The following is a 60948-nucleotide window of genomic DNA, read 5'->3' as shown; positions in this document are numbered from 1 at the left end:
GAGACAGGAGCTGAATCTGTGGTCCGGGCCCTTTTGAGGCCTGGAAACGGGGACTTTATAATGGAATAACGTGCACACTGAGAAACGTGGCAACATTACTTTACATAGGCCTGATATTCGTAGTATTCACGAGGACTGGAAGCTAACATACTAGAGGTGGACACAACTATAATTGCGTCATTAATCGGACATGGGGAATAACATATGCATATTGATCATGCACACATAACATATGATGGATGAGGCGTAGGGACACAGAACATGGCAAAATTTACTTTTCCACAAGGGCCTCAGTAACCAGGCAGCACCGACTGCGCCTCACTGCACCTGGGCTGGGCCTGCACAGCATCATCTGATGAGGATAAAACTCCCCCAAATATGACTCAACCTCACTAGGGCCTCAGTGACCAGGCAGCACCGACTGCGCCTCATTGTACCTGGGCTGGGCCTGCACAGCATCATCTGATGAGGATAAAACACCCCCAAATATGACTCAACCTCACTGGGGCCTCAGTAACCAGGCAGCACAAAATTCAGCGAAGGGTTATGGGAGTGTTCAGAAATGATGGCGCTCTACAGGTAGTAGTAAGACGGTATTTATTTATTGTAACACTTATAAAGCGCGCTATTACCAGTCGGTGCCCTGGCGCTGAAGTGATAATTCCCAGGGAAGGAATTTTCGAGAACTAGACGGAAAAGAGCCATGTTTTCAGAACCCTTCTGAATGCCAGCAGATTCTCGTTCTGTTTAAGGGAAAGAGGGAGGGAGTTCCACACCAGCGCTGCTCCTCTAACAAAACTCCTTCCGCCCCAACGCGCCTTTCTGATCCGAGCCGTTTTAACCAACCCTAGACTGGCCGACCTAAGTTGTCTGCCTGGTCTGTACCATTGAAAGTGATCCTGAAGGCACCGAGGGCCAAGACCATGTAATGCCTTGAAGACAATGCAGGGGGCCTTGGAACAGAATCCGCTTCCGCACCGGGAGCCAGTGCAACTTCTCCAGCTCCTTGGTAACTGAGGAAAACTTGGGCAGCCCCCCAATAAGGCGGGCGGCCGCATTTTGTAGGACCTGAAGTTTATTGAGCACCCCCTGTTGTGCCTCGAGGAAAAGACTGTTACAGTAGTCGATGCGTGAAAGTACAAGAGCTGTCACCACCGTCTTTCTACTTCCCTCCGGTAGTTGTGAGATTTCAGGTGGTTGGTGCTTCTTGGTCAGAGATAACCTTAGTCTCTGAAAAAAGAGGGGGGAAGAACTCCACCTTCTATATATATGTAAGCAAAGTCAAGCGCACACAACCTGAGTTAGCTCCTAGGTACGTTATGTATCATTTCATGAAAGGATGAGATAGAACTCCAATGTTGTTGTCTTGTTTAGTATTTATTTTGTCCAGTGAGAGTATATGTTTCACCAAAGAAAACCAGCCGACACGTGTTTCGTCAATAACGGGGTAGACCCATGACTCTTCAGGGCTGTGGAAGTTTAAGTTGAAGGCAGTATCGTCGGACCGGTGATAATTCCAACCCGGTCCTAATCGGGTGTGAGAAGTATGTGACGGACGCGTAAAGGAGTAATTCCGAAGCGTCGAGGAAACGTGAGGGGTAGAAAAGTCCGCCGCCGGGTGTGCAGTCGGTCAGCATGGGCAAGCAAATCCGCTTGCCCTGAATCTTCGGCTTATTGCTGTTACGAAAAAAGAGTGGAGTGGTCCGTAAGTTCTCCGGGTTCGTGTTGTTGTCTGCATTGATCCTCAGGCATGATTATTTTGTCTCAACAATGCTCATTGGCCCTCACTCGTGGAGTTGGGTCGCTCTTTTCAAGGCCTCAGCAAACATTGAAATTTTTTCACCTGAAAAGTCTGTGATGAGAAGATCGACTTGAATTCCGTTTGTGGCTTTCACCAGAGTGAAGGGGGGCAGCCCCGTCAATTGAAAGTGAAAGAACGCACTCCCAGTCAGCACCGACTGCGCCTCATTGCACCTGGGCCTGGGCCTGCACAGCATCATCTGATGAGGCTAAAACTCCCCCAAATATGACTCAACCTCACTAGGGCCTCAGTTACCAGGTAGCAGTCAGCCAATGCCCATCAGGTAAACAAGCATTGGCATAGCCAGTGGGTCTCGCCTTTGGGACCTTATAAGTGTTTAGTTATCCAGCACAATATCCTTGTTGCAACAACATCAACTGTTGCATGGCTAAACACTTATAAGGTCCCAAAGACAAGACCTATTGGCTATGCCAATGCTTGTTTTAATTTGTTCCTGTTTGTGCCTTTTAGAGATGCAAACACAACAGTGATGGACAGAATGTGGATCAATGTCACACATTCACCCCAGTCCAAAGATCTGGGCCCAAATCCATCGTTTTTCCACTCCACACCACCCTGGGTTAGACAATGGCGATATGCAAATCAGCGCTGACCCTGTGCCCCTTGGGAACAGTCCAGTCCGAACTACAAAAGCCATGTCCTTCCCAGAACGGAAACAAGCATCCGAGGACCGGCCCGGTTTCGAGGTAACACCTCTCATCAGCCCGGCTAGCTTGCCTCCAGTGGTGTGGAGTGCCTGGGACTCACGTCTGAGCATCCCCAGTACACTTAGAGCGGTAATTGCAAACACAACAGTGATGGACAGAATGTGGATTTTAGAGATGCAAGCTTCTGTTTCATCCTCCTGTCTAACTACTCCAGCATTTTGTTGATCTAGATCACGCGTACTCACAAACATTTTCCCGGAGGCAGCAAAGTTTGGTCTGTGGTGTGACCGAGGGCCGCACTGATACCAGCGGGGTGTAAAGTCTGGGATGGGGAAACAAAGCATGTATATCTAGTGGTTGCCCTTAAGAATAAAGGTGTTCCTAAAGTTAAAGGCCTTGTTACTTCATTTTCCTAACTGCATTTAACCTTTAAATAAGTGTTTGCTGTATATGTACGTTTCTTTTTCATGTTAGTGCTGAGTCGAGTAAACAGCAGTGCAGTGCTGCTGCTGCCCGGGGGTCCGCATGTAAAGGCCATGAAGTGCCTTATGCGGCCCCCGGGCCGTACTTTGAGTATCACAGATCTAGATCCTCCCGGCGACCACCCCAGCTACATGTGTATTTCCATGTTCTTCAAAAAGGGGTCGCAGTTGAGCAGACAGGCTTGTCAAGTCTTCAAGGAAGTGTGAGTGTGACGAGGCTGGTGTATTTATTCACCACTTAACTAATCAGTCCCCTGTCCCTCCGTCCTCGCTTAAGCCACAATTTGTGACACATTTGCTATTTAAAGGATTGTAGTAACATCACTTTTGTATATTTAAGCCCATACAGATACTGAAAACAGCAAACCGCAAGTACAAAAATGAAAAGTACTGGGGGCACGAGCCCTAAACAAAACAAAAAATAGGTTTCAGAGGGGCAGGGTTTGTTAATTAGCATAGGCAGTGTGCAGTAATGTCACAGAGAGGGACATTGCAAATCTATTATGCCTCTCTTTAATGGTAATGAACCGTCATTCACGTAATATAAGCACACACATGAGCAGTGTATACCCTCATGTACATGAATAAAGAAGTCTTAAATGTATTTTGGTACAACAATGTGGGAGAGTTTTAATGAAACGTGGGGGAACATGTTAACATTGACTTTCATTGGGCAGAGCAAGTTTCCAGTGGGAGAAAGCTAAAATATTGTAATGCATGATATATAATGAATATAGTGCTCTCTGAATCTGACTTGCATATCTATGTACTTTTTTTACTGCATTGCACAGATATTCTATGCAGTAGTCTATTATTATTTTCCTTTTGCACGATAGATGTGCATTACAGTTAGATTATAGATGTCACTTCTTCAGCTATTCACTAATGGTGAGCATTTTTATTTTGGTGCCCGTAAATATTCTCTATGTCAGTGCGACCCTGATAGTTGGCAGCCCACTAGCGATTCATTTGATGTTTACTAAATACCAGGCAGTTGGGGTAAACCTGCTACTTGCTACCAAATGGGTGTTTGGACACACAACAAACTGGAACAAGCATTTGCAATGCAATTGGTCTCACATTTACGCAAGTTTGAGCTATTGGCATTGTAAATGACAATGCCTTTTATTTATGTTTTGGGTTTCAAAACATAAATAAAATGCTTTGTCATTTACAATCCCAATAGCTTAAACTCGTCTAAATGCGCTCGCTACCTGTTGCATTGCAAATGCTTGTTATCTTCAGTCTCATGGTCTTTTTAGTAACATTAGAAAACTTAAATTTGAAGCTTTTGTGTGGACCCTTATGGCCTAGGGCGCTGTACACACAACCATACATTTCTAATTCGTTGTCAACAAAGTTTGAATTTGAATGATTCTGCCCAGGTTTAACCAAAAGCTGTCAGTTACTGAAACATTTTGCATAGTGTATTTTCCTGTCAACAAATAAACATGTGTGTGGAATAAATGCCTTAGTGGCCGCTTACTTCCTTGAAGTACTATTTTCCTTACAGTAAAGTCCCCAATTTAATTATATTCAAATGGCATTAGATTTATGGAATTCCCCCTTCCCACCCCACAACAGAAGCAATCCTATGGATTACCTAGATACCTGTGTGTGTGGTTTGATTGCCACAGTTGTCCTTGACGACTCCGGTTCTGGTGTGCATTACTGGGTCAATGGTGAAGATGGACATATACTGTTTGAAGAAGTTATGTCCAGTGGTCCTTTTGGCAGCGGCTATAAACCACTCGCGCCTCTTTGTCCCATGCTCCACTGGCATCCCACTGATTTTTCATGGAAGATTAAATCTGCCCCTGTAAGTGTATCCCGCTCCTGGGAAGCCTGTGGGATCTATTCAAAGCCAATAGCCTGTTACATTAAACCACGCGAGCTACCGGGGCAGAACCCACAGTTGGCAGCCGCGGTGCGTGCATCTGCGGCGTGACGGCCGTGCTCTCAGGGCTTCTACGCGCTTGGTTTCTTGGCCTCCACGTGTAATATTACTGTAGCACCAAGGCCGCAGGCCACGGCTCTCATTCAGTCCATTTTTTTCGTAAATGTATTGTTTGGGTGATGGGTTAAGTTCCTCTTAGTTTCCAACAGGAAGAGGACTTTTCTGCAGATGCGCCACTGGAAAATCTTTTAACGTTATTCATTGCATAGGAAATTAAGGTGGTGGACATGGTGGTGGTGGATGCGATGGTGGTGGTGGTGGATGTGGTGGTGGACATAGTGGTGGTGGTAGACTTGGTGGTGGTGGATATGCTGGTGGTGGGGGTGGACATGGTGGTGATTGACGAGGTGGTGATGGACGCGGTGGTGTTGGGCACAGTGGTGGTGGACGCGGTGGTGGTGGACACGGTGGTGGGCGTAGTGGTGGTGGCATGGTGGTGGTGGATGTGGGGGTGGACGTGGTGGTGGACGTGGTGGTGGACATGGTGGATGTGGTGGTGATGGATGTGGTGGTGGTAGACGTGGTGGTGGCCTCGTGGTGAACGTGGTGGTGGTGGTGGACATGGTGGTGGTGGACGGGGTGGTGGTGGATGTGGTGGTGGTGGATGTGGTTGTTGTGGACATGGTGGTGGATGTGGTGGTGGTGGATGTTATGGTGGTGGACGTGATGGTGGTGGATGTAGTGGTGGACGTGGTGGTGGACATGGTGTTGTTAGTGATTTGGTGTACGTGGTGGTGGATGTGGTTGACATGGTGGTGGAGGTGGTGGACATGGTGGTGGTGGACGTGGTGGTGGTAGATGCGGTGGTGGTGGATGTAGTGGTGATGGACGTGGTGGTGGTGGTGGACGTGGTGGTGGTGGACGTGATGGTGGTGGACATGGTGGTGGACGTGGTAGTGGTGGACGTGGTAGTGGTGGATGTGGTGGTGGACGTGGTGGTGGTAGTGGAGGTGGTGGTAGTGGATGTGATGAAGGACGTGGTGGTGGTGGATGTGGTGGTGGTGGTAGTTGTGGTGGACGTGTGGTGGTGGGTGTGGTGCTGGTTGACGTGGTGGTGGAGGTGGGTGTCGTGGTGGTGGTGGTGGTGGACATGGTGGTGGTGAACGTGGTGGATGTGGTGGTGGTGCACGAGGTGGTGATGGTGGTGGTGGATGTGGTGGTGGTGGTGATGGACGTGGTGGTGGATGCGGTGGTGGTGGACATGGTGGTGGTGAACAGGGTGGTGGATGGGGTGTTGGTGGATGTGGTGGTGGTGGGCATGGTGGTGGACGTGGTGGACGTGGTGGTGGTGGACATGATGGTGGTGGACGTGGTGGACATGGTGGTGGTGGTGGACATGGTGGTGGACGTGTTAGTGGTGGACGTGGTGATGGTGGTGGACATGGTGGTGGTGGACGTGGTGGACGTGGTGGGGGGTGTGGTGGTGGTGGTGGAGGTGGTGGTGGTGGACATGGTGGTGGTGGACATGGTGGGGGTGGACGATGTGGTGATGGATGTGGTGGTGATGGACATGGTGGTGGTTGTGGACGTGGTGGTTGGGGTGGAGTTGGTGGTGGATGTGGTGGTGGTGGACGTGGTGGTGATGGACGCAGTGGTGTTGAACGCGGTGGTGGTGGATGCGGTGGTGGATGTGGGGGTGGACGTGGTGGTGGACATAGATGTGGTGGTGGCCGTGGTGGTGGTGATGGACATGGTGGTGGTGGACATGGTGGTATTGGTGGATGTGGTGGACATTGTGGTGGTGGATGTAGTGGTGGTGGATGTGGTGGTGGTGGACATGGTGGTGGTGGTGGACAAGGAGCCTCGTATACCACACATATAATAATACAGAACAGAGCACCCTTTCGGTGTGGATGACAGTGTAGGCCACATAACTTTCAAGTCAGTAACACCCCCATGCATGCACTCATCCTGCACACACTTTCCTTAAAGCGACTTCCTAGCTGGTGACCCGCATGCATGCACTCACCCTGCAAACACTTTCCTTAAAGCGACTTCCTAGCTGGTGACCCCCATGCATACCTTCACCCTGCACACACTTTTGTTGCAATAACTTCCTAGCCAGTGACCCCCCATGCACGCACTTACCTTGCACACACTTTCCTTGCGGTGACTTCCTAGCTGGTATTCACCATGCACGCACTCACCCTGCACGCACTCTCCCTGCAGTGGCTAGTGGCTACCTAGCTGGTGATCCCCTTTGCACACACTTTTGTTGCAGTGACTTCCTAATCGGCTGTGGTGACTTCCTAACTTGTGACCCCCATACACGCACTCCCCCTGCACACACTTTGTTGTAGTGACTTATTGCAAGAAGCCTCTCTATGCACAATCTCACTGACACACTCCCTCTGATATAACGTCTGCACAATGGTTCCCGGTGCACACATTTCTCTGAAGACACGCGCCTTGCACGCACTTTCCATGAGGGGTGTCACAGCGATATATATACCGCCAGCGCGTTTTCAGGGCATCGGTGACGTATCACGCACTGCTGGCAGACAGTTGTTCTCAGACACTACCTGCACTCACAGTCCCCTCACAATCACGCTGCACACACCTTCAACGAGCAGCCCTTCATCGCTGCACACAGCCCTCCAGCAGACAGTCATTACACACACTGGTTCACCCTCTCCTTGCTTCCTCACCACCTGCACGGATGCAACCTTCACTCGGTGATTCCATACACTCACTATCACCCGTGCACACATCCACTCTCCCCACAGTGACTTCTTGCAGTGTGCGCCCTATTCACACCTCAACCACACGCGTGCACACACAGTCCCGGTAGACAGGGACTTCCCCTCCCATACAAACTCACTCCTTTCAAGTTCTCACTGTGACGGCTCACTACCAGATGCGCACCTCTGATCACTCCCCGAGTTACACCTTCAACCAGTGACGCGCTGATCGGCCTCCCTCCATGTGGCATCCAATCTCACACCAGAGGGCGCCCGTTTACACACTTATCACACTATCTGCTTCATCCTTTTGTTGTTGTTAGCCACTGGCATGGCACTCCTCACTGTGGTAGTGCCCCCAGTCTCCCCTCTTCAATGCCCTCGATGAAGTCTGCAGCGATCCCCTCTCGTGCACAGCTCCCAGGTACACGTCAGTGTCCTTCTCCCACCAGCAATGTCCCCTCTCCCCCTTGCAGGGCATCCCTTGCCCTCTGCAGCCCCCGTCCCCGAACCCTGTGTTACCCTTCTAACCCCCGAATTACTGTTTGTCTACTACAGTGCCCTTTCGCTCCCTCTTCAGCACATCTGTTACCCCCACCAGGCCCTCTCTCGCTCAAGCAGTGCAGCTTTCACACCACCTGGAGTTCTTTCTCACCTCTAGCAGAGCCCCTCTCACCCTTAGTAGCGCCACTCTCATCCCCAGCAGCACCCCTCACAGCGTCCTCTCACCACCCCACAGCGCCTCTCACATTCTCACAGCACCCATCACACCCTCGCAGCGCCCATCACACCCTCACAGCACCCATTACACCCTTGCAGCACCCATTACACCCTCGCAGCACCCATTACACCCTTGCAGCGTCGCTCTCACACCAGCTACAGTTCTCTCACCTCTCGCAGCCCCCTCTCACCCTTAGCTGCCCCCCTCAAGCTTTGAAGCCATCGCTGTTGCATATTTATCTTATGCAACTAACAACCATTGACAAAGCCAATAGTCCTGGCTTGTAGTAGATGTAATGTTACTTGTTATATATGGATGGAATGGCGAAGCAGCAAAATACCAGTGGGGCGACACACTATGCCGAGCATGTATTTTCAGTTTGGGTTTTTAAGCCAAGCCCTTCATTACATCGACCATGTCCCTCTGGGAGCCATCACAAGGTTTTTCATTCCACTTAAAGCCCTTTCTCCGGTATAGTGACTTCCTGCTGAACTGGGAGAACAAGTTCACTCAGACTTGGCAGTCAGCTCCAGAGAGACTAATCCATGCCCGGGCCCCTCATCCATTGGCACCTTGTGATTCTTACAGCGTTACAGTTCATATCTCATTCCCCTTATTGGATTTGGTCATTTTAGTGTTATTTTGTTCAATACATTTTACTTTTTTTTTCTATTTTGGTTTGGGTTTTTTATTGTTTTGCATTTTGACTTTTACTTTTTTGGTTTCTGCATAAATATTTGACATATTACCTTAAGTTAAGCCTGCCTGTTCCGTGCTTAGGTACCAGGGGGTTGATCCTAGGTTAATTGAATGGCTTTGAAAGTTCATTCTGACAACGGTTGTGATTGTTCCTCATCTACCGTAAATAATAATTCAGTTTCTTACAGAAACTATCTGAAATTATCTGCAAAACAGGCAGGAGACAACCTACCAGGCTTGAAGCACCCTGTGGACAAACTGGAATATGGGAATAGTATTGTGTGGCAATAGAACCTCTAAAAAAATTCAGCTTGGTGATGAACCAAGAATCACGCTTGAATGTCACAACTTTTTAAAACAAGGTAGTCAGGAAAGTGTGGCGAATATATTGCAGCTCTTTGCATTTTGGCAGCCCCAAGCAAATTTGAGAACAGAGTGGATGTATATAGCAGAGGCGAGTCTGTTCACCCAATGTGAGTGGTGAGATCCGCTTTGCTGGTCTGCCTGAAGTTATGATGCTGCTGACAGTGGCCTGTCTGCTAATAGCGATGGCGTGACTGGTGGATCTATGAAGCCAAATAAGAGAAAATTATCTTCCGACACCACAGTCTTCGTGACTGAGACCAGTAATACTGAAGACTCTGAGACTCACAGCAGTATTTTCTCCTTTCAGAGCGTTATTGCTGCAGATGGAGTGAAGCCCAGAAGTAAGCACATTACTAAGGTACCAACAAAGTTTAATATTGTTCATTTGTATTAACAGTTTCTCTTTTGCAGCTTTTGGAAATGCATTTTCTAATTTTGTTGCTTTTTGGTTAGTTTTTTATTGTAGCTGTTATCTTCGGTTTAAAGGGAAAGATGTTGTAGTGTGTGACTGTGGCGTGGGATCAAGAAGAGACCTAAGACCAGTTCGGGGTAGGTAAGGTTTTATTTTGGAAAACGTCTTTTTATGACAGGGTGTCAAGGTGTCTCTCTGAAAAGCTCTGGGGTGCGTGATGGCGTCTGGTTATGGTCTTGTTTCCAGATGGTTAAGAAGCAGACTTCAGGGGATTTTCAATTCTTCCTAACTCCTAGTTGGACTCCGCCAGGGAAAAGAAAAAGGTACAGGTCGTCAGGATATGTACTCTATCTGGACTCTCCCACAGGGAACCGGGCAAGTGCAGCGGACACCCGTGCTAAGGTGCTAAACACTTTATTAAACGTGCAAGGGTGCAGAGGCGTGATTACTGGTGAGAAGGGGTATATTTACACGGTGAGGACAAAGAATGGTTGGGCATATATTGTGGCACACACGCGGCTACGGTTTACAAGAACCACGTCTTGGCCCCCTGGCTTAATCCTGTCATCCTCTGGTTCGCCTGCAAAAGCTACGTTCTCTGCTCCTCCGGGCCACTCTCCCACTCTCGATCCTCGGTCGGTGACGTCACACGCCAGGACATCTTCTTCCGCGTTTTTACCCACTAGGAATCCCGCGTCGTCATCAGGGGCCGGAGCTGCGTACTCGTGTGTCTTCCAGTTAAAGGGGCCGTCATCCAATTCGTCGGCTAGGTCCCAGGAACAAGGTTCTCCCCTGTTCCAGTTATGCTGATAATGAGGCAGAGAGGGGGAGGACGTTAGTTCACTACGCCACCACTCAACATTATCCGGTTCTTTTCCTCCCGTCCCCTGTCCAGTGTTACAGTGACCTTAATGCTGCAATTTGCATTTCATTACCATCATTTGCTTACTCTGGAGAATCTCCAGGGTGTAGGAGGTTTGCTGTTCCAGAGTTCTTTCTTCAGCTTCTGGGCAGTTATCACTCTGTGGCGATCTGTGGTCCTGTTTCTCTGCTCTTCTTGTAGTAGCTCTTATCAGAGCTTCATCCATCCACCAACGATAATAAGATGCCAGGCATCACCCAGCACACAACACAGACTATGTTGGGCTACGTCGGCGCAGTTAGAGTGAGGATAAAGTTCTCCGGACCCATCAGGCTGTGAATGTAACCTAAGGGCTTAAGATGAAATGAAGAGCTTACCTCCTTCCTGAGTGGCTCCAGACTGCTGTGTGCAGACCTGATAGCTGGCAGCACCCTGGAGTATGTATGTATAAATCAGATTATGTTGCAAGTAACCTGCAATATAGTGGCAGACAGCACCCTGCCATAGAGTAGGATTTCTCATAGTATTTTATTTCCTGACACATTAATGGAGATTGTCTTTTAACAGGCAGAAGAACAACACTGACTGTACATTTTTCTGGGTTTGTCTTTAAAATGACGTACACATTAGGAATGGCATTTTGTTCTGCTGGAATAATAACACAAGTTATCTTGTACTCTATGTTGTTGCATGGATTTTTGGCTGCAATGCATTCCATGTTTCATTCAAACATGCTTTCTACAGCGCACATACATGATTTGCTGTTGTAGAGAAATAATGCTCCTGTGTACTGTGGCAGACTCAGAAATATTGAAAAACGTAATGATTTCTCTTTCAGCATTCATAGTAAAACTTTCAATTTTTGACTCAATCATTTGGCAGAAACATAACTTAGTACCCTTAAAATAGTTGTGATGGGGAACATTCATGTGGGGACTGGCTCGACCAGAGTGCTTGCTGACTTGGAGGAGTATGGAGTTGACCACCTTGCCTGGTCCGGTGTGGAACCAAGCCAGCGATGCTTTGCTGCAGGCTCATTTGCCCTGATAGCTGGTCAACAGTTTGAGGAGGAGGAGGTGAAGAGCTGGCTAAGTGTGCCATGAGGCTGGCAGTTCAGTACATCCCTGAGAAGTGAGCTTTGAGTCGATGTATTGTTCTTCTTATACCACGTGCAATTCATCCTCTCCAAAGCCTCAAGAATTCCTGGGTGTGAAGGGCGGCTGATTCTGATTGGGTGCTTGATAATTTTCCAGAAACTCATGTTCTTGATTGTTCATGTTTGTCAGTAGTTAATTAAACACTTCCATGGATTTTATCTCTTCAGTGACACAAGTTGCAATAAAAGATTATTTGCTGTTGCAAAAAAATATGAATGGCCGACGAGCCTCTGTCTGTCAAAGAATGGAAGGGCTGGGGAACTGTCATTCATCTCACTGCTAAGCAGAGCAGAGCCTGCTTCACCCTCACTCAGGCCTCTGATTTTAACCAACATCGCTTAGATCACTGGGACTTTAGAACCCATCCTTTTAATGAGAAAAACAAAACTACAAGTCCCATAAGCAATAGTGGTGGAAGGTGTCACGCATGACCTGGGGCAACATCAGATTCAGCACCCCCAGTTCCATTTTTTAAGTATTTGACACAATATTGAATTTATATCCTTTGTTTTTTATGGTCACGAGTCACCAGAATACTAAAAACGTGTCTTTTATTTTCAAGGTCAATTAAGTAATGGTCACCAGCTTGGAAGCTCTGTTAATTCTTCAGTATTTGTCTTTGATCGCCACGTGTGGCTGGTTTGGGTCTGCCCCCTGCATCGATCCCGATAACTCGCACAGGTAAGGAGCTTGTAGCTGCAACATGATAACCCTGTACTCGTCTGTAAGAAGTGCGCTCCGAGGCAGGTATCCGATAATTTTTGTGAAACAAGCAAGCGCCAATATCTGCTATGTACATTTGTTAAAATAAAACAGTCAAATCCCAGTATACTGTTCTGGAGGTTTAGCCCCAGAGTCATTATCTGTAACTGAACGCAGACACCCTAGGAAGCAGGTGCTTTTAAGACAAGTTGTGCTCACTCACCTGAAGGTGACATGCTTCATCATTGGGCTATACTCCTCACCAGGCCGGCGCTACAATGCCTGGCGGGCACCACAAGAGGGCACTTTGTTGCAGATCTTTTATTAAGTACGTCGGATGAGCATAGCAGGACAGAGGATGTTGTGTCATAAGATGTGAGATTGGTGAAAGCCTGAATATAAGATCAACTATCAACCAGTTGCCACAATATAGTTAATGTGATCATCTTGGTCCATGTTGAGATTAAAAACAGTTACGTATGAAGTGGTCAGAGAGTATTTCTTTTCAAAGCATCAAATGTCACATATGAACATAGCGTGTCTCAAATCATAACCAGTCCATTTATATAGTGCATATTTTATTTTCGCACATAGTAGAACGGAAACTTAGCATCAATCAATAAGTTCCAGAAATCTTTAGATCAGAAAAGTTTGTAAAGAACATATAAATCAATTCAATGAATCAAAAAAACTTGTAGAAAAACATATAGATCAATTGATTAGAAACAAATCAAATGTATAACTTGTATCAGTCATGAGTTTTAACATGTTATTTACATAGTTGCATATCAGCGCGCTCTCGGTGATAAAGGAAAGGAGGTAGTTAGGTGGGATAGGTGTGATGGAATACGTGTGGGGACTGGGTAAAGGTGTTGTGACCATAAAACAATCACAGTGCAATTCAGTAAAACCTTTACAGTCTGATTAAGATCAGTAGTTCCGTATTGCTCTTTTACATGGGATTTGTTTTATTCCATTTATTTTATCCTATGCGTAGAGAAAAAGGTGTGGTCTGGTCTACGTTTCGACCCCGTCTGGTGTAAGGGTTAGTGGAAACCTCATTCTGGGGTCTTCATCAGGACATAGATAGGACAGGAGCGCTTTACGTCTGGCCATCCAGTGGCCATTAAGGTAGGACCGTCCTAGGTTCCTATGGTGAAGAGTATAACTGGGACGTAGCAATCCAGTCGCAGTTTTGAGTTTGTTTTCAATTCTTTTTCTTGTATGCAAAGGCAGCCGTCAGGGTGCACAGGGGGTCACACTGCCCCGGTGGTTCTATTCGTCACCACGCATTGCAGGCTGGCATCTCTCACGATCGTCTCACTGTCAGTGAATGACTATGTACATTTGTTAAAATAAAACAGTCAAATCCCAGTATACTGTTCTGGAGATTCAGTCCCAGAGTCATTATCTGTAACTGAACGCAGACACCCTAGGAAGCAGGTGCTTTTAGGACAAGTTGTGTTCACTCACCTGAAGGTGGCATGCTTCATCATTGGGCTATACTCCTCACCAGGCCGGCGCTACAATGCCTGGCGGGCACCACAAGAGGGCACTTTGTTGGAGATCTTTTATTAAGTACGTCGGATGAGCATAGCAGGACAGAGGATGTTGTGTCATAGGATGTGAGATTGGTGAAAGCCTGAATATAAGATCAACTATCAACCAGTTGCCACAATATAGTTAATGTGATCATCCTGGTCCATGTTGAGATTAAAAACATTGGCAGAGAAATTGAGGAACTAATGGCCCCTATCACTGTGTGAAAGTGTCGATCACCTATGGACCTGCTGGTAAGCTGGGGTCTATAATTCAGGTCAACGTTTTTCATGCCTTGTGTAGTCATGGATCAGTCTGTTGGCATTTCATCAGGACCAAATATGGGAAAATTAGTAAATGTGACCTAATCTTCTCCACAGCGTGAGGAGCTCTGTAACTCAAAGCCCTGCACCGTGCATAGGTGATAAGGTGCCCATTAACTACTTACTACTACAGGTAAGCACTGTCTAACAGAGTGCACTAGATACGGTAACCCTCCTAAAATTCAGGACATATTGACTTATCCAATAGCGAGGACGCCGCATCAGAGGGCAACTGGTTTGAAAAGCACATGCTTCCTAGGGCGTTCAGTTAGAGATAATGTCTGTGGGACTGAACCTCCAGAACAGTATACTGTGAGTTGATTTATATGAAGAATGTGTATACTGGACTGTCATTTTCCTCTTCATCTCTTATGATATGTAAAATAAAACACAACACACCGGGAGGCCAACACATCTATCATACATTTAATGCAAAAATAGCAAAAGCCAAGCAAGCTAACAAGTGACAATTGTCTTTGCAATGAACGAGAGCATCCACCCTAAAGCAAGTTGGACTATATAATGCTAATGCTACACAATGTATTTTTATGCACTTTTCTCCTAATACCAGTCAATGAAACATGAACACGTGATAGAAACAGTTACTGAAACGAAACTAATGAGTAGGAGGTAGGATCTTCTCTCGAGAGAAATGTGAGGAGTCCGTGAGGTGCAGATCAGAGATACACAGACACACTACAGAATTCACTGTTTCTGGAAATAACACTTCTGTTTGTCAATATTCAATTTACTACAAGATGCAGGAAAGTGTGCAGATGGACATCACTAAATAAAATGGTTCTGAGCCCTAATAGAATCATGTAACTTTGCAGGCATATTAAAGCGAACAGTCACGTCAAATGAATATAAGAATATTGTAATTTGGTAATGTAATATATCAATGCACGTTGTGGCATTCATGTGGAACCAAATCGGTGTTAAAGAAACCAGTATATCCAGTTATGCTTTCTCACTTCCTTCTTCCTAGAGTCCACCACTGCTGCTAGTCAGCTGTATTCAGCAGTTCCACCTGTGACCTGTAATCCTGCACTTAATCAATACCAAAGGTTGTCAATGCTGCTAGTCAACTCCTGTCACTGGTGCCACTCGCACCCCACCACCCTTGGGCCTGTTATTCTTTTAGCCAGCTCCAGTCAGTAGTGGCCCCTTGGACCTGTATGTAAGCCTACTAGCCAGCTCCTGTTAGTACTGGCCCCTGGGACCTGTTATCATTCTAGCCAACTTGAGTCATTAGTAGCACCTTGGGACTAGTGATCATACTAACCAGTTTCAGTCAGTATTGGCCCCCTGAGACCTATTATCCTGCTAAGTAACTCCAGTCAGTAGTGACCCCTGTACCTTAAATCCTGCTAATATTCAAAACCAGAAGTCAACTCTACTCCCAACCAGTTTCAGTCAATATTGACATGCATTGTTACCCTGCTCGTAATGAATACCAGAGGCCAGCGTTGTTACTAGCCAGCTCCAGTCACCAGTGCCCATCACATATTATCCTCAATAGGATCAATGCCCAAGGCCTGTGTAGCTGCTAACCTCCTCTAGTCAGTAGTGACCTCCCAGACCTGTTATTCTGCATATAATCAGCAAGGCTTCGGTTCTAAAAAACACTCACCCCACATGCTTATGGTATATTAGCAATGTAATTTATTTACATCATACGGTAGGTACCGCACTATATCACACGATCCCAAAAACAAAGAAAATCAAAATTTGCCTAACCGTTCAGCACTCCACCTTGTCAAAAATGACCAAATCACACCAAGCACTATAGCCTGCCACATCTCATGGCACACTCAGCAACAACATGACCAGATACCACGGCAGGGATTTGGGGCCATTAATCCTAGGGGATGTATGCTGTAGATGTAAATGCTTTGCATACTCCTGCCATCTTGTGTTGGGTCCGGATGTTTGCAAGTTGTTTTTCTTTGAAGAAGTCTTTCCAGTCACGAGGTAAGGTGACTCCTCCTTTTGGTGATAGTGCACATGTGCATTGGCTCCATTGTTAGATTGTTTTTTACCCCCAACAGGTTTGGATGTTATTGCTGCTCTCCGAAACCGTTCTTCGGGTTCCCCTCGCTGCGCAGTCCACTCTACCCTCAACAGTATTGTTTCAGTATGCATTTTTTTGTTCTCTGCGTTTCAGATCAATCGACAAACTATCCATTTTCGATAGAAAACCTTGCGGGCAACCGTCGGGCTACGTAGGGCCAGCCTTCTACAAATGGAACAGACTCCATTCCATTTATTTCCTTGGTACCACACCAATTACCCTCGCACCGACCTACATCAAGTTTGTAACTTATGCCTCTCTCCGGAGCACAAGGAGGAAGACTGCGACGCTTGTAAGTCGTTGCGGTCCAAGAGGACTCTACCCGATCATCAGGCTCGATGACGAGAGAGGCAGCGCCAAAGCATTCAACACACTGGATATCTTTGCAGAAGAATCTGACCAAGAAGAGATAGAAGCATCCTCCGTAGAAGAAGAGGCCCTCTTGATTCCAGAGTCTGATTCCGAGCTCGAAATCTATCTGGAGTCCCAAGATGTGCCTTCGGGACATGGTACAGTGAGTACCGAAGAACCCTTGCCCCCTAAATCCTCTTCTAAAACTCATAAGGCTACGGCACCACCTCTGCCTTCTGGCCAAAGTCGGCACCGAGACAATGTTTCCAACGCCACGTCCCTCGGCACCAAAACAAACCGTCAAGCCTTCCAGCTCCGGATCGAGTCAGAAGAAATTACCTTCGGATCCGAAATCATCATGCTCCAAGGACAAATCTGGTTTGGAGCCGAAACCCTCCGCCGCAAAACACAATCATGCTTCGGAGCCAAAACCCTCCGCTTCGAAACACAATCTCGCTTCTGAGCCAAAACATTCTAAAGACTAGCCGAAATCCGAGGACAATGTTCTCGAGCCTCCAGAACCAATTTTAGACGTCCTTACCCCGGCATACCAGAAGTCAGGAGATCAAAGAGGAGCAGTCCTATAACTGGGGATGCTCCGGGACGTTCGACAGATTCGCCTTTGGAAACTCTGAGCCCTGCTGAGTGACTCGCGGCTCCCCTTGCGCCTTTTGAACACCTGAGGCCAGCTGAGTGACTCGCGGCTCCCTTGCAGACTTTGGAACACCTGAGTCCAGCTGAGTGACTCGCGGCTCCCTTGCAGACCTCGGAACACCTGAGCCCGCTGAGTGACTCGCGGCTCCCCTAAAGATCGTAAGCCCTCTGACATCCTGCTAGAGCCCGGCTGAGTGACTCGCGGCTCCCTGATTCTCCTGGTCCCGCTGGATCCCCAAAGATCACATCGTATCCCCCGGCTCAAGGATTGAGAGCTGTGCGCCGGATACGCACCGATATTGACACTGAACCATAAGACTGTCCCGCTACCCCCATCCTGACAGAGACTTTCTGGGCCCTTGCCCTATTTGTAAATACCTGCCTTTGCTGATCATAAAGATCCTTTTGCATCACGAGATAAAGAACGTTCTTAAGAAGCTACGGTGTGGTGTCTCTTTGTCGTGTGGTGCTGGTATAGTGTGTACGATCCTAGATTCGAGACTCTCCTCCTGAGAAGTCTCTCGCCAGCGCTCGGCTTTTGTACTTAGGAGGGTGGGCCCCAGGGTGGTCAGGTACACTTCCTGGTTGCCCCTGAGGTCACCGTCCAACACGGAGTACAACAAGGATCGTCGCTCTGCCACACGCTCTTCAACATCTACATGGCCCTCCTTGTCACCATCGTCAAACAGCACGGACTCAGTATAGTATTCTATGCCCACGACACCCAGATGATCCTCTCTCTCACCAAGGACACTACACAATCGGACAACAGTACATCTACTTCACCAGTTGGGTTTTACAATAATTGCACAGAAATCTCACCTGTGTCCGGCACAAGTGCAATCTTATCTGGGAGCTTCCATCAACACTCTCAATGCTCTAGCCACTCCCAATATAGCCAGGATTCACAATATCCAGGCCACACTATTACAATTTCAACTCAACCAATCATTACCAGCCAAAGTCTTCATGCCACTGCTGGGAATGATGGCATCCTGCGTTGCAATCGTACCTCATGCAAGGCTTCACATGTGTCCTCTGCAACAATGTCTAGCGAGTCAGTGGAATCAATCACAGGGAGCCAGATGTACGACGTGATTTTGCATGCACAAACGGGTTTGCAAACCTGTTTGCACATGCAAAATCACTGTTGGCCGTGTACAATTACAAAATAGCGAGTCGCAGTTTATTTGTGACTCGCTATTTAGGAATTGCGAGTCGCAATTAGGAAGGGGCATTCCCTCCCTAATTGCGTCCGCAATGCTATGTGTGAATGTTTGGTGACCACAATTGCGGTCGCAAAACACTTGCAAATGACCACCCTCTTCAAGAGGGTGGCATTGCAGTCGCAATTTCAAAGAGGTCCCCAGGGTACACCATCCACTTTGTGACTGTGTCTAATAACATTTTTTAAGGGCCGGCAGTGGTCCCAGGGACCTTAAAGAATGAAACAAAAACGTTTCATTTTTTTAAAATGCATCCCGTTTTCCTTTAAGGAAAACGGCCTGCATTTAAAAAACAGAAAGGAAAAAAAAGCTGCTTTATTAAAAAGCAGTCCCAGATATGGTGGTCTGCTGAGCTCAGCAGGCCACCATCCCTGGTAGGGCTGGCATTCCCAATGGGCTCTTAAATTGCGGGAGGCTCATTAATATTAATGAGCCTCGCAATTTGCGACCCCGAGCTAGTATTGGTAGACAGCAACAACCATCGTTTGCTGCAGTGGTGGAACCCTCAAAACTTGGCAAAAGGGCGGCCTTTCGTAGACCCGATTCCACAGTAACCGGTTGGGGTGCCCATCTTCAACATTGCAAAGTCCAGGGGCTGCAGTCGGACAAACACAAACGTCTCCGCATCAACTACCTGGAACTTCTAGCAGTGTTTCTAGCACTCAGCTTTTCTCACCCAACTTGTAGGCAAGACTGTCTTAGTTTGAACAGACAACATGACAGCAATGTACTACCTAAAGAAATAGGGAGGGACTCACTCTCTCCAGCTGTCGCACCTTGCACAGAAAGAAAAAAAAAGCTGCTTTATTAAAAAGCAGTCCCAGACATGGTGGTGTGCTGAGCTCAGCAGGCCACCATTCCTGGTAGGGCTGGCATTCCCAATGGGCTCGCAAATTGCGGGAGGCTCATTAATATTAATGAGCCTCGCAATTTGCGACCCCGACCTAGTGTTGGTAGACAGCGGCAACCATCGCTCGCTGCAGTGGTGGAACCCTCAAAACTTAGCAAAAGGGCGGCCTTTCGTAGACCCGATTCCACAGTAACCGGTTGGGGTGCCCATCTTCAACATTGCAAAGTCCAAGGGCTGCAGTCGGACAAACACACACGTCTCCACATCAACTACCGGGAACTTCTAGCAGTGTTTCTAGCACTCAGCTTTTCTCACCCAACTTGTAGGCAAGACGGTCTGAGTACGCACAGAGAACATCACAGCAATGTACTACCTACAGAAATAGGGAGGGACTCACTCTCTCCAGCTGTCGCACCTTGCACAAAGCATTTGGGATTTGGCGATTCACCAGAAAATCTATCTCCTAGCAGTACACCTCCCAGGAGTAGACCATCAGATTGCAGACCTGCTCAGCAGACACAGGTAGCAAGTACACGAGTGGGAACTTCATCCCCAAGTTCTTCTTCCCTACGTTCAAAACTGAGGTTTTCCACAGATAGATCTGTTTGCCACAGTGCACAACGCAAAAAGCCCAAACTCTGCATCCAGGTTCCCACACCCAGCATCCGAAGGCAATGCCCTATGGATGATTTGGTCAGGGATATTTGCTTATGCTTTTCCACCTCTCCTGCTAATTCCATTACTAGTTCGGAAACTCAGACAAATTTCCCTCACTCATCTTAATAGCCCCCACATGTTCTCGTCAACCTTGGTACTCTCATCCTTAGAACTCTCAGTAGTTCCACATCAAAAGCTACATCTCACACCTTGTCTCCTCACTCGGAGCCATGGAGAAATCAGACATCCAATTCCCAGAGAACTCAACCTAGCGATTTGGCTCCTGAAGTCGTAGAGTTTGGTTATTTACAACTACCACCAGACTATATGAATATTTTCAAGGAAGCTAGTAAGCTTACTACAAGAGCATGTTATGCAGCAAATGGAAACATTTTGTTTCCTTTTGTAACAACAACAATATCAATCATCTTGATGCGTTTGTGCAGAACATCATTTGTTAACTGTTGCATTTACAGTAATGTGGATTAACTAACACATCCATTTGTTTACACCCGGGAGTCGTAGCTGCATACTTGCAAAATAGACAACACCTATCTCTCTTCAGAGTACCAGTGATTAAAGTCTTCATGGAAGGATTAAAAAGGGTTATACCGCCAAGTATTCCCCCTGCTCCAGAGTGGAACTTAAACATAGTTCTTACAAGGCTAATGGGCCTGCCTTTTGAACCAATGCACAAATGTCCGTTACAATTCCTATCATGGAAAGTTGCTTTCCCCATAACGATAACCTCACTAAGGAGAGTTGAGGAACTTCAGGCATTAACTATACAAGAGCCTTTCTTTCAACTTCACAAAGATAGAGTGGTTCTACGTACCAATCCTAAATTTCTCCTTAAAGTAGTTTCTGCTTAGGGGTAATTTGTGCGCGATATCAAATTAAAATAACATAACATTAGCATTTTCATTATTAATCGAACCATCGTAATTCTTGTATAGAATGTATGTGCTGCAATGATAATAGAATCAGATAAAAGTAATTAGCAGTATAAGCACATTGAACAAAATGAATAGTTCCACCATCTTTCTAAAACAATGTACATATGCAAGCATAGAACAACTGTATGTAGCGTTGTCCTACTATGCTTTCCCGTGTGTGTCTCTGTTGGTCTCTGTGTGTCTGTCTCCCATTCCCTCTAGGCAAAGTATGTAGCTCCCCGTTCTAGAAGAGTCGGTTAAGAAGGAGCACTGCATTGAATAATTTCTTGGTATGCACTTTTTATTAGTATTACAGGAAATCACAATGATTGATTGTCTCTTTTATATTATTCTTTCCCACAAGGTCTTTCACTTCAGTCCCTTAGGTGAGCCTCGGCCGCCGTCGTCCCTCAGACAGAAGGAAAAGACTCAGGTAAGTGTTTTTGATTTATGGTTTAGTCAAGGGAGGATGTGAGGGATAAATAATAGCTATGCATAAATGTGAAGGGAGGGGGTAGAGGTTGGAGCAACCAAAAGAAAAAGAGTAGCCGATGATTTCTGCTCTTGTCTTTCTTTTCTGTCTCACTTATTTCATTTTCCCAGGGTTCCTTTTTCCCCCTCAGCCTCCCCTCCCTCTTTGACTCAGCCCCTTTCCAAATGCCCTGTAGACGCCCACGCACCTGGAAGAGCCACGTCCCTCCGGGGCCACGGCGTGGTGACTCTGCGTCCTTCAGTGAGGTCTGGTCTCCTTCTGTTTCGGCTTTCCCTCCTCCACCAGTTTCAGGTGTTCCGCTCGCTGACAAGCTGTGACCTCCCCTGGGCTCCGTTTTTCTCTTTTGAAGGCTGTTAGGTCTTCTCCGTCTTTCCAGTCTTCCCCTGCTAGTTTCTCCATCTCGCATTCCCGTGCTGCGTGTAGCTGGATCAACTACTGACCAACCTGTTGCACTCTCCACCCCACCTTCTTGAAGCGTGTATCCTCTGATGTCCGTCCTCAGCTCCGGCTTAAAGGGGCTGCCTGCCAATTCCCCTCTCTCTACTTCTTGATGACAGCAAAGCGGACAACTGGTAAAACGGGACTGTGAATATAGGAGGGGAGAAATATATGAAGAGATTGCATGGCACTCCTTATCCTCTATCCCATCGTGTACCACAGGGGCTACCTGACACACCCCACCCCCAGACGTTTCCCGTTTGGGGGAAATGAGGGAATTCAGCATTGCCGTTATCAGACCCTTTTCTATGACGGACCTCAAATGAGTAGTCAATGCCATCTCGTAGAATGGTGAAGAGGTGTGGTGCAGCGGCCAGGGCAGCTGACTTCGGAGCACAGGGTTCACTGATCGATCCTGGGCTCCGTCGGCAGCTGAGCTCAGCACCCTGTGACTCTGGTCAATATCTCACTTAATTTCCACAGCGGCCCCCATCGCCTTGAGACCCGTATGGGTAAGTAGTTTGTGCTTTACAAATACAGATTTTAATTTTTTCCATTTACAGTAGGGTTGCAAAGCCAAAAAACACCTGAGGACACTGGGGTTATTCCCTTTGTTATGACTCATCCACAAGAGGGGGGCGTGATCAGTATACAGGACAAAAAGAGATCCCTCCAGATAATAGTGAAACTTCTCTACAGCCCATTTTATAGCTAAGCACTCTTTCTCAACCGTAGAATATTTCTTCTCTCTTGGAAATAAATTACGGCTGATAAAGAGGACCGGGCACTCAAGGCCTTCTTTTGTTTGTTGGGAACGAATGGCCCCCAGACCTACTTCCGAGTCATCTGTTTGTAGGATAATGGGTTCCCTGAAGTTGGGTAAAATAAGGATAGGGCTGGACGTTAAGGCTTGCTTGAGCTCGTGGAATGCCTTTCCGGCGGCCTGTGGGGGATTTACCAGGTCTTTGTTCCTTTTCTCTTTCTTCAGTAGGTCGGTTAGTGGTGCTGCTATTTCAGAATAATTGGGTATAAACCGGCAGTAGTAGCCTTGTAAGCCCAAAAGGAATCTAATGCCTTTTTTGGTGGTGGGGAAGGGGGTTTCTAAGACTGCTCTCACTTTCTCTTGTTGAGGAGCGGTAGCCCCATTCCCCAATAGGTAGCCCAAATATTTTACTTTGGTGAAGCCTATCCTGGACTTTTTGAAGTTCACGTGGAGCCCTGCAGTCCTAAGTGTTTGGAATACCTTCCCACAATGGACGAGATGTTGTTCCCAGTTAGGGCTAAATATTATGATATCGTCTATGTAGGGTAAGGAGTACTCTTGTTGTTGGGAAAGAACTTTGTTCATAAGTCTTTGGAACGTCGCGGGTGCTCCATGTAACTGAAAAGGCAGTACTGTAAACTTGTATAACCCATTAGGTGTGCTAAAGGCGTTTTTTCCTTGGTCTTCCTGTTTAAGTGGTACCTGCCAATAGCCTTTGGTAAGATCGAGTGTGGTTATATATCGGGCTTCGTCTAATTTCTCGATTAGCTCATCAACTCTTGGTAACGGGTATGAGTCCAATTTCGAGATGGCTGGTTGGCAGGAACCCAGGGCACACTCAGTCAAAGTACATCAGCCATTCAGCAAAAAGTGGGGGCATACCATGCAAGAAAGATGGCATTTTCTCACACCACGATCTTGAAGATGGCGGGACTTGTCCAATCAGGGCTAGGACTATATCAACATGAAGGAAACCCCAGCACTCCTAACATTTCACATCAATTCAATTGTGATACACTATCTATCTCACCAAAAGCACAAAGATGAGGAGAGATTCTTCCTCTTTCAGGATACCACGAGAACTGTCCAATTAGAACATTCTTGGTAAATGTATTAAGAATAATAAGACAGGACTGGCACATTACAATTTGTCACTATATTCATTCAACAGATGTTTGTGTAATATGCATTGTGGTCCAGTCCTCGTTGTGAAGAACACCGATCACAGCCAACGTGCGTTTCGTCACCACCGTGACTTTCTCAAGGCTCAGGAGATACGTCCTCCTTCGAAAATCTTTCATAAAGATGTCAAAACAGTAGCGTCAATGATTCCTCGTCATGCCACGGCTACCGATATGGGAGGAACTATTTGCAGAGGCTACATGAAGCCGGTATTTAAGGGTCTTTTCATAGAGCCTTGACAATTGAATACTGTTCTGACCATATGACGAGGAATCATTAATGTTACTGTTTACAAACCTATATGGAAATAATTTTATGAAAGGCAGATCTCCTGTCTCAGAACTGAATGGAAAAGAAAGGAACGATTCGGCATGTTTTAAGGTCCTATCATAGTGCCCTAAACAATTGAACGCGGTTTGACCACATGACGAGGAATCATTGATGCTACTATTTTGACATCTTTACGAAAGATTTTCGAAGGAGGACGTATCTCCTGTCTCAGAACCGAATAGGAAATAAGGGAATGTTCCTGCATGTTTTAACTACTGAATGCCAGTTGAAGAGGACCTTTCTATTCGTTATCACAGAGCCACTGATATTTCCAACAACTATTCGAGCAGTTCAAGAGCCTTGAGAAAGTCACGGATGTGACGAAACGCGTGTTGGCTGTGATTGGTCGCGTCAGCAGGGCTCTTGTGGATAGCGAGGACTTGGAGCCGCGACAGTGTCAGCAGGGCTCAGGTGATGGCGAAGGCTTGGGACAGCGTCAGCAGGGCCCTTGTGGATAGCGAAGACTTGGAGCCGCGACAGTGTCAGCAGGACTCTTATGGATTGCGAAGACTTGGAGCCGCGACAGCATCAGCAGGGCTCAGGTGATGACGAAATCTTGAGGCTGCGACAGCGTCAGCAGGGCCCTAGTAGATAGCGAAGGCTTGAAGCCGCGACAGCGTCAGCAGGGCTCTTGTGGATAGCGAAGACTTGGAGCCGCGACAGCGTCAGCAGGGCTCAGGTGATGGTGAAGGCTTTGGGCCGCGACAGCGTCAGCAGGGCCCTTGTGGATAGCAAAGACTTGGAGCCGCGACAGCGTCAGCAGGGCTCTTGTGGATAGCGAGGACTTGGAGCCGCGACAGCGCCAGCAGGGCTCAGGTGATGGCTAAGGCTTGGGGCCGCGACAGCGTCAGCAGGGCCCTTGTGGATAGCGAGGACTTGGAGCCGCGACAGCGCCAGCAGGGCTCAGGTGATGGCTAAGGCTTGGGGCCGCGACAGCGTCAGCAGGGCCCTTGTGGATAGCGAGGACTTGGAGCCGCGACAGCGTCAGCAGGGCTCTTGGTGATAGGCACACCCGTCGTGCCTTAGGAGGGCTCCCGGGGGTACCTCTTTGGAGGTTCCCCTAGCAGATCTGATTCTCTAGTTCCAGCGTCCTTCTTTTATCCCTCAAACTGTCTTTGATCTCCTTTCATGTAGGCCGGGGGTTTCCCTCCCTTAGGCCCGGTCGGGGGTGGCTCCCGTCATGGGCCACCTCATCCTTTGAAGCAGGAAGGTAGGGTCGTCAGCCGCCCAGCAGGAAGCGGCGCCGGCATTGTGGAGGCCAGGACGCAGCCCAAAACTACTCCTCCCCTCTAATCTAAAGGGCAGACAGCAGATACCAGATGGCGGAGTTTCCCCAGGCCCTGTCACTGTCTCCAGATGGGGAATACACATCATAGCAGTATCGTCCAGCTAGATTGCCTGGAGGATAGTCCCGGTCCAGAAGTCCTATTTCTAGACCTAGGAGGTGGAGAGCACTCTTCCTAAAGAGTGTATCACGTAATTCTGATTTTAGGGGTGACAGTCTCATATTTTTCCTATGTTCCCTGGGTCAGATAAATAATAAGGGGACTGGATCGAAAAGCTACTAAAACAAGATGGCTGTCAACTACTACGAGGTCATGCCACCCGCACCTGGGCAGGGCCAGGTCCAACACTTACTATAAGGTGAACCCCAGAAGATCTCCTCTCCATCCCAATCTACCTCTGGCAGCATCCTGCAGCTGGAGGTCACCCCATACTCTGAGGCGTACCTCAGGAGATCTCTTCTCCATCCCAAACTACCTCTGGCAGCACCCAGCAGCTGGTGGTCACCCTTACTCCAAGGTGAACCCCAGAAGATCTCTCCATCCCAGTCTACCTCTGGCAGCACCCAGCAGCTGGTGATCACCCCATACTCTGAGGTGAACCCCAGAAGATCTCTCCATCCCAGTCTACCTCTGGCAGCACCCAGCAGCTGGTGGTCACCCTTACTCCAAGGTGAACCCCAGAAGATCTCTCCATCCCAGTCTACCTCTGGCAGCACCCTGCAGCTGGTGATCACCCCATACTCTGAGGTGAACCCCAGGAGATCCCCCTTCCATCCCATTCTACCTCTGGCAGCACCCTGCAGCTGGTGATCACCCCATACTCTGAGGTGAACCCCAGAAGATCTCTCCATCCCAATCTACCTCTGGCAGCACCCTGCAGCTGGTGATCACCCCATACTCTGAGGTGAACCCCAGGAGATCCCCCTTCCATCCCATTCTACCTCTGGCAGCACCCTGCAGCTGGTGAGCACCCCATACTCTGAGGTGAACCCCAGGAGATCCCCCTTCCATCCCATACTACCTCTGGCAGCACCCTGCAGCTGGTGGTTACCCCATACTCTGATGTGAAACCCAGGAGATCCCCCTTCCATCCCAGCTTACCTCTGGCAGCATCCCACAGCTGGAGGTAACTCCATACTCGATGACTGCCACTTGCTGGCGCTGCTCGTCGCGGCTGGCCTTGGTGTAGCTCAGCATCCTGGCCCTCTCCAGCTGCGCGTCCACCTCCTCCAGGCTGAAGGCGCACATGGCCGTGTCCTGGGTGGCGCTTGGGATGGAGGCCACCCCAGCGGCGAAGACCACGAAGAGCGTGGCTGCTCCCCCCCCCCTCCTGGGCTTGCAGGTGGGCGGCCTGCGCCAGGTTGTAGTTCTTGCCCTTGGAGTCCTGGCAGACCAGCTGCATCTCCACGTAAGAGGAAAGCAGCAGGTTCTGGTCGCACACCATGGCCACGTAGCTGGCGTACTCCAGCTGCGTCATGGGCCCGCGCCTGAAGAAGAGGAAGTAGACATGGCCAGCGTGGCCGAAGACCCCCATGAAGTGGTTGTTGTAGTCTGAGAAGTCGCTGACCACCAGCTTGCCCAGGCCCTCGTTGGAGAAGACGGGCGTTTGGTTGAGCTGGCGCACGGTGATGGGAGGAATGCCGGCGGACAGCCTGGCCGTCAGGCCGCGCCCCACGATCATCAGCTGGCGTCCATCCGTGGTGCTGCCCGCCAGGGCCACTGTGGTCACCCGCACGTTATTGGCGGCCACAAACTGGTTGTCCCCGGGGTCCACCGGGTAGTAGAGCACCTCGGCCACCGAGTCCCTGGAAGACCTGTCCGCACACTACCAGCTCCCGGCCGCACCCGTTGACCACCAGCAGCTTGTTGGCGTTGTCGGTGGGCCGGGCCTGCAGGCACTCTTGCACGTCCTTGAACGGCAGGCAGTCGGGGCTGTCATCCACCGGGCCGGTCTTTTCCTCGCCCACCAGCTCCAGGTCTGGCGAGAGCTGGAAGAGGCGGTTCACAGCGCCGACATACAGCATGCGCGTCTCTCGGTCTAGCGCCAAGTGGTTGAAGGCTGTGTCCGGGTGCTGGAAGGTAGGGTGGGCCGTGGCATGCCAGGGGCACAGCAAGAGTACCAGCAGGGTGAAGGGGGGCAGGGCTCTCATCACGCACACCGGAGGAGAGAAAGACAGGGGGTTATTAGGTTGCTCTGAAATGGGCCGTTGTGACGCGCGCACACACAGTCAGAGCTGGACACGCGCACACACAGAGCTGGACGCACGCACACTCAGAGCTGGGCACACGCACACTGAGAGCTGGGCACACTCAGAGCTGGAATGGTGCCCCCGTCTGTCAGACTCACAGGCACATCAGAAACAATCGTTCTAAGACACACCAGTGCAAATGGTGCACAGAGACGCTGACCCCGCAGCCCACCCCTCTCCTCGCTTCTAGGCGCTAGACAATCCTACATAGAGTCCTCACGGGAGGTGCCTGGGGCGCCGGCCCCACCCTGGACGCTGCAGGCTGAGGATAAAGTGAGGCTTCGGTGAGGGGAGGGGGGCAGCCTCCCACCGAGACCCGCCCCCACTTACTGTCCCCGCATCTCCAGGGCCCTGCAGTCCAGATGTGACTCTTCCCCAGACCCTCAGGCCCCTCACACTCCCGGCACTTGTTGTACTGGGGGGGGGGGCAGACGAGCGAGGGCCCCTGCTCCAGCGCCACAGAGCACTCTATCCAGACAGAGAGCCCCCAAGGAGGGGGCGGGGCCGTGGCAGAGGGGGCAGATTAAGGCTTTAATGACAAATAATGGAGTTGGAGTTGGCACTGCGGACCAAGTGATCGGATGGGCTAAATTCAGTGTCAACAGGGGGCGGGGGAGTGGGGGGGAACACTGCCAACCGGGGAAGTCACAGCTAAAGTAGTTACTAAGGGGGGGGAGCTGCAGTTCACGGATTTAGGGCCGTCAAGTGAGGTTTGGCAACTAGGGGATCCAGCTGGAGGGATTTCACTGCCCACTTGCAGGATAGAGTGAAGGGGGGGGGAGGGGCGTGGTAAGTGGGAGATTTTGAGGTATTTGCAAAGAGGAAACTGGAGGGAGACATCACTGGCACCGAGAAGGGGGTGCAAGTCAGCACCGGCCAAGTTTGGGGAGGGCGTGGTAATCTGGGGGGTCGTTATCAGATCTGACCACCAGCTTGCCCAGGCCCTCGTTGGAGAAGACGGGCGTTTGGTTGAGCTGGCGCACGGTGATGGGAGGAATGCCGGCGGACAGCCTGGCCGTCAGGCCGCGCCCCACGATCATCAGCTGGCGTCCATCCGTGGTGCTGCCCACCAGGGCCACTGTGGTCACCCGCACGTTATTGGCGGCCACAAACTGGTTGTCCCCGGGGTCCACCGGGTAGTAGAGCACCTCGGCCACCGAGTCCCTGGAAGACTTGTCCGCACACGACCAGCTCCCGGCCGCACCCGTTGACCACCAGCAGCTTGTTGCCGTTGTCGGTGGGCCGGGCCTGCAGGCACTCTTGCACGTCCTTGAACGGCAGGCAGTCGGGGCTGTCATCCACCGGGCCGGTCTTTTCCTCGCCCACCAGCTCCAGGTCTGGCGAGAGCTGGAAGAGGCGGTTCACAGCGCCGACATACAGCATGCGCGTCTCTCGGTCTAGCGCCAAGTGGTTGAAGGCTGTGTTCGGGTGATGGAAGGTAGGGTGGGCCGTGGCATGCCAGGGGCACAGCAGGAGTACCAGCAGGGTGAAGGGGGGCAGGGCTCTCATCACGCACACCTGAGGAGAGAAAGACAGGGGGTTATTAGGTTGCTCTGAAATGGGCCGTTGTGACGCGCGCACACACAGTCAGAGCTGGACACGCGCACACACAGAGCTGGACACACGCACACTCAGAGCTGGGCACACGCACACTCAGAGCTGGGCACACTCAGAGCTGGAATGGTGCCCCCGTCTGACAGACTCACAGGCACATCAGAAACAATCGTGCTAAGACACACCAGTGCAAGTGGTGCACAGAGACGCTGACCCCGCAGCCCACCCCTCTCCTCGCTTCTAGGCGCTAGACAATCCTACCTAGAGTCCTCACGGGAGGTGCCTGGGGCACCGGCCCCACCCTGGACGCTGCAGGCTGAGGATAAAGTGAGGCTTCGGTGAGGGGAGGGGGGCAGCCTCCCACCGAGACCCGCCCCCACTTACTGTCCCCGCATCTCCAGGGCCCTGCAGTCCAGATGTGACTCTTCCCCAGACCCCCAGTCCCCTCACACTCCCGGCACTGGTTGTACTGGGGGGGGGGCAGACGAGCGAGGGCCCCTGCTCCAGCGCCACAGAGCACTCTATCCAGACAGAGAGCCCCCAAGGAGGGGGCGGGGCCGTGGGCAGAGGGGGCAGATTAAGGCTTTAATGACAAATAATGGAGTTGGAGTTGGCACTGCGGACCAAGTGATCGGATGGGCTAAATTCAGTGTCAACAGGGGGCGGGGAAGTGGGGGGGAACACTGCCAACCGGGGAAGTCACAGCTAAAGTAGTTAATAAGGGGGGGAGCAGCTGCAGTTCACAGATTTAGGGCCGTCAAGTAAGGTTTGGCAACTAGGAGATCATGCTGGAGGGATTTCACTGCCCACTTGTAGGATAGAGTGAGGAGGGGGGAGGGGGTGTGGTAAGTGGGAGATTTGGAGGTATTTGCGAGGAGGAAACTGGAGGGAGACGTCACTGGCACCGAGAAGGGGGTGCAAGTCAGCACCGGCCAAGTTTGAGGAGGGCGTGGTAATCTGGGGGGGGGGGGCGTTATCAGATCTGACGCCCCTGGAAAGAGAGAAAGGAGAGTTGGGTCCCCGGCGCCGGAGAGGATTGAGGTAGTTTCTTCAAAACAGGCAGAAAATGTCTATGTCTTAAAATCAGAGGCCAGCCAGCCACAGCACACAGTGCCAACCAAGGGGTGAGACCAGCTCTGGGGAGGACAGTGCGCCCAGCACAGGGCTGCCAACCACAGAGGCAGTGCCCACAGTGCCAACCAAGGGGTGATACCAGCTCTGGGGAGGACAGTGCGCCCAGCAGAGGGCTACCAACCACAGAGGCAGTGCCAACCGAGGGGCGAGACCAGCTCTGGGGAGAACAGTGTGCCCAGCAGAGGGCTGCCAACCACAGAGGCAGTGCCCACAGTGCCAACCAAGGGGCGAGACCAGCTCTGGGGAGGACAGTGCGCCCAGCAGAGGGCTGCCAACCACAGAGGCAGTGCCCACAGTGCCAACCGAGGGGCGAGACCAGCTCTGGGGAGGACAGTGCGCCCAGCAGAGGGCTGCCAAAAACAGAGGCAGTGCCCACAGTGCCAACCGAGGGGCGAGACCAGCTCTGGGGAGGACAGTGTGCCCAGCAGAGGACTGTCAATCACAGAGGCAGTGCCCACAGTGCCGACCGAGAAGTGAGACAAGCTCTGGGGAGGACAGTGCGCCCAGCAGAGGGCTGCCAACCACAGAGGCAGTGCCCACAGTGCCAACCGAGGGGCGAGGCCAGCTGTGGGGAGGACAGTGCGCCCAGCAGAGGGCTGTCAATCACAGAGGCAGTGCCCACAGTGCCAACCGAGAAGTGAGACAAGCTCTGGGGGGGACTGTGCGCCCAGCAGAGGGCTGCCAACCACAGAGGCAGTGCCCACAGTGCCAACCGAGGAGCGAGACCAGCTCTGGGGAGGACAGTGCGCCCAGAAGAGGGTTGCCAACCACAGAGGCAGTGCCCACAGTGCCAACTGAGGGGTGAGGCCAGCTCTGTGGCTGGCAGTGTGCCCAGCAGATGGCTGGAACAGTGCCATGGATGGGAGATACCCGCAATTCTCGGCACTCTGAGACAGCGATTACCAGCACTTTTATATCTCACTCAAGAACTGAGAGCCAAAATTACGAGGGCGCGCCACCACAGGAGGGTGGTAAGACACAATGGGTATGGAAAGCCTTGGTCCGGGAGGGTGGGGCAGTGCGGTGCTGCAGCACAGGAAGCGACGGCACCTGCGGGCTTGGGCGGCAGGGTACAGCTGGTGTGCCCCCCCTAGATTAAATCCGGCTAACCGCGTTATCCAAGGGAAAGTAGGTTAGATGACGGGGGGAGGGGCTGCGGGTTTAGACACGAGCATCCATCAGGCCCCGCAGCTCAAGACCTCCAGTCAGACCCCTTCCCTAACCCTCCCCACTTCCCCCCCAGACCGAGCCCGAGCCCGCCTTTGGACAGGCACGCCCCTTCCCTTTTAATAGACAGTATATAAAACCAATAACTCGTCATCACTCGCGAGATAGCCCAGTGAGTCAACGCTCGCACCAACATCCCACTGAGCTACAAGTCACGAATTCAGGCATGGCTGGATCGGACTGCCATCTTTCTGAAGTCGGTAAATTGAGTAGCATAAACTAAAGTAACACTTCCGACGGCTCATTACATCGCTCAGAAATGGCAACGTGCAGTGTGAAGCATTACATAATGTTTTATTAAATATGTTCCGAACACATCCTTCAATCCCCTAGAGCAGCGAGGCAAGATCAGAAGACACCCCTACCCCCCAAAAAAAATTAAACACACATCAATAACACATAAGAACAAAGTAGCTCTGCCTCGTTCAGTCACCTCCCGCTTCCTCCATCCCCACCCTGAAAGCGAAAAGCCTCTGCCACCACCTTACCAAGAAAATAAAACAAGCACTGGTAAAGCCAACAGGTGTTGCCTTTGGGTCCCATTGGCTTTGCCAAGGCTTCTGGGCGATGCTGTGCAAAAAAACATTTGTTGCTGATCCTATGCACGCCTGATGGCAGATGCCAGTATATGAAATGATGTGGCACGCTATTCCTTTTTAAGTCTCATCTAAGCCATCGGCGAGATTATAGTAAGGCTTTCGAAAAGTCTGACCAATAGGTTTCGGGAATTTATTATTAACTACGGCCTGCAAAAAAGAAGAGTGTAAAGCTTGCTATAATGAGCTTTAAATTTCCACATTACTTTTTTTTGGTAACTGAACATATTAAAGCAACGTCATCCCCGCCCCTCCTTCTAAACGTGGCTTTGCCAACAGCCAGATACTCTTGATGACTAGAGCCCTTTAGCTTTAATCCCCACGCTTTCGCCCAATGTTGAGTTTCTCTCCCTCAGTACTTCAGAAGAAATGTCACTACTTTGCAAATTGTCCGATGCAATGATTGTCCCTTTGATGTGGCTTTTGTGTGATTTACATGTTGGAGACTCGGAGCAGGCGCCTGCCTCAAGACTCTGCTTGCCTCGCCTCTCCGTGTTAATTTGTGGGCTCACCACCTGTCAGCATCCTCCTCGCTGTGCCACATGACCTTTTGACTGGGTAGGAGTGTTCTGCTTAATTCAGATACTCTCTTCATCACCACCCCATTTTTGAATCGTTTTAGCCACCACAAGTGTGGAAGGGTATGCTCAGACATGAGTCCCTTGCTCACTGCAACATCAGGATTCAAGCAAGCCGGGCCGAAGACGGCTGCAATGCCAGAAACCGATCCCCGGAAGCTTGTTTCCTTTCCAGTAAAGAATAGTCTTGGTAGTTTGGTCTGCCCTGTTCCCATGATGCACTGGGCCAGGGTTAGACTAATTTGCATGTAGCCAGGTTCTGAACTGGGCTGGTGCAGTGAGCTAAAAAACGGTGATGGATCAAGCCCTGATCTTTTGACTGGGTAGGAGTCTTCTGCTTAATTCAGATACTCTGTCCATCACCACCCCTTTTTTGAATCGTTTTAGCCACAACAAATGTGGAAATGTATGCTCAGACATGAGTCCCTTGCTCACTGCACCATCAGGATTCAAGCAAGCCGGGCCGAAGACGGCTGCAATGCCAGAAACCGGTCCCCGGAAGCTTGTTTCCTTTCCAGTAAAGAATTGGCTTGGTAGTGTGGTCTGCCCTGTTCCCATGATGCACTGGGCCAGTATTAGACTAATTTGCATATAGCCAGGTTCTGAACTGGGATGGTGCAGTGAGCTAAAAAACTGTGATGGATCAAGCCCTGATCTTTTGACTGGGTAGGAGTGTTCTGCTTAATTCAGATACTCCCATCACCACCCCCTTTTTGAATCGTTTTAGCCACCACAAGTGTGGAAGGGTATGCTCAGACATGAGTCCCTTGCTCACTGCACCATCAGGATTCAAGCAAGCCGGGCCGAAGACGGCTGCAATGCCAGAAACCGGTCCCCGGAAGCTTGTTTCCTTTCCAGTAAAGAATTGGCTTGGTAGTTTGGTCTGCCCTGTTCCCATGATGCACTGGGCCAGGGTTAGACTAATTTGCATGTAGCCAGGTTCTGAACTGGGATGGTGCAGTGAGCTAAAAAACGGTGATGGATCAAGCCCTGATCTTTTGACTGGGTAGGAGTGTTCTGCTTAATTCAGATACTCTGTCCATCACCACCCCCTTTTTGAATGTTTTAGCCACCACAAGCGTGGAAGGGTATACTCAGATGTGAGTCCCTTGCTCATTGCACCATCAGGATTCAAGCAAGCCGGGCCGACGACGGCTGAAATGCCAGAAACCGGTCCCCGGAAGCTTGTTTCCTTCCCAGTATAAGAATTGGCTTGGTAGTTTGGTTTGCCCTGTTCCCATCATGCACTGGGACAGGAACAGACTAATTTGCATGTAGCCAGGTTCTCAGCTAGGATGGTGCAGTGAGCTAAAAAACGGTGATGGATCAAGCCCTGATCTTTGGACTGGGTAAGAGTGGTCTGCTTAATTCAGACACTCTGTTCATCACCACCCCCCTTTTCTGAATCATTTTGTCCACCATAAGCGTGGAAGGGTATACTCAGATGTGAGTCCCTTGCTCATTGCACCATCAGGATTCAAGCAAGCCGGGCCGAACACGTCTGCAATGTCAGAAACCGGTCCCCGGAAGCTTGTTTCCTTTCCAGTAAAGAATTGGCTTGGTAGTTTGGTCTGCCCTGTTCCCATGATGCACTAGGCCAGGGTTAGACTAATTTGCATGTAGCCAGGTTCTGAACTGGGATGGTGCAGTGAGCTAAAAAACGGTGATGGATCAAGCCCTGATCTTTTGACTGGGTAGGAGTGTTCTGCTTAATTCAGATACTCTGTCCATCACCACCCCCTTTTTGAATCGCCCCAGGATAGCAGTCACACCTGGCCTGTCTGTAAGTGCAGCCCCTCTGGAGGCCTGACCAGCAATTGAGCCCACATTGTGGCCGGCTGGACCACAGGCGTGAGCTCAGCCAGGGTGTTCGACACTGGAGTAGTTGTAGTCCCTCATGGACCTCTGACACAGAGTAGTCAGAAATTCAGCAGCTAAAAGCCCAACACAGGCTCTCCAGGAAGTCAGTAGATTCAGACTCTGTTGTGTTAGGAATTTGGCAAATGCAACCTTGAATGGGCCTGTTGGCAGCACACAATCGTCCTACTGGGCCTCAACAATCATGTTGACGTAGAGTTTTATTTTCTGCCTTGAACTGTTGGGAGAGTCTTGGCATCCCTCAGACTAGCTGGTCTTGCTGGATGGCTTTCCGGCTCGCCCTACAGATAACGAGGATGTGTCGGACCTTGCTTTTTCCAGGACAGCCTTGTCCTCCTGCTGGATAGTGAAACTCCCTTCCTTTTCTTACCAGACAGGCAGGCTTCTAGGCAGACTTCTAGGCTCTTCAGGACAGTTACACAGCTTCTCCATTAAGTAATTCAGCCTACAGGTGATGTCCATTCAACTTAGATAAACTGTCAGGCTGACACCATCCCTGGTGGCACAGCAGACACCTGAGTACTTTGTAGAGCACATTATTCCTTGGTAACAGAGGACTTTGAACTCTGGTATAAATGAGGGATAGATGGTCCCACTTGTATACACAACTGGCAGACAGGATATGGTGTTTACTCTGTCGCACTCTCACATTGCATTTATGCTACGCACACCAACACCCTAAATGCAATTGATGTTATCGCAAAGTCTGGGCACAGGTTTAGAAATGGAGCATTACATGGGTGTGTCAGTAGAAAGCCACTCCACTGACCATGATGCAAAGATCTAATCAGGCTATTGATCCTTACAACAGGGTGCATTGCCACCACCGCTCTAGCTGTTAAACCCATGACAGTCCTCTGCCTTAAATAAGGGCACACTTGGTGTGACCCTCCAGGTCACAGGACCGGTCCAAGGCCTCTCATAGTCCCTTGTTAGAAGTTGCACAGTACTGCGGTGGTAGAAAAATCTCATGTAATTGTTTTGTGGTAGCTTTATCCCAGTAACGTGCAGTACAGTTTTGACGCCATTTACTGGAGAGTTGCCACGAGGAACAGATTCTTCTGCCTGTCAAACCACATGCCATTCACTATTTCATACTGTTTTTCTGCTTTTATTTACCACTTGTTTTAAGCAGGAGGTAGATATATGCATGTGGTTGGTTGGGGGGGAGATGGGCAAAGCAGGGGAGGGAAGGGGAAAGATATTTCTAACAGAGGGAAGAATTGTGTGTTTCCCCCAGGTAGTAAAAAAACAGCATAAGTCTTGGCTGCTTCTGCTGCACCGAGTCTTGTGGGTCTTGTCAGTCTAATTTTTCTGTCTGGAAAAAAATTGTGTCCTGTTTTTCTAAATCCAGGTGCAGAAAAGCCTAACGACTGATAATCAGGTGGAATAAAATGAACACATGAAAGTACTCCTTAATTTCATTACCCTTGATTCATACTCTGGACCATAGTTGAGGGATAGGTCTAGGCATAGTCCTCGCAACACACAATAGATTTGCGTGCGGCAGAGGCCAGAGCTCAAAAGTCAGGTTACCAGATACAAGTAGGTGGTAACTCAGGGCAGGGGGAAACGCCTGTTGTCCGTGGAGGGGAAATTCCCATCCTAGAAATCTACATTAAAAATTAATTAATAGTATTCTATTTTCAATATCTTTTTGGTGCCAGTCCATATGACTTTAATGTCTGCTTTTGGGATTCTATGTTTCAAGTCAATAGGGTACATGTATCCTTTCTGAGCTTAATAAAACGTTGGAAATTCTACAAATCCTCACTCCTAGATCCAAGTACTCTCAGGCTACCATTCTACACTCTGCTCTGTCTGAAGAACAGCTCAACACTTTCAAAATTTTGCAATTCTGCTTTGATATGGCTTGTAGATTATTTTTGGGGATATTTACATGTATTAACTATTTAATTTTAATACTATAGGTGATTGAAATTACGGACGAAGAAAGCAAGATTTAGCACCAGCCAACTGAAGTCAGTGCCATAAGAAGGATTATTTTGAAAAACTGAAGGACATCCAGCATTCTAAGTTTAAACAATTTCCAAAATCTAGGTGTGGCGAGGAAGTGGGAGCTGAGGAAGTACTATACCTGTAAGTGAAGTCTCTAATTTTGCATTTCATTAACCCAGAAAAAAGGCATATCTGTCCACACAGCATCGGAAATAGTGCCAGAAAGAGCAATCACAACATCCTCATCTGAAATATTATCAGAAAGACAAATTGCCTCAGCATGACAGAATAACGTTCATCTAAAGCACGCATGATCTAAAGCATCATGTAATTCCAGAGAGGAAGCACACACTGCATAAAAGAAAGATATAACAAAAGGTTTCTTCTGCAAACCATCAAAGAAAAGACACTGAAAGAAGACTCCGAACCTGACACGCTAACAACCAAAAGATTGGAAAATCACCTTTGTTCAACAACCGTTTTTAACCAGTTACGCAAGTTTGAGACTATCTGCCTCAGGATATACTACCTCGACCCACTCTGCTCACTCTGGCGAAAACGTTAAAAATTCACTACTTTATTGTGTTGTTCATGACCATCTCAGATTGCTTCCTTTTTATTGTGTACTGTTCTGTAATTCTATGTAAATCGCCTCAACCTTATCTGTTGTGCAGGAGTGATATTTAAAACTGTTAAATATCAAAATGGATTAAATGAGCACCGTTGCGCTAGCTAATGTAAATAAATCCTTGTCTTCAGAACTACAATCCTTACCCTTACACCAAACACAGAACGGGTAAAAGGAACTGATGTTCTGCGACTGATGAGCCACGATATTACTGTGAATGTTGTAATGTTCTCAGTTACTGCCATTACGCCAGTGCAAAAAGGTACTTCTCAGTTTAATCATTAAATATCAGACTAACACCTTATCACTGCATTGCTATAGATTTGAGAAAAACTTCAGTCACAAAATAAGTTGCTGCCGGAGAGGCTATAACCAAAGGACTATTATCTGCTACAAACATTTCGACCGGTGTTACAGGGCTGCATCCAGACATATTTTGCTCAATTCAAGTGTTAAGAAGATTACACACAATATCTTTTAGAGATAAATGCTGAACATTATCTAAACAAGCCCGACTCTAAAATCGGGTTCACTCTTACCGTGGCATATAAGCAAGAGAAAACTAAATGTAGAGATATTAACTCTAGGAATACACATTTTAAAAACACGGGCTGTGAGAACAATTTCAGTGTTCAAACCCGCCTCAATCAAAGCAAAATAACCCAAGTTGGGGAAAAAGTTACCTGTGCCAAAAAAGATTCAGCCATAAATCTCATCTCACTGAATTTGAGAGAATGCACACTGGGAAAATCCTCTCTCAGTGCTCTGAATGCCAAAAAAGTTTCAGCCGTAAATCTAATCTCACTACGCATATGAGAATCCACACTGGGGAAAAACCTTATCAGTGCTCTGAATGCCAGAAAAGGTTTAGTTTCAAACCGCAACTTTCTCTACATGTATTAACCCACTCTGTGGAAAACCCTTATCAGTGCTCTGAATGCCAAAAAAGTTTCAGCAGTAAATGTTATCTCACTGAACATATAAGAATCCACACTGGGGAAAAACCTTATCAGTGCTCTGAATGCCAGGAAAGGTTTTATAACAAACAGCGTCTTTCTCGACATGTAATAACCCACTCTGGCGAAAAACCTTACCAGTGCTCTGAATGCCAGAAATCTTTCATTTACAAAAACAATCTCACTAAGCATATAAGAACCCACACTGGGGATAAACCTTACCAGTGCTCTGAATGCCAGAAATGTTTCAGTCAAAAATCCAGTCTCACTCAGCATACAAGAACCCACACTGGGGATAAACCTTTTCAGTGCTCTGAATGCCATAAATGTTTCAGTTGCAAAGGCAAACTCACTGTACATACAAGAATCCACACTGGGGAAAAACCTTATCAGTGCTCTGAATGCCAGGAAAGGTTTGGTAGCAAAGAAAGTCTTTCTCGACATGCAATAACCCACAATGGGGACAAACCTTATCAGTGCTCTGAATGCCAGGAAAGGTTTTATGACAAACAAAGTCTTTCTCGACATGTAATAACCCACTCTGTGGAAAAACCTTACCAGTGCTCTGAATGCCAGAAATATTTCAGTGAAAAAAGAGACCTTACTGTACATACAAGGACCCACACAGGGGAAAAACCTTATCAGTGCTCTGAATGCCAGAAATATTTCAGTAAAAAAAGAGACCTTACTGTACATACAAGGACCCACACTGGGGAAAAACCTTACCAGTGCTCTGAATGCCAGAAATATTTCAGTGAAAAAAGAGACCTTACTGTACATACAAGGACCCACACAGGGGAAAAACCTTATCAGTGCTCTGAATGCCAGAAATATTTCAGAAAAAAAAAAAACCTTACTGTACATACAAGGACCCACACTGGGGAAAAACCTTATCAGTGTTCTGAATGCCAGAAAAGGTTTTGTAAAAAACAAAGTCTTTCTCTACATGTATTAACCCACACTGGGGAAAAACCTTACCAGTGCTCTGAATGTCAGAAATATTTCAGTAAAAAAATAGGACTTATTATACATATAAGGACCCACACTGGAGAAAAACCTTATCAGTGCACGGATTGCCAGAAATGTTTCAATACCCAAACCGAGCTCACTCGGCATAGAAGAACCCACACTGGAGAGAAACCTTATCAGTGCCCGGAATGCCAGAAATGTTTCATTGACAAAAACAGTCTCACTCATCATATAAGAACACACACTGGGGAGAAACCTTTTCAGTGCTCTGAATGCCAGAAATGTTTCAGTGTAAAAATCAGACTCACTAAACATACAAGAATCCACACTGGGGAAAAACCATATCAGTGCTCTGAATGCCAGAAAAGGTTTTGTAACAAACAAAGTCTTTCTAATCATGCCGTCACCCATTTTGTGGAACAACCTTATCAGTGCTCTGAATGCCAGAAATGTTTCAATGAAAAACGCAATCTCACGGTGCATATAAGAACCCACACTGGAGAAAAACCTTATCAGTGCTCTGAATGCCCGAAATGTTTCAGTGTAAAAAGTAGTCTCACACAGCACATAAGAATCCACACTGAGGAAAACACTTATCAGTGCTCTGAATGCCAGAAAAGGTTTTGTAACAAACAAAGTCTTTCTCAACATGCAATGACTCATTCTGGGGAAAAACCTTATCAGTGCTCTCAATGCCAGGAAAGGTTTTGTAACCAACAAAGTCTTTCTCAACATTCAATAACCCATTCTGTGGAACATCCTTATCAGTGCTCTGAATGCCAGAAATGTTTCAGTATAAAAAATAGTCTCACACGGCACATAAGAATCCACACTGGGGAAAAACCTTTTCAGTGCTCTGAATGCCAGAAATGTTTCAGTGAAAAAATCAGACTCACTGAACATACAAGAATCCACACTGGGGAAAAACCTTATCAGTGCTCTGAATGCCAGAAAAGGTTTTGTAACAAACAAAGTCTTTCTCAACATGCAATGACCCATTCTGTGGAACAACCTTATCAGTGCTCTGAATGCCAGAAATGTTTCAATGCAAAACGCCATCTCGCGGTGCATATAAGAACCCACACTGGGGAAAAACCTTATCAGTGCTCTGAATGCCAGAAATGTTTCAGTGTAAAAAGTAGTCTCACACAGCACATAAGAATCCACACTGGGGAAAACACTTCAGTGCTCTGAATGCCAGAAAAGGTTTTTGTAACAAACAAAGTCTTTCTCAACATGCAATGACTCATTCTGGGGAAAAACCTTATCAGTGCTCTGAATGCCAGGAAAGGTTTTGTAACCAACAAAGTCTTTCTCAAAATTCAATAACCCATTCTGCGGTACATCCTTATCAGTGCTCTGAATGCCAGAAATGTTTCAGTATAAAAAGTAGTCTCACACGGCACATAAGAATCCACACTGGGGAAAAACCTTATCAGTGCTCTGAATGCCAGAAATGTTTCAGTGAAAAAAGAATACTCACTACATATACAAGAACCCACACTGGGGAAAAACCTTATCAGTGCATTGAATGTCACAAATGTTTCAGTGAAAAAAGAATACTCACTCGGCATACAAGAACCCACACTGGGGAAAACCCTTATCAGTGCATTGAATGCCACAAATGTTTCAGTGAAAAAATCAATCTCACTCACCATATAAGAACCCACACTGGGGAAAAACCTTATCAGTGCTCTGAATGCCAAAAATGTTTCAGCCGTAAATTTGATCTCACTGCACATGTGGGAATCCACACTGGAGGAAAAACATTATCAGTGCTCTAAATGTCAGAAAAGATTCAGAGGTAGTGATGGTTACATGCACCATAAGAAAACACACCATCAAAAATACTTCAGTGCTCCAAGTGCCAGAAAAGCATCAATTTTAAATGCAATCTCACTCTACATGAGCAGACGCACATAGGGAAAAAAACATTACCTATGCTGTGAATGGCAGAAATTGCTATTTTTTGATAGGCACAGCCTCACTAACCATAATCAACTCCATACTGATGAAAACCTTATGAGTGCTCTGAATGCCAGAAAAGCTGCAGAGAAAAACGCTATCTCACCATGAGAAACTCCTCACTGGAGAAAATCCTTATGCCATAAAAGCTTGAATCTGAAAGACAGAGTTATGCTTCATGAGAGATCCCACTCTTGTAAGTTTTGGTCACAAATTACTTCTCACTTGTCATGATCAAACTCACACGGGAGAAAAAAGCCTTATGTGTGTTCTGAATGTCAGATAAGGTTTAATCACGAATACAATGTCACTTCACATGAGAGAATTCACACTGGACTAAAGCCTTATACAGGAGGGGAAAGCCAGAAACGTTATACTCAGAAAGGAGATCTCACTAAACATGAGAAATGCATCCACATGAGGTGAAAAGTAAGGCGTATCATGAGTTGCAGAAAAGCTTTTAACGACCTGACTTTACATGAGAGAGCACATATTGTAGTTGCAATAGGATTAATCAAGAAATTCTTGCAGGATAACTTAGGCTGCCCGCATGCAACATCCAAAGAAATTTCAGGCCTTGAAAATATTTTAATTGCAACAAAATTCACAATTTGAGTATCTGAAAGTTACAAAACTCTCAAGGTCTTTACTTGACACAGAGAAGTGTTCGTACTTGCAAACATCAACTAATTAACAAAAAAATCACAATATTAATGTCTTACATTTTCTCCACCCAAAAGGTTTCTACTCACACTTGTTTCTTAACATATGACTGAAATCTAGATTTTCATGATAAGATTAGGCCTAAGCGGTGTTCCTCAATGAAGAACTCCGCAAAGTGTAAAAAAAAAGTCAACCGCTCAACGTGGAGTTCTGCGAGCAGCGAAGTGCGTTAGGGTCAATTTGAAGCGCTTTTTCGGCGAGTAGCATGCTACTCCAGGATCCAAAAATGATTAGTGGTAAATTAGTGTAGGGAAATATAAAATGTATTTGAGAGCTGGAAATGTTGGTCTGTTAGTTGGGTTGAAAAAGAGAGTGGAGGGATAGAAGAGGGAAGGGTTTTCATTTATATAGCGCTTGCTACCCCTCAGCGAGTAGCATGCTACTCCAGAACCCAAAAAGATGAATAGATAGATCAATTATTGTGGGTAGGTTGTTTTATTATATAAATACAACTGTACGAAAATTCATAAAATTCTGTTGTAAAGTTGTATCCAAGAGGCAAGTATAGTCTCTGATAATAATGTATACAAAGTTGGCTTGCCATCAAGACTGATGCCCCGTATTATTGATGCAAAGTCAGTTTTGCTGAAGTATTTTAGACTCTTGTTGAATTGTAACATCCACCTTGTAGGTACTGTTATTTGTATCAGGTCCACAATGTAGGCAGACACAAACGCCGACATTTTGCACTATTTATATTAAGCATAATGTAGGTGAGCAGATGACAGTAACCACTGTCCAAGTTGTAGTAGGTGCTTAGAAGTAGAGTGACATAGAGGGCAATAAACACTCCACTAACTCTGTCACTAGCTTAGTACAGACGAACGCCAAAGGCTTCGTACATGATGAAGCATCAGAGTGCACCCTCTTTCTGTGTCCCATGGGCATTTTGGCTTTTATTCTACAGAAGAGGCTGCAGACACTTACATAGCCCTTTATGTAGTGAGGATCACGTAGGAGAGATTCTCAGCAGGCATGCTTTCCTTTGTATTGGGCATGGCCACATTCAAATGTGGGAAAACCTTTTGTCTTGCGACTGCACTGTATTATTGACACGGGCGGAAGGGCAAACAAGCAGTTAGGAGGCACACTGATTCTATACCCCCACCTGACAGGATGGTGACAGACCCCAACCACCTTCATGGGAAACGTGCCACCTCGTTTAATAGCTGCCAGACGGTTTACTTTGTAAGCAGACTGGTGGTTTACAAGGGTACCTATGTTGGGGCACCACATGCTTTTTTCAGCATAATCTGGTGTACTCCCCCTGTGTGACATGACAGCACCCACTGAAGACTGCACCGATGTGTAGTCTGGGACAGTGCACCTTCCCTGTAATTCTGAACTGGGCCTTTAAATACAGTACTATTTTGTGTGCCTATTTAATTCAGGTATACAAAGAATGTGGTACTACTTGTATACTAAGGTACATAATGAGATTACGTAGAATACACCTCTGCGTGCCTAATGCGTCCATTTGCATTTCAAGACCAGTGATTAATGTGGCTTTATGAAGTTCAACGCCATTGGGTGTTCCCGACCTGTCTGATACTTGCATATGGAAAAGATGGGCCATTTGGAACCTAAAGATAGATAAACATATTCAAAGGTCACGATTTAAGTCTGTATCTAAAATAAAACTGTAAATTAGGAGAGGTGATAAGTGAGATGTTAAAAGGCAGCCGCTTATCGAGCTGCATTTGTAAGTAGGCCTCCCTATATTATGAGATCTATTCCTGCTTCAGTCCTTAATTGCAATGAATACTTTAATACCCAGGCATGAAGTCATTGTCGAGCTGTTTAAATATCCACCTGTCTCCCCACCTCTTCCCCAATGCATCCTTAACCAGTGGCCTAGCCTGTGTGCCCTGGGCCCTAGGGCAAGAAAGGAAATGTGACACCTGCCCTCCGTTTGGACTGTGGAAAACATCAATAATTGTTCTGTGGGCCCCTCAGGCCTTTGTTTGAACTTTGACAAACAGCAGTCATCAGGGTTCAGTGGGCCTTTAAGGCGTCTGGGACCTGGTGCCACAGCACCTGCTGCACCAATAGGAAGCTAAGCCCCTGCTCTTAACAGCTTCTATTCTAGCCCCACTGGTGAACTGAACCAGCCAAGTACTGATCTGGCCATATCTGCAGGCATGCAGCCGCCTCTTGGACTGAAGGGATTTAAGTCGCATGAAAGCAGCATGCGGGAAACAACTATTTTCTGAGGCAGTCAACCAACACCTTGTCTGTTCCAACCTGAATCCATTTAAAACCAGGGACGAAAAAACGGTTCTTCGTCATCTCTTGCTTATCAAAAGGGTAAAACCGATTCATCTAACATGATAGTGTACCACATAAAAAATTGTGATTCTGTGTACAAATTAAAACTAGCATGCATAAAGAAAGGGGAGCCTTTGGCCAAAACAGCCATTTTCCCTACCCATACTTCTAACACATCTTTTACAAAAAAATGCTAACTACATTGTCTGCCGGAAATAGTCATTAGAGCCTACTCATAAGCAAATGACATTTAGAATTCTCTTTCACTTCAAGCTTTCAAAAGTAAATTGATATAAAAGCAGAATTGAATATTTTGAAATTGTCTAATCTTACCAAAATTTAGAGCATCAATTTTATATGACAGGCCATAAAAAATGAGTTTTTAATATATACTAAACCTCCAGAAACATTTGATTAACCAGTTATAAAGTCACGTCTAGCTTAGTTAGTTTATAGTCTTATTTTTTAAGAGAAATTTTTTCACATTGTTACTGGATCTGCATGGCTAAACACTTATAAGGTCCCAAAGGCGAGACCTATTGGCTATGCCAATGATTGTTATTATTTGAGTACAATGAACAGCAGCACTTTTGATTAGGTCCTGAAGAAAGCAGCAAACACCTCTTTGGAGGGTTAATAGGCTGAAACATGTTGACCTCTTATTAACTTTCACTCTGCTGCCCCCCCTAACCTGAGCTCATTTTTGTGGTATTTCGTATACCATTCTCTATAACAAAACATGCCTGAACTCCTCCCTCTCAGTGAGGGGGCTGTACCCTGTACTGTAACTAGGTATAATGGTGGGAGGAGATTCCGAATGAGGAAGCATGCAACTATGGTGGGTGAGGGAAATCTTCCCTTTAAAGGGATATTTCATCTTAGCTAGGTCTTCATTTGCAGCAGTAATCCTCATAGACACAAGGGTTTCTTGATTGTGGTAGAAATACATATTTACCCCTTCATTGTACGTTTAAGCACAGACCATTGCTTGAAATGTTGTGATCAATGTAGGAAAAATACTCTGTGCACTGAGAAAATGTGTTAAACTAACGGAAAGTTGATAATTGCATTTAATACCTTCTCATACCTGGATTTAGCTAGAAGAGAAGTCTGTTAATTCTAGCAGATTTTTGATACCAAAAGGTATAAGAAATTAGGGGATCTTTATCTGATATCTTTATCAGTAAATTATCTGAAATTATTGGACATAAACTTTTCCAAGTATTATTTCAAAAGATTAAGGAATTGGTCTTTTCTAAACTAACCACAGTGCGTATGACTACAATAACCACCTCTCTCAAATCAATATTGTGCTTGTTTTAGTGAGAAAGCTAAATGATCTAGGAGAAACCAGGAACTGGCGTCAGTATTTTTATATATATATATATATATATATAATATATAGCCACGAACTAAGAAAGGAATCTATTTGTATTCTTGGATTTTTTTACCTTGTATTACTACAATAAAGAACTTTGGAAAAGAAAAATCTTACTGAAGCTCGGACTTATCTGTTACAAGACTGTATATTTCTAAATGCATTGTGGACTATTGAAACTATTGAGAAAACACTGTTTGGATGGGTGCTGATTCCATATCGTTTATATGAATCTTTTACTTATACTTTAAGTTCTTTGACTCTAAATTCCCTTACTGATTGTAACAAAATGTAAATTTGAGCTAGGACAAGTGCATACTGTCCTTATAGAATCTCTATGGGATCGTAAAGAAGTGCCACACTCAGCGCGACTTCCTGCAAATTAGTTTTTCTACTGCCCTGCACTGAAAAACTAGGAAAGATTACATCAAAGATGGCATTATGAACTTTGGCAATGCATCTTATATAGCGATCCTAATTTAACTAATTTTCCTAATTATGTTACTTTGCCCCTTGGATAAAACATTGATCCACAGTTTTCATCTCATCCCGGCTGGTAAGTGAGTCTTAACATGCTTTCTAGTGTTGCGAGTGTTGAGATGAATGCATCTAAGGTAGTTGGGTTCTTTCCTGGTAGGAGAGTTGGCGGGCCGGATGCTGGTGAAGCTGTAGTTCCGGCAGGAGTAGGGTCCTTGGGTGCGTTTCGGGGCAGCCAGGCAGCAGGTGCATGATCGTCCGGGGTTGAGTGAGTGGAGGGAACTGAAGTAGTAGCGGAGACAGGCGTCGTGGCGTTCGCGGGGGCCAGGTGTTCTGGCTCTGGGCGCGGTCCAGGCGCCGACGCCATAAGAAGGGGAGGTAGAAGGGAGGAGCAGCTGGGTGGTGGGGGCAGACGAATGGGCGAGCGGGGGAGTGGGGGCACAGCGGCGGGAAAACTGGGGAGGAACGGCGAGGGTACAGAAGGCAGAAAGGGCACAGAAATGGCACAAGAGGAAAGGGAGGAATGGGAAGGAAAACAACTAACAATCCAACAAAATGCAATACAAAATACACTAAGGCGAAGTGTAGCAAGTGGTGGGGCGGGCCGGAGGGGACGCAGCGACGGAGAAACCATGGGAGGAACGGCGAGAATGCAGAAGGGCACTGGGCACAGAAGTAGCGCAAGAGGCAACAGGGGGAATGAAACAAACAAAATAAACAATACAACAAGCAATACAATTACACAAAGCAACCTACCACTGGTCACCAGGGATGGGGCGCAGGTGGTAGCCTGCAGGTGGAGGAAGGCCCGAACTCGCGTCCAAGGCAGCTGCAGCGAGCTGGGAGACACGGGTAGACAGGTGGTGCTGTTGCAGCGTGGGGAGCCACCTGCCTGTGAAAGGGTCAAGGATCGTTCTCCTCACATTGCAGGAGCCGCCATAAGAAGGGATGATGGGAGGGAGGAGAATCTGGGAGGTGGGGGCGCATGAATGGGCGAGCGGGAGGGTTTGGGGCCGCAGGGGGCGCAGCGCCAGGAAAACAGGGAACGGCGAGGGTACAGAAGGCAAAAAGGGCACAGAAATGGCACAAGAGGAAAAGGAGGAATGGGAAGGAAAACAACTAACAAGCCAACATAATGCAATACAAAATACACTAAGGTGAAGTGTAGCGAGCGGGGGGCAGGGCTGCAGGGGATGCAGCGGTGGGGAAACCACAGGAGGAACGGCAAGAAGACAGAAGGGCACAGGGCACAGAAGTTGCGCAAGAGGTAACAGGGGGAATGAAGCAAACAAAATAAACAATACAACAAGCAATATAATTACACAAAGCAACCTACCACTGGCCACCAGGGATGAGGCACAGGTGGTAGCCTGCGGGTGGAGGAGGGCCTTGAACTGGTGTCCGAGGCAACAGCAGCGAGCTGGGAGACACGGGCAGACAGGTGGTGCTGTTGCAGTGTGGGGAGCGACCTCCCTGTGACAGGAAACCTATTGTCCTACCTTCACCTACTCGGCCATGGCCCAGCAGCAGGAGGGCAGAATTGTGTCTGGCATCGGCAGCAGACCTAGGTTGCTGTTAGGCTCTGTAACATCGGTCCCGGGAGCAGGGAGGATTCCCCGGAAGAGCTCTCCTAAGACAAATTTCACGGACCCACTGATAGATCTAATGGTTGTATGACATCTCAACGCATGCTTTTACCACGCATGCCATTACAACGCAGTTTTTACAACGCAAGTCATTACAACGACTTCGTTGGGGGTGCTGGATAGTGGAATAGTTTAATTTTCTATTTCAACTCCAGTCCCCGTGGATAGTAGGGAAGGTGTTGGATAGAAAATTAAACTATTCCCTATCCTACAGCGCCCTCCAGCGCAAGTCGTTGTAATGACTTGCGTTGTAATGGTTGCGTTGTAATGGTAGTGCGGGGTAAAAGTTGCGTTGTAAAGGATGTTCCCCAGATCTAATTGCTATACATGTGCTCTCCTCAAATACATTTCTTTTGTTGGGGATTTTAATTTTCATGGTGAAAATCATACGAACCCTGAGGTTAATAAACTCCTCTCTACTCTTGACATGATTGGACTCACCCAAAGAGTTACAACTCGTCCAGCTGGCCACTCGCTAGGCCTAATCTTTTCTAATATTGATCATCTAACCGGTAACCTCCCAGACTCTCTCACTTGGACCGATCATTCAATGATTAGGTTCTCTATCCAACAGCCATGCCCTAAGAGCTCAGACTTACGTGCAGGGAAAATACAAGTGGTGCAAGACCGTGGCGAAATCTTTCTGTAGATGCCTTTAATGAGGATTTTCACCTGGAATCACCAAAGAAGGATAAGGATGCTCCTACGACGTTGGAAGATTTAATACTGCCTTTGTGACAGTTTTGGATTCTCCCCAATGTCCACCATCAGCCCCCTGGTGCACTTCGGAGCTAAAGATTGAAAAATCCAAATGCAAGAGATTGGAGAGACTTTGGCGAGTTAGTAAAGACCCACAAAACAAACTAAGGTTTAAACAATTCTTGTCTAGCTGTAATCTGAATTTAAAATCAGCCAGACGTCTATTTATTATTAACCAAATTGAACATGCCAGTAACGTCCCAAAGGCCCTTTTTAGGTCTCGTGGCGTTAACCGTGCAAAGCGCGGTCTCGCCAGAGACCTATTGTCAGCGAGTCTTCTTTCCAGGAAAGGAGACAGGAGCTGGCTGCACGCTTCTGCGAGAGTCGGAATTGAGCGGGCCACGCGCACGTGACCTTGCGTTCCCTTGAGAAGCTTATGATTCCCTTCGAAAGCGTGGTTTGTTTCAGTTACTTTAAGTTTCAGTTTTGTTCTTACTGCTGTTCAGATGGCTCTCGCGCTCCATTGTCTACGTGGCTTCTAAACACAGCGTGTAGTTAAAAGCAAGTGGTGCCTTGTTGGCGGTAGTAAATGTAAATATTCATGAGTTTTGAGGGTGGTGTGATGCAGTAGTTTAGCACCATGTGAGGGGATGCTATTTGTTTACATGGCGCCGCGTGTCTATTTCTTTTTTTTCTCCTTTTTTTGAACGCGTGCTTGATTCTAGAAAAGTGTAATTCACGGTTTTAACTGGATGCATTTCGATGCATTTGTAAACCTAGCTGCTTTACAATATATCGCCACAGGATACAAAGCTGTACTCCGTTACTGATGCATTTCGATACCTGCCACGACGTGAGTTTGCTAACAAAAGTAGGACAGGTACAAGCACATGGCGTTGTGTATTTATAACTTTTTATTTCTTTGTTGTGTTCAGTTAGGCCCGGTAACAGAGGATATTGTACTGTGTCAGTAAAGCTTTTCGATACCTGCCATGACGTGTGCACAATTCTAGTACAATGTAATTTGCGGCTTTACAAGCAAGCACAACATGGGGCCGTGTGTCTTTTTATTTCTTTGTTGTGTTCAGTTAGGCCCGGTAACCGAGGATATTGTACTGTGTCAGTAAAGCATTTCGATACCTGCCATGGCGTGTGCACAATTCTAGTACAATGTAATTTGCGGCTTTACAAGCAAGCACAACATGGCGCTGTGTGTCTTTTTATTTGCTATCTTTCGTTACGTGCCACGATGTCACTTTTCTAACAAAAGTACGACAGACACACGCACATAGGGGAGGGTCATTTTAATACCAGCCACGACGTAAGGATTCTGGTTCCTTTAGGTCTTAGTTTTATTCTTACTGCTGTGTAGATGGCTCTGTAAGGGGGGGGGGGGGGTGGTATTTTAATACCAGCCACAACGTGAGGATTCTGTTCTCTGTCAGTAAAGCATTTCGATACCTGCCACGACGTGTGCACAATTGTAGTACAATGTCATTTGCAGCTTTATAATAGAGGACCTGTTTTAATAAACAAGCAAGCACAACATGGCACCGTGTGTCTATACTTTTTTCTTTGCTATCTTTCGCTACGTTCCACGACATGACTTTGCTAACAAAAGTACAACAGAAACAAGCACATGGCGCCATGTATATATATATTTTTTTTGCTGTGTGCAGTTAGGCCCGCTAACCTGTACTCCGTCTGTGATGCATTTTGATACCTGCCAACACGTGAGTTTGCTGTTAGGCCCGCTAACCTGTACTCAGTTAGTGATGCATTTCAATACCTGCCAAGACGTGAGTTTGCTAACAAAAGTAGGACAGGCACAAGCACATGGCGTCCTGTATTTATATCTTTTTCCTCTTTGCTGTCTTCAGTTAGGCCTGCTAACTTAGCACTATGTGTCTTGGCTTTTTAAAATGCCCTTTTTGCCGACGCCTTTTGTAGGTGCTGCGATGTCTTTGTTTACCACCATAGGAGCAGCTTCTTAGTATGCTGGTTTCTTTAGGTCTAAGCACGACATGGTACGCTACGTGCCACGTCATGACTTTACTAACAAAAGTACGACAGACACAAGCACATGGCATCATGTATCTCTATATATTTTTTTTCTTTGCTGTGTACAGTTGGGCCAGCTAACCTGTAGTCCGTCAGTACCACCATACGAGCGGCTTTTTAGTGTGCTGGATTCTTTAGGTCTAAGCACGACAAGGTACGCTCTGTGCCACGTCATGACTTTACTAACAAAAGTACAACAGACACAAGAACATGACTTCATGTATCTATATATTTTTTTTTCTTTGCTGTGTACAGTTAGGCCCGCTAACCTGTAGTCCGTCAGTGAAGCATTTCGATACCTGCCAAGACGTGAGTTTGCTACAGAAGTAGGACAGGCACAAGCACATGGCGTCGTGTATCTATATCTTTTTCCTCTTTGTTGTCTTCAGTTACGCCGGCTAACCTGGCACTATGTGTCTTGGCTTTTTAAAATGCCCTTATTGGCGATGCTTTTTTTAGGTACTGCGATGTCTCTGTTTACCACCATACGAGCGGCTTCTTAGTATGCTGGTTTCTTTAGGTCTTACTTTGCTTCTTACTCCTGTCTAGATGACTCTGTGAGGGGGGGGGGGTCATTTTGGTACCTGCCACGATGTGAGTGTTCTGTACTTTGTTAGTGAAGCATTTCGATACCTGCCACGACGTGTGTACAATTGTAGTGCATTGTAATTTGCGGCTTTACAATATGGTGCTGTGTGCCTATACTTTGTTTCTTTGCTGTCTTCACTTAGGCCTGCTAACCTAGCACTATGTGTCTTAGCTTTTTAAAATGGAATTTTGTGCAATACTATTTGTAGGTGCTGTGATGCCTCTGTTTACCACCATAAGAGCAGCTTCTCAGCATGCTGATTTGTTGAGGTTTCAGTTTTGTTCTTACTGCTGTCCAGATGGCTCCGAGTTTTGCGCACACATGGACACTCGCTCCATTGTCTAGAAGGCTGGTAAAAGCAGTGTGTACTTAAAAGCAAGTGGCGCCTTGCTGTCGGTAGTGAATGTAATTATTCAGGGGTTTTCAGGGTGTTGTTATGTGGCAGTTTAACACCATGTGTGGGTTTAACACCATGTGAGGGGATGCTATTTGTTTACATGGCGCCGCGTGTCTATTTCCTTTTTTTTCTTTCTCCTTTCTTTATAGTGTGCTTCATTCTAGTAAATTGTATTTCGGGGCTTTGACTCAATGTATTTCGATGCATTTGTAAACGTAACTCCATGTGTCTTTCCTTTTTAAAACGTTTCATTAGAGGTTGCCAATATACAGGCAACCTGGCAGCATGTGTTTTGCCTTTTTGAAATGGGCTTTTGGCGCTTTGAGCATCTATTGTGTCAAATGCTGAAAAATATATCGCCGCAGGATACAGGCACAAGCAAGGACTTGGGAACAAAAGTATGGCAGACACAAGCAAAATAAAATTACGGCATTTTAATGTTCTGTACTCGGTCAGTGATGCATTTCTATACCTGTCACGACGTGAGTTTGCTAACAAAAGTCGAACAGGCACAAGCACATAGCGTCGTGTATCTATATCTTTTTCCTTTGCTGTGTTCAGTTAGGCCCGCCAATCTGTACTCCGTCAGTAATGCATTTTGATACCTGCCAAGACGTAAGTTTGCCAACAAAAGTATAGCATTAGTGGTCCCAAGGAATATGTAGATATAGATTTAGTAGATAAAATAGTCCACAATAGGAGCTATATTGGCCACTGTCCAGCCGGACAGGGTATTTTTTATTTTTCAATGACATATATAGTGGAGTAGACAAAGGCACAATCCTGTACCGTTTTGTGAACACACAGAGAGGGTTTTTAGGCAAGAAAGAGCATAGTTGGCCACTTGTAATTCAGTAGGGTTTTTAAGTAGTGCCAAGTAAGTGCTAGACACAGCATCAATCAAACATAATAGTTAGGCTGTGAAAACACTTTAAACAAGTCGACGTTTTGATCCCTTATGCTCAATATTACGGGATCATCATCAGGACTAACAATCCATATATTTGCTTGCCTGGTATAAACATTTTAACACACAACCGCCCAGTAGGGGTCGGAAGGGTTCAGGGATAAGTATGAAAGGGTGGACGATGCTTTTGGTGACTGTGATTCTACAGTGCACCCAGGGAAACGGACACCGAGGAGGCTCTCTCCTCCCAAGACTCGATTTCGAGCAAGCAACTGACCATGCGGGCAAACATTAACCTCAAGACAATTCTTTATTAACTGAAGACCAGACTGATTACCGGCACTTACCAGGTGTTATCCAAAAGCATCGTCCACCCTTTCATACTTATCCCTGAACCCTTCCGACCCCTACTGGGCGGTTGTGTGTTAAAATGTTTATACCAGGCAAGCAAATATATGGATTGTTAGTCCTGATGATGATCCCGTAATATTGAGCATAAGGGATCGAAACGTCGACTTGTTTAAAGTGTTTTCACAGCCTAACTATTATGTTTGATTGATGCTGTGTCTAGCACTTACTTGGCACTACTTAAAAACCCTACTGAATTACAAGTGGCCAACTATGCTCTTTCTTGCCTAAAAACCCTCTCTGTGTGTTCACAAAACGGTACAGGATTGTGCCTTTGTCTACTCCACTATATATGTCATTGAAAAATAAAAAATACCCTGTCCGGCTGGACAGTGGCCAATATAGCTCCTATTGTGGACTGTATTTTATCTACTAAATCTATATCTACATATTCCTTGGGACCACTGTTGTTTATAAAGTATAGCCACCCACGGTCCCTGGATAACCGAATGGGTTCCCTTGTTGTTTGAAATAAACAAAAGTATAGCAAGCACAAGCACATGGCGTCATGTATCTATATCTTTTTTCCCCTTTGTTGTCCTTCAGCCTTTTTTTGCAACGCCTTTTCTAAGGGCTACAATGTCTCTGTTTACCACCATAGGAGCGGCTTCTTAGCATGCTGGGTTCTTTAAGTCTAAGCACGACATGGCACGCTGCGTGTTTCTTTAAATATAGATGTTACTCTTTTACAATAAATAGAAATGTTTTTACAAAAAAAATAAATACAACAAAACTACAAATACCAATGTTTACATCTTTACTTGACACAAAAATGTATTCTTATCTCTGAATGCACAATATATTAAGAAGTAGTAATAATGTTTTCAAGCCTTGCTACTACCTATTGGCGAAACAATAACTTGCTATATATGCTTATCAGTAACAACATGCAAAATATAACTAGTACAAAATAATATTTTTTGGACAAAAAAACAAAGATATTTGCTACTCCAGGTTTAAAGTCTTTATTTCGATTATTAAAAGAATCATAAAAGACAATTTTACAAACAATAATTAATTGACATTAAATACACATACATTAAAAAAGAATTAAACAGTTTGTAGACAATCCTGAGTCAAATTCCCTAAAACAAATTTCCCCAAATAGAATGGGATTACAGGTAAATTCATGCTAAATTCATGCTATCCAGATTTAAGCTACTGTTTTGCCCTGAGTATCCACGCCCAACCCAGATATTTGGCAATACACACTGTGATAATTTCCAGTGTGTTAGTTTTTAATACATGGATAGCCTCTTCTGATTTTCTTATGGGCAGTCTCTGAAAGAGTGGTTTTAGCCATTTGATCCTTGGTTCATGGTATTTAGGACAAGCAAACAGAAAATGGCCCTCTGTTTCTTTCTGGCCTGGGCACCATTTACATTGATCCGTGATGCTAGAGGACCAATTTATCGTGAAGGTATTCAACGGCAAAGTGCCCACCCGGAACTGGTGGAAGAGTTTCCTGTCTAGGGATTTGGAAACCGTGTCCCAGTAGTGTTCACGTATGGGGTCCAACTTAAAACAAAGAAACCTACCAGTAAGACTAGTAGAGCAGGAGGCATTTATTCTGTTCAGGCGAAGCGTGGACCAGTACAATTCTTTAAATGCCTGTTTAGTTGGAAAAATACTAACTGCAGGGGAAGTCCAAAGGTACTCTAGGCCCATGTCCGTCAAGATCGATTTGACCGTTCGGAACCAAGGAATTTTTTCCGATCCACTGATTGCCCTTACTTCTACTACCCCGTTTGCAAATAGGGTAAGGTCAGGCGAGGTCCATAGGCGCCTCCAGAAGGCAACCAGTCTGAATCTGGCCAACTCGTTAATTGGAGGACATCCTAAATCCAAACAAAGGGGGATTGAGGGGGACGACTGTGGCAAACCAACCAAGTTGCGGAGGAACTTACACTGTATTTTAAACAGGCCCTGCAAATCCATATGACCCCACAGATCCGCACCATATAGAATTGCAGGGTTTATTTTTGCATCGTAGATTTTGAGGGCTGGTGTGACCCGTTTGGTAATAGATTTCCTTTGCTCACTCAGTAAACAGCCAGTAAGTCGTGCAAGTTTAAGATGTTGGGCATCAACTTGTGTTTTCCATTTCAAACGACTATCTAGCATAACCCCCAAGTATGTCATGTTCTCAACTTGGTCCAGCTTGACCCCTCCCATACTAACTGTACTCCGGACAGTGTGGTTCTTGCTTAAGACCATAAATTTGGTTTTCCCAACATTCACCTTAAGGTCGCTGATGACACAGAACTCCTCAAAGCGGTCCAGGGCCCGCTGTAGGCCGCTGCGTGTTCTGGAGAGGAGTAAGGTGTCATCAGCAAAGATGAGCATTGGGAATCGCTGTCCTGCCAGCATGGGAGCATCAGTTGGGGTTGATTTAAACAATTTTACGACTTGGTCAATAAACAATAGGAAGAGAGTGGGTGCCAAAACACAGCCCTGGCGGACACCACGGGTGACTGCGAAGGGTTCTGTCACCTGGCCCTGGCCACCCCATCTTACCCTTGCAAAGTTGTCCTTATGCATTTTAATTATCAAGTCAAGCAATTCGGTTGGCATCCCTAGAGTCTTCAGGACTCCCCACATTTTCTCCCTCGGTACAAGATCGAATGCGGACTTCAGATCAATGAACGCTGCGAAGATGGTACCGCCGCCAAGCAGCACCACCTTCCAGTAGATCAGACAAAATCTGAACACCTGGTCGATGGTGCTGGTTCCTGATCTGAAGCCCGCCTGCATTGGGGATAGGATGTCCTCCATCTCAATCCATCCTTGGACCCTGCCCAGGACCATGCGAGCGATAAGTTTTTGTATAGAGTCAATAAGACTAATCGGGCGATAATTACCCGGACTAGACCTATTGCCCTTTTTATAAATCGGCAGGATCTCCGCCCCCTTCCAAGATTTGGGTATACCTGCACCTGCAGCAATGGAGTTTGCCACCATGACGATGTATGGTATCCACAGGGCAGGGTTAACTTTGAACAGGTCAGCGGGTATTAGATCCATACCTGGCGCTTTCCCTCGCGTGGTACAATTTAATGCAAGCTCGACCTCTCCTTCTGTAAAAGTGATGATCTCGCTTTGGGTGGTGGAGTGGGGAGTCTTTTCAATTGTGCTAGATGGCGTAGGGTTAACAGCACGGAACTGGGTTGCATAGAAGATCACCCATTCATTGGGGGGCACATGGTTTGTGGGGATACGTCCGTCCGGATCCTTCCCCCACTTAACTATTTCCCAAAATTTGGTGGGGTTGCTAGACATGGAGGCTACCAAGAGGTCGGACCAGTATTTGTCCTCCCACTCCCTTTTAGCCTCCCCTTGGGCTTTCCTATAGGATGACCTGGCGGCTTTCACCAAGCTTGCATTCCGAGACTTAACAGCTTTAACTAGGGCAGTATGTGCTACCCTGCATTTTTTGTTGTACCATTTGTGGGGACGAGTGGGTACCAAGTTATTTCCCTGTCGGCAAGGTTGCGAAAGCAGGATTTTTAGATCTTCAAAGCAGCGATTATGGAGATTTAAGATGAGGTCAGCTTCTCTGGTTTTGTCCCCCAACTCAGCGTGAGTCAGCATTTTATTTAGAGTATTGTTAACCACACTAGTAATCTTGTTTCTCAATAGCTCGTCCCCCTCAATTTTGGACCATTTTACCCTCTTCCTATCATTTGTTAAGTAGGTGTCCCCCGTCAGAGAGATACCGGGTTCCTCTAATCTTGCTAGTCCTGGCACCTTTAATTGCAGAGTCAGGGGATTGTGGTCGCTTTCAGGGCGGGGAGTTACCTCCATGTCCAGCATCAGAGGCCAATCTGCTACTTTTAACAGGATGTAATCGATGCGGCTTCTTCTTAGCCCGTTGTCAAAAGTGCAGCTGGCTCCCTGGTCTGATTTAGTTCGGCCATTACAGGCCCGAAAGCCACTGTTGAGACAAAAGGCCGTCCAATTTACCGCTGCCTCTGTGGCAGGTACTGGTTTTACAGATGTCAGCTCAGGTATGCCCCATACTGTGTCCTCCACAGAGCCCCAACAGTCCCCAGGGTCTAGTAGGGGTTCAAAGCAACAATTTAGGTCCCCAGCAAGCAAGATGACATTGGTACAATCGAGGGCTGCCAGAGCAGATTCTAATACCTCCAACAATGGTGGCGTACGGCCACCTGGCAGGCCTCGTGCGTATATATTTAGCAATATCAAGTCCCGGTGGCCAGTCCTTCCCAACCTAACAATGAGGAGGTCCGGGTTTGGTACACTTATCTCCGTGATACAATAACCCAGGGATTGTCTCACCCAGATCAGTAACCCCCCGGAGGCTCGCCCTTTGGCATTCCCAGTAGCACTTCGAGTGGCTGCTTTATAGAAATTTACATAACCCTGCTTATAAATTGGGTCCGCAGCCCAGGTTTCCTGGAGTAGTATGACATCATATTTATCCATGAACTCAAGCCAGTCACCAGAATGAACGCGGTTTTTAATCCCAGCAATGTTCCAGGACGCTAGGGCAAGAGTTTCCGATGTGGGTACCATAGAAGAGGCCACCGCCTCGGAGACTGCATGCGTATCCTGTCCTGTCCCAGCTTCCAGCCCATTTTCTGACCCCCCCGTGGGGCTATGTTCAACCAACAGCAAAGAGATTCCCCCTTCCCTTGAAGATGGTGTATCCTTCCCTGTTGTTGATGGGACCCTTTTCCACTCCTCTACCATGACTGTGAGTTGGGTGGGCGCCTGGCCCTGCCTCTTACCCCCTACCCCAGGGTCGGCATTTTCTACGGGTTCTGATGTTTGGGGTGATTTATGTAGTCAATCAATTGCCTCCAGATCGGACAGGGGACCAAAGCGGTTGAATAATGGTGGAAAAATTGGTAGGTGTGGTGTCATGGGGTTGTTCTTAACGATGGATCGTCCCTGTCTCGGGGCTTTTTGGGAGTGAGCCTGTCTTTGGGGATAGAAATAAGAAAGGTCTAAAGTTTGGACGTCCCCCTGTCTGGCAAACCTGGCTTCACGACAGATTGTATCCACCACCCAGGAGTCCCTGAACGATATTAAAATACAATCACCCTCCAGATCCTTGGGACTCCGGCCCACCCAGTCAACCCTCCTTACAAATAAGATTTCTGTTGGCGAAGATGGGGGCAGGGGTCTGTTTTTATTCAGCCAAAAGATGACCTTATTTCGCAGGTCTTCATGAGTCTCCCTTTTACCTGATGGCAGTGGGGCAACGCCGGTCAGCACCATGGTATAAGGTGTTGCCTCTATGGGGATATCGACCCGCGGCGTGGGATGGCTGGGTTGCTTCTTTGCCAGGGGATTGAGGGCATTTTGGTGGTTTGCTTGGGGCCTATGGGGTGGGAAACTCTGGGTGGCGGTATTGGGTTTTACCTGAGGGGGTAGTTTGGTTGGTTGACGTCTGGCGGGGGTTTTATTCATAGGTTTTGTCATATGAGAGCGTTGGGGTGCGGCCTTTAATACCTTATTTGGAGAATTTTTATAAGCACTCCCTTTGTTGGAATTAGGGTTGTCCGTTACTGGTCCTGGTGAATTATGATTGTTATCAACAAGACTAGGTGGAATAATAGTTGTTTTTGAGGCCAAAGATGAATGGGTGTGTTTAGCCAACCCAGAATCTATGTCCGATAAGGACAATAGTATTGCAGAGTTCGCATTAACTACAGCCTCCAGAGAGTTTATTTGCAGTAACATTAGTCTAGTCCTCTCCAAAACAGGTGATAGGAGGTTTTTCATTAAAACCTCCATCTTTGCCAACAGGGAATCGTCACTGCTTAAACATGTTGGACAAGGGTTTGAGGAACCTAAGGAAATAAGGGAGGGGCATAGGGTGTTAGGCAATGCATTTGTGCATTGATTTCCGCTTGGATGGCCTGAACCTAGTGTGTGATTACCAACGGGATCTTTTAGTTTCGGCATCTTGGATTCTCTCCCTCCCTTATAACTGGAGTCTTGTTTTCTTTTCCTAGAACCCTTGTCTATACCTGTGAGATCTGTGTGAACTGGGGCATTAGAATCTACTTTGGGTGAGTCAGGGATTAAATCGACCGAATCAGAACTTTGTTCAGTGATATGGCTATCCTGAGTATCAATTTCTCCTGTTACTTCATGGTCGTCCAGGGGATGTTTAGGGAAAAGTGTAGTGTGAGCAAGAGGATTTATCTCCTCGCTATCCATGTGGACAATAGCTTCCGTGGTGTCTAGGTGTATACAATTGAAAGCTGCGTGTGCTTGTGCTGGTGGCACGGGGCTGGGAATCTTGGCCAACCTACCTAGTGAAGAGCGTTTTCCGCTAACTAAATCTAAGGAAAGACGCTTTTCCACCATTGCAATTTCCTTTTCCAGGATACCCGTGGCTCGCGTAATAAAAGCGTCTAGTGGGCCTGATACCACTCCTGTGGGTGTTTGGATTTGGACGTTGCGAGTTTTACCGGATCTCAGAACCATGATTTCGGAATGAATCCCAGCTTCTATAATCGTACCTGATTACAATCTTTATACAAACACGATAAAACTAGATAGACCGCCCTAATGGACAGTACAAATATGCAAGAACCCAAACCCACTCCGGGCACAATTTAGCCAATCTTACTATTGTTACACAGCAGACCAGGGATTGTGAGCCGGGGCCGTCCGCTGCCGTCCTCGAACGGCCTCAAACGGCCCGCTCTTAGCCCGGTCTGTGCTCCGGGCTGCGTCCCGCGCTGCGGGAGGGCTGGTCCCAGAAATGCCTGCGCTCAGGAAGGTGGGCGGCCGCCAGGGAGAGCGGACCGGAAGTTGTTACTGGTCTGGCAGGGACTCCTGGGTAATGGAGTCCCTAACGCTCGCAGCCCTGCAGCCCTCTACCACTGACACAAGGTTTTTCCCACTAGATTCAGGGATGACGCCCCTTGCAGAGTCCAACGCCGAAGGTGCGGCGAGGTTCGGTAATGCCTGTCTCCCAAGCCGGTGAGCGCGTCCTTGTAGTGCGCTGTCTGTAAAGTTGCAAGAGTCCCGCTGGTACTGGGGGAAATTGATGTTTTTAAAGGTCCTTCGGTGGGCGGCCGCCAGGGAGAGCGGACCGGAAGTTGTTACTGGTCTGGCAGGGACTCCTGGGTAATGGAGTCCCTGACGCTCGCAGCCCTGCAGCCCTCTACCACTGACACAAGGTTTTTCCCACTAGATTCAGGGATGACGCCCCTTGCAGAGTCCAACGCCGAAGCGGCACCCGCGGAGCGGGTGCGGCGAGGTTCGGTAATGCCTGTCTCCCAAGCCGGTGAGCGCGTCCTTGTAGTGCGCTGTCTGTAAAGTTGCAAGAGTCCCGCTGGTACTGGGGGAAATTGATGTTTTTAAAGGTCCTTCGGTGGGCGGCCGCCAGGGAGAGCGGACCGGAAGTTGTTACTGGTCTGGCAGGGACTCCTGGGTAATGGAGTCCCTGACGCTCGCAGCCCTGCAGCCCTCTACCACTGACACAAGGTTTTTCCCACTAGATTCAGGGATGACGCCCCTTGCAGAGTCCAACGCCGAAGCGGCACCCGCGGAGCGGGTGCGGCGAGGTTCGGTAATGCCTGTCTCCCAAGCCGGTGAGCGCGTCCTTGTAGTGCGCTGTCTGTAAAGTTGCAAGAGTCCCGCTGGTACTGGGGGAAATTGATGTTTTTAAAGGTCCTTCGGTGGGCGGCCGCCAGGGAGAGCGGACCGGAAGTTGTTACTGGTCTGGCAGGGACTCCTGGGTAATGGAGTCCCTGACGCTCGCAGCCCTGCAGCCCTCTACCACTGACACAAGGTTTTTCCCACTAGATTCAGGGATGACGCCCCTTGCAGAGTCCAACGCCGAAGCGGCACCCGCGGAGCGGGTGCGGCGAGGTTCGGTAATGCCTGTCTCCCAAGCCGGTGAGCGCGTCCTTGTAGTGCGCTGTCTGTAAAGTTGCAAGAGTCCCGCTGGTACTGGGGGAAATTGATGTTTTTAAAGGTCCTTCGGTGGGCGGCCGCCAGGGAGAGCGGACCGGAAGTTGTTACTGGTCTGGCAGGGACTCCTGGGTAATGGAGTCCCTGACGCTCGCAGCCCTGCAGCCCTCTACCACTGACACAAGGTTTTTCCC

At 47.5% G+C, this 60948-nt stretch overlaps 1 long non-coding RNA gene across 1 annotated transcript; it reads left to right on the top strand.

Annotated features, from left to right (window-relative positions):
- Window positions 1-9679: 9679 nt before the first annotated feature.
- Window positions 9680-37327, top strand: LOC144806593 (uncharacterized). The gene is made up of 4 exons (XR_013605840.1): window positions 9680-9733; window positions 12369-12487; window positions 21482-21550; window positions 36757-37327. It is a non-coding gene; the product is annotated as an uncharacterized LOC144806593 (long non-coding RNA).
- The last annotated feature ends 23621 nt before the right edge of the window (window positions 37328-60948 follow it).

This window comes from Lissotriton helveticus (assembly GCF_964261635.1).
Source record: "Lissotriton helveticus chromosome 1_1 unlocalized genomic scaffold, aLisHel1.1 SUPER_1_unloc_9, whole genome shotgun sequence".
In the NCBI taxonomy this organism is placed as follows: Eukaryota; Metazoa; Chordata; class Amphibia; order Caudata; family Salamandridae; genus Lissotriton; species Lissotriton helveticus.
This window is presented reverse-complemented; position numbering and strand designations above follow the sequence as displayed.